General features: G+C 38.6%; 1 protein-coding gene across 4 annotated transcripts; it reads right to left on the bottom strand.

Annotated features, from left to right (window-relative positions):
- Nucleotides 1–1,186: 1,186 nt before the first annotated feature.
- Nucleotides 1,187–48,572, bottom strand: TWSG1 (twisted gastrulation BMP signaling modulator 1). Of its 4 annotated transcripts, none has more exons than XM_044773440.2 (5): nt 48,175–48,443; nt 46,210–46,366; nt 26,842–26,941; nt 7,094–7,360; nt 1,187–4,269 (listed from the first exon to the last, which is right to left on the bottom strand). In XM_044773440.2, exons 2-5 carry the CDS (start codon nt 46,330–46,332, stop codon nt 4,088–4,090), a joined length of 672 nt encoding a protein of 223 aa, XP_044629375.1. In that variant the 5' UTR covers nt 46,333–46,366; nt 48,175–48,443; the 3' UTR covers nt 1,187–4,087. The 4 variants fall into 4 exon arrangements, 3 of the variants coding, with proteins under 3 accessions (XP_044629375.1, XP_014692821.1, XP_070369653.1); XM_014837335.3 differs by lacking the exon at nt 48,175–48,443 and adding an exon at nt 47,708–47,971; XM_070513552.1 differs by lacking the exon at nt 48,175–48,443 and adding an exon at nt 47,544–47,826.
- Nucleotides 48,573–56,452: the final 7,880 nt, after the last annotated feature.

Here is a 56,452-nt window from a genome sequence, read left to right on the forward strand (position 1 = left end):
GGTCAGGGATGAATCATCTGCACTTGTGTTTTAGAACCATCACTGGCTGCAGCGTGAAGTATGTAAGTTAGGAAGGCAGGAAATAGTCATTTTTGCCATAAAGATATTTCAGTGGTGACTGTGTCTAACTTCAGTGGCTATCTTCAATCAAATAGGGAATTTCTGTCACCCTGATTGGGGAGGGTTCTGCACTTTTCCAGGCTTCATTCAGTGAGCCGCAGCACCATCGCAAGGACAACAGAAATCTTTCTCTGCTTCTGCACTGAAAATGTTCATCTCAAAAGCTGGATCTTGGAGTTTTTGCCGACTCCATCCTTTAAGCACAGACTTCAAAACAAAAGGATATAAAATGAATTTTTTAATTGGTTAGGAAAAGTCTAAAAGGTCTAAGAGTCATGCTAACACCTACAAGCCAGTGGCGTGTCTGTCGACTTGAACTCAAAACCTGCCAGGTGTGGAGCAGCCTGATGGGGCCAGCTGCCCCACCACCCGCCGTCTGCTCCCTCGACTCGGAGATCTTCCCTCCGACTCTGCAGCTCCACACTGACCCCTCTGCCTCTCAGCTCCACAGAACTGCCTGCCACTGGACACCTTCAGCAAAGGAACAACTTTCCTCATCAAATGTAGTATCGTTCTTGAAACTAATTCTACTCCCGGAATTCCTCAGATCTGTCACTCCCTTTAAGCCACTCAAGCTGGCAACCTGTCCTCTTGAACTTTTCCCTCTCTGGATCCCCCATCCACTAGAGGCTGTCAAAACGGAGACTCTGTGAAATAACATTGAGTTTATCATGAGTGTACAGCCTGTGGCCCTCAATTCTAATAACGTCGTCCTGTGAGAATCACTGCGGGAGGGCTGAAAATGTTATTTTCCTCCCTTCCTCCTTAACTCTGTCACTCCTTCCAACCATCAGATAGTTCTTGTGAGACTGGCCGGCATCACAAGGCTCGCAGAGCAAGGAGCTTGGTTAAGTACTTCATTTCAAAGGTTCCTTCATATTGGAATAAAGACGATCTTGAAAAGCAGAGAGAAAACTGTTACAGACTCTCTGTTTCAAGAGAATCTGTAGGGACATGCAGAGAGAAGAGAACATGCTCTGGCTGATCCCTTAAACAATAACATCAGTGGAAAGAAATGTCAAACTTATTTGGTGTTCTATGCTGAAGTTAACAAAAACATGACACACTCATTTCAATTTTTTATTAAAATACTTTATAGGGATGACTGAAGAAAAAATACGTAATTTTCTATGTTGCAGATCATGTAAAATACAATAAACACAGACTCTTGGGAATGCAGAATAGACTCCAAAAATCCTCAAAGAAGCTTTCACAAAAACCAACTTTAAATGTTTGGCTTATTTATATATTTTACTAATTTTTCAGAAGTTTTAGTTTCCTTTCTCCATTTTGATGCTACTCTGATTTATAAATAATCATTCAAATAGTCTAACACCTCAACAATTTTGTTTTCTGAAACTTTAGAAATCATATTTCTAAATGAAGGTCTCTCCTTTATAGCATTCTCTGTAAAAGAAAAAAGACTTGTTTTATTTGAATTACCATTTGACTGATGCTGCTACAGTTTCAGTAATAATTACACATCGTGGGGAAGGGTGGGAGACAAAAAACCTGCTGACAAGGACATAATCTGACTATAGGAAAGAACTTTTTATACATGGCTTTTATAATACCTACTGATTTAAAATTTAGTGGTTTTCTGACCTACTTATAAAAAAGGTAACAATCTAATCATTGATTAAAAAAAAGAATTTTTCCCAGAGCTTCAATATAGAAGTCAACTGTGCCTAGAATGGTAATAGAAGGTCTAAATTTTAGTTGGGCTACTGGCTTCCCAAATGTTATACTTTAAATTGGAATAAATATTATTCAAAACCTGATTATATTATAGAACTGGAAATGGAATCTTTTAAGTGAACTTTTTCTCTCAACCCTTCATAAACCAGACAAATTAAGCACAATCTGAATACAGAAGTCCATTACGTTTAGGGATAATTTCTATTGGGAGAGAAAGAGGTAAGAAAAATCAGTTAAAACATAACATGGTTCAAGAAATTACCCTCCCAATGTAGGGGTGGAAGAGATACCACACTTTAAAATTTAATAATGAAGACCTAAAAAAGATGATAAATGCAGTTAAAAAAGTTTGTTGGCATATTTAAGGAAAGATTAAGCCATGCTGTCAATAAACACAAAAGCATTCCTGTACTCAAAGTATGAAATTACTTGGAAAAACAGCAAATTTGAAACGAAGCAGCCGGCTGCAGATTCTTTAAAACTTTCTTATGTTCAAGAAAACCTTCAGCTTTCTAGGTATTAACGAAGAGGGGAGCTAAAATGTTTTCAAGGCACTTTGAAACAGAGGCATTCTAGGTAAATGTAAGAAAAGGATATCCCAATGATTTCCTATTAAAAAATATATATACCTATGAACTAAATTTCAACTTTCTAAAAAGCTGAGGTACCTTGGGTATTCATTAGAGTTATCAGAAAGGGTAGAAAAGGTATCAAGGCTTTAAATTTTATGATAGTTAATCATAATATTACATATGATCTTGTAACTAATTACTGTTCAGATAATGAATACAAAGTGTCTAAGAGCATTACCTATTTTTATATACTAAAATATTTAGACATATAAAGACGTATTCCTAAAATGTTACTTGTAATTCAAACACATACTATTTGAGAAAAATCATTTTATAAAGTTAAGAGTCTCTGTAATCTAAATATGCATGTTGTAGATTAGAGGATGAAGACTGGGATTTCCTTACTACGCAGGGCATATGGTATTTAAGTTTGTCTTTACTGAAACATTATATAAAAAGCTGACCAAATACTCTATAGTGTATCTGGAGTTCACGTCATCTTGAACAGAGACTTTTTTTTGGTTTCATAATCTTAACCTCCTACTGACTGATTATACTTGTTTACTAAGAATATTTGATCCAGATATAAAGGAACGATTACAAAATAAAATCATTAAATAGTTTTCATTGGTTTCCTGTTAGAATCCCCAGCATGTCCAACCTTCCGTGGCCATACCTGTCACTTCTCCTCTTGAAGCCCTCCTATCGCTCGTCCACTGGAGAACGCGGCCCTGTCAGCGCGAAGGCTCAGCGGGCTCATTCTCTCTGTCCCGCGAGCACAGCCTCATCTTCCAGCCTTGACACTTCTGTACAAGGGGACACGCTGTACCCCTGGTGCTCCACAAGGCCTCTGATTTGGCAGTTGTTTCCCATTCTTAGTGCTCTTCAGGCTCTTTAGTGCTCTTTAGGTACCTTAAGTCAGAGGAATGCTTTAACTGCCAGATTATTTACCCTAGCAGAATATTTTGCAGTCTCACAGGTGCGCCCTGGAGTTCCTGGGGGAGACTCTTCAGCACTCTCTGTGTCAGCACTCTGGGTAGAGGGAGGGAAGAGGAGGAACTCTCCCTACAGCTTTGCCATATGTGTATTATAGGATGGGTCTACCATATGAGAGTTTTAAACTGTAAAATATAGTAGGCACTTTCTAAAACCAACAAAGGTCTGAAATTAAGCCTTTCATGGTCATTTTTATGTGAATTCTCAGGGTGATATATCTGAATATCTACCCTATTTATAGACCAGATAAACAATACAAGGCACAGTGAAAAATGGCATACAACTATAAAAACTCAGTGTCCTAGGTGTGGCACATGAAGAAATCATAACTTACATTAATGTTCTAATGCTTTCAAAATAAAAGGCTTCTGGAATGCTAGAAGAAAATGACATCAGGCTTTATATTAGAAATCTCAGATCTTTCAAGGAATTCTCTGTGCACTTGCTTCTCATATGACCACAGTTGTACAGGTACTTAGAGGAAACAGCTTATTGTTAGCGGCAGTAAAATAAAAAGAGCAGTTATGGCCATAATTTAACACATTATTGGGTTTGTAATACTTTAAAAGTAATTCAGTCCAAATGCTTTACGTCTTCTTAACCTGCTAGCATTCTGGTGCGACCAGGAGACCTCAATGAATAGCTCTTCATGCTTTTTTTTTTTCAATTAAATTGCTTTGATTGGCATTTCTTTCCTTCTTTTAGAACATGCAGTTCATACATTTGACAGTCTTACTCCCATAGTCGATACACTCCGGACCAATGCACTCGCAGCAGGCGTTATGGAACCAGCGGTATTTGGATGCCCCCATGGACTCACAGGATATTTTACACTGATGTATGGACATGCAGTCATCAAAGTAAACCACAGTACACATGTGTTCTGAAAAAGAAAAGATTAAGATTTCAGAGCAAGAAAGAGGAAGAACGGAAATGCTTTAATGCCTAGCTGAATATTATTAACAGTTGTTTATCTTAGTTCTCAAATTGCTAGTCTGCACAGGACAACAGATAAGGTACAGGAAAATAGATCACATTTGTTAACTATATTGAGAAGGAAGCCACAGTCTCCCAATCCAGCTGAAGAAGGCAGAGGGTTTCCTTAGTCACTATCAGATTTTAGACTTTGATCTGAAAGTTAGATTACTAGGCTTAACAACATTTGCTATACTTCAGAACTATGTTTTTTAAATTAGGAATTTCTGATAAGATTTCCTACAAGGAGAGAATTCTCCAGCTAAAAGAAGTTTGAAAAATACTGTTCTAAAGGTATACTGAGAATTTATAATAAAACAAAACAAACAAGTAATTCAAATGATGCAAAGTGGTTAGTGGTGCTCGGCACAATTCAGCATTAGTTATTAGAAAACTATCATTAACAGCAATTTCTAGTCCTACTTTCTAAGGTAACCATATTTGATTGCTTCAATTTTTAGTTCTCCTGGTGATTAACCCCTTATGACTATCCTAGCTAGAAGGAGAGGATACATGAAATAAATAAAGGACAATAAAAACCATTAAGAGAGAGTATATGGTTACAGGTGAAGTTATTTTAGAGAGCCATTTCTAGAACTGGTAAATCACCAGGGGTGTGACAGTAAGAGAAGGCTGAATGGAAAAACTGCACGGGTACTAGAAGATTTAAAAGCACAGCTACCAGGAAACAAAGTCAGGAAAGTCACACGGAGATGGGTGTGGCATGCATGGGGAAGGAGTGAAGGCAAGTCGACTGCAGTGGGTGTCTGGCCTCAGGAGACAGCAGAGCCAGCACTGCATGTAGAAGACGGACCGGTCAGAGGAAGATCAGGGAGGCCAGCACAGCACTGGGCCAAGCAGATCAGAGCGCTTAGCAGTGAGCAGGAGGGGGAGCACTTGGATCTCCAAGTGACTGGTGCTTCATTTACTTATTCAACAAGTGTTGACTGAACATCTGCTAGGGAAAGCCATGAGGGACTCAGAGAGTAATCAGAGAATCCAAAGAACTAAGTGGAAAATGGTAGACCTGTAAGTTAAAAAAGACAACAAATCGAACCACAAATGTGAGAGAAGGAGTAGGAAAGGGTTAACTCTACCTGGGCAAGGGGCACCTAGGGAAGGGGTCACAGAGGAGAAACATTAGCTCTGTCTTGAAGGATAGCCGGTGTTCCCAGGAATTAGCTTTGCTTATTATTTCCTGAATTTAAATAATCTTTGAGAAAAATGTATGAGTTACTCTTTAATATCTACTATGTTGATTATTTACTTTTTTTTTTTTTTTTAGCGAGATTAGCCCTGAGCTAACATCCATGCCCATCTTCCTCTACTTTATATGTGGGACGCCTGCCACAGCATGGCTTGGTAAGTGGTGCCATGTCCACACTTGGGATCTGAATCGGTGAACCCCCGGCCGCTGAAGCAGAATGTGTGAAAGGGAACCGCTGTGCCACCAGGCTGGCCCCTTATTTACATTTTAACAACAGGAAAAATAGCAGCAAGACACATTCCATACATTTCTGATGTTTTCCGGGTTCTAGAATTTGTCTTATAAAGTACTTTAACCTAAAAGGAAATCAGAAGTTTTACTCATCATTACTCAGTATCATTAACAAAAGTTGTATTGCTTTTACTACTGATGGCCAAAGTTCATACTAGTTTAGATAGGTAGGATTGTTAATGGGAGGGCACAACAAAAAGCCAAATAAAAAAGAGTATAAATTATACTGTTTATGCATAATTCATGTCATATTTTAAGAAATAACTACAATTTTCATAATTGCCTTATTCTTCTACAGTAAAATTGTATAGAGCTTTTTATTTGAATATATCACAGACTTCATAAAAGTTACACACCTTTTACAATCCAAAATTAAGGTATGACCTATCCTCACTAATAAATGTTATTTAATAAGTTGTACAAGTCATTCTCTCACTTAGTTCTTCTTCTGACCAACAGCACTTATCTGCAGAGAACCAGGTGGGGTTAGCTTACACCTGGAAATCAGATGTCTATAGCACCAACTTGCTCATAAAGAAATTCAGCTGATGATCTTGCCGTCATTTGTGGTACCAATGCTATTATAAAAACCCGACTTCCCAGGCCACTGTGAATGTTACCTGATGGCAAGAAATACTGTATTAGGAAAGCAGCACTGCTGCTATTTTATGAAAAGAACAATTAAAACCTACCGCAAACAAATATCAAAATTAGGACCAGGTTATCTATTTTCCAGCATAGCCTCTATCACCAATAGTCTGAAGGAATTCAGACAATATGCTTGACATGCCTCCTTATTTACTCAATGATTGGGTTTATTAAGGTCCAGAATTTACTTTACAGTTACAGACTATACAAACTCAAAACCAAAAAGCTGGGGGCTGGTCCATGGCCAAGTGGTTAAGTTCGCACACTCTGCTTTGGCAGCCCAGGGTTTCACTGGTTCGGATCCTGGCCACAGACATGGCACCACTCGTCAGGCCAGGCTGAGGTGGCATCCCACACAGCACAACCAGAGGGACCACAACTAACAATATACAACTAAGTACTGGGGAGAAGAAGAAGAAGAAGAAAAAAAGAAGATTGGCAACAGATGTTGGCTCAGGTGCCAATCTTAAAAAAAAAACAAAAACAACCCAAAAAGCTGCTCTTAAAGGTAATCTTAATACAGGCTTCATAGACCACATAGAAAATGAGGGGGGCAGGACAGAAAAAGTCAACTATTGGCAGTTACCTTTGTCACTGGAATAAGGTGCGTGAACATTATTGCTGGGAACAGACACATTTTGGTGGTGTGGCTGGTTCACAGTTTCTAAAAATGAAACCAGATTCTCATGATGTGAAAGTTCTTCTGCAACAGGGAAGGAAACGATGTTCCAGTTCAACTGAGTGTCTCCTTCTGTGAGTGCCCGGAAGAGAGAAGGGATGGGCTCATGAAGCTCCTCCACCGTGCTCTTTGAAGTTGGAGGCGTGTCACTATAATTTCGAGGATTACACATACCTGGGGGAGAGGGACAAAGCAAAGAAAGCTTATTTTTCTCACTGGTTGTAATGTCATGAGATATTGTTAGTTATTGCCTTGCAAACAAAGCTCGAACACATTAAAATCATGTGACGTCTAACATTATACATAGGTATTTTCCTAGCTTTTCTGGCTGAAAGGGCCTGGAAGCGATGACACCCCCACAGCCCCAAGCACACTGACTGCCCAGTTCTTGTTTCCTAATACCTATCCTCCACTAAGAAGAACCACAGCTCCTTAAAGAAAAGACTGACTCCAGGGCTAGGCAGGAAAAGTACAGAATGACCCTGGAATACCTTTTTGTGCCAGAAAGTAAGGAAGTGCTCAATAAATGATGGGACACATTGAAAAAACACAGAAGGCAACCTGAAGGGGCTCCCACTGGCCAAACTGACATATTTAACATTGAAATAAATAATGAGGGGCCGGCCTGGTGGCGCAGCGGTTAAATGCGCACGTTCTGCGTCACTGGCCCGGGGTTCACTGGTTTGGATCCCGGGTGCGGACATGGCATGGCTTGGCAAGCCATGCTGTGGTAGGCATCCCACATATAAAGCAGAGGAAGATGGGCACGGATGTTAGCTCAGGGCCAGTCTTCCTCAACAAAAAGAGGAGGATTGGCAGCAGTTAGCTCAGGGCTAATCTTCCTCCAAAAAAAAAAAATGACAGTAATAGATTATCACCCTGTGAACAAAACAGAAATTGGTAAGTCCTTATATTATAAATAAATGAATAAATAAATGGAGAGGGGAAAGCTCTTCCTTTTAGTAGACTGCTAACTGATAAATGTAGAAGGAATGAAGGAAACAGAAAATCACCATCTGGCAACCATCATAGAGGTGTCTGATTCAGATGGGATACGTTAATGGATGCTAAGGCTAGTGGGGGAAGGTTTGATGAGCAACATATTGATGTACTCTTGGCAAACTCTCTACAAAATACTAATCAATTACCAAGGGGTTAATGATGACTTTAATGTGGAAAAGTCTGGCAGACACCAATGTGACTATGAGATCAAGGTTAACATCGCCAGTGATGGGACAGGGTGATGTTCTTTGTCACCTGACATAGTACACAGCTTCATTTCAGTGATGTTGTTGCCAAGAAAAAAGTGACTTAAGTATGGTCATCAGTCAAAATCAAGTGGATCGAAACTGAGGGTCATCCTACATAAATGTAAGGTCTGTACTCATTAAAACTGTCAAGGGAAGACTAAGGGACTGTTTCAGAGTGAATGAGTTTGAAGAGACAGGACAACTAAATGCATCACACATTCCTGGACAGGATCCTGAACTAGAAAAGAACAAGAGATGCTATTGAGACAGCCGGTGAAATATGAAAGGGGTTTGTGGATTGGGTGGCAGTATTGTGCCAATGTTGACTTTCTGTTTTGAAAGGTTGTATGTTAGTTATGTAGGACAATGTCCTTCTTGGAAAATACAGACTGGAGTATTTAGTAGTGATGGGACACCGTGTATAAAGCTTGCTTTCTAAAGTTGCAAAGAAAGAGAATGATCATGAGGGTGTGTGCCTATGCATGTTAGAGTGTGTGTGTGTAGGGAGAGGGAGGGAGCAAAGGGTACTAAGCAATGGAGCAAATTCAATGAAACGTTAGTAACTGGGGAATCTGGGTGAGGGGATACCAGAGTCTTTTCACCCTTCTGACAAACTTTCTCCACATTTGAAACTATTTCAAAACAAATTATTTTTAAAAATAATTTTAAGAGAAAAAGGCAGTGGAGAATTAGAGATAGTGACTATAAAAAACTTTTTCAAGAAGTTTTACTATAAAAAGGAGAGCTGAGAAAATGTTTAATCAGCCCCAGCCTTCGAGCTATCCCAGCTGACACTGTGCGGAGCAGAAGAGGGGTGCTACACCAAGGAATTCTGCCCAAATGCAGGTTCTCAGCTAATTAAACAATCACTATTGTTTTAAACCACTATGTGTTGGCGCAGGTTGTTTAGTAGCAGTAAAAACTAGAACACAGCCCTCTGGATCTCCCTTTGAGAACGTTATACTTTTAAAAGCTAAATAATAGTTTCACTTTTGTTTGGCATCTATTAGATCTAATGTGGAGTTTTTCTTTTCCCCCAGATTAAAAGTTTGAAAAGGTTTGACCCAATTTATAAATTCCTATATTTTACAGATTTAGGGAGAAGGAAAAACCACCTCATGTGTTTTCCACATTTTGTTAGTTTAACGAACATGGCAAGAGCTGAAGATTAACAAGGTTGTGCGTGCTCTTTGTAAAATCTTTCAATATAGCTGAACTTCTATGATTTAGATTGTGTGACAGAATCATGGATTAAATGATCAAATCTGACTCCTTTATTCCTAAAAGAAGAAATAGGCCCAGATAAATTAAATGATTTGTCCAATGATACTTAATCCAGGTTCAGAGCTAAGATTATGATTCCGCCTGATTTCATGCCCACTGTTCTAATAATAACATTCTATAATCTTTAAGTGCCATTGAAAAGCAAATGATACTTAGAATATTTGTATTAACAAATATCCATAATATATTCCTCTGTGAGATTCTACACTGAATGAAAATTAGTAATCAGAGATTAAAAGGTTAACAACTGAGTTCAATGGTTGGAAGGGCTAAACTCAACATCTAGTGCCACTTTAAAGAACCTTCAGTGCTCATTATTAGAGATTTCATTACATTAAATAAAGTCTTTTTTGGAGTTTTGTGCATTTAACAAAGTTAGGCCAGAAACATTTTTAATTGAATCTCAACAGACTGCATTAAAACCAATATGCATGAAGTAAATGCTTGCTGGCCAATATTTTTCCATGGCATTCTTATAAAGTTTTTAACTATCTTCTCTTTTTTAATCAGGATCCAAAGAGATCATCATAAGAGACTCTCCTTAGGCAATGCTGATTTTGACCCTCCATTTCCTGCCACGGGTACTCTTCAAATTCTGTTCTTCCACACGTGGTGCACTGAGAAATCTGATCTTCCAATAACGTGTGGGAGTTATCCTGATCAGGAAAAGTAACCTTTTGAAATTTCTGGAAATTCTTTAGTTGTCCATTTTCATGTACAATGGATGAATTTCCGGTTGGAGAGTTACTAACTACCCACAGTTTCAATCTGGGTTTTTTTTTTCTCCCCAAATCCCCCCGGTACATAGTTGCATATTTTAGTTGTGGGTCCTTCTAGTCATGGCATGTGGGACGCCGCCTCAACATGGCCTGATGAGTGGTGCCATGTCCGCGCCCAGTATCCAAACGAATGAAATCCTGAGCTGCCGAAGTGGAGTGCACGAACTTAACCACTCAGCCACGGGGCCAGCCCCTCAATCTGTTATTAAACCTTTCTGGGAAGCATCTCACCATCATCTTGAAGTGTATCATTGTTAGAGAGCTTTTCTTTATTTGACTATAGAGTTTATTTTTGGCTTTCATTTCTTTTCATGATCCTTTCTAGAGGTAGTTTGTTATAGTGGCATTCTTTCACTACATTGAGATTTAAACGCTTATTATACTAAAAATTTTAGGGACCAGCCCAGTGGCGCAGTGGTTAAGTTCACACATTCCGCTTCAGCGGCCCGGAGTTCACTGGTTCAGACCCTGGGTGAGGACATGGCACCGCTTGGCACACCATGCTGTGGTAGGCGTCCCACATATAAAGTAGAGGAACATGGACATGGATGTTAGCTCAGGGCCAGTCTTCCTCAGCAAAAAAAGGAGGATTGGCAGCAGATGTTAGCTCAGGGCTAATCTTCTTCAAAAAAAAAAAAAAGAAAGAAAGAAAGAAAAAGAAATTTACTTTAGAAATTTGGGGCCAGTTACCATTTCTAAGAGTCAAGAAAGTTAAATAAATCTAATGGCTCAATGGGTATCACAAAAGAGAATCCTTTTTTGTGAGGTTAATTTGGAGTAAAGGTACTGCTATTCAATTTGCAGAGAAACATCTCAGAGTTAAGCGATTACTACTCCATTTTGGCTACTTAAAAAAAAAATCACCTTAATTAAAAAACAAACACTTACCTAACATATATTATTTTGGGGAAAAAAGGTTACTGAAATTGTTCCTGAATATTATGCTATGACTCATATTTTATATAACAGATTTTGGTGGGCTCAAAGCAAAAAAAGGATTTTTAATGATTGGCCTCTAAGAAAGTTCACTTTAAGGAAGAAGCTACTGTTACCAGGAGAAAACAGTGGTGACTGGGGTCAATTTAGGATTCGGTTTAGGCTATTTGTCACAACTGATAAAAATTAAACTCAGTTTTCTTTCTTATCAGTTTTGTAAATCAAGGCATCAGGTTTAAAGGTGAACTCTGAATAGGCACATAGAGACTATAGTCTTTGGTGTCCCCTTAAGGACCTGGTGAGTAACAATTATAAACATCTGGACCAATCAAATATCCTTAGCAAAATAAAACCCAACAAAAAAAGCATATATCCTTTCCCATATCAATCCTGGCATATGTATTCAATCAAATGCAACATTTACAATGGTTGAATTTGGGGGAGACCATGATGTAGCTAAACAATTTGCATAGTTTCATAAAGGAAGAAATATCAGTATTTTAAATGGAAAACTGTATTAGTTATTAAGGATTTAAAAATAAACATTTACCACACTACTAGTCTGGTTGAACTCCTAACATGTATTTGTTCTTTAATATTAGAATGTGACATGTGTTGGTGTGAAGACAGAAATCCATTCTGCAAGTCAATGAACACACCTAGATCTGATCTGAGACACAGGGGCAGAGTCATAAGACAAAGCCTGCATGTCCCAAAAGGAAGATGCCAAGACCCAATCCAGAAGTGTAGCTATGAACTGAAAGTCCGAGTTCAAGGCATTCGCAAGGCAAATGAAGGACCAGGATTACAGAAGAAACATTGGAACAAGAGGGTGGCAAAGCCTATCTAAGGCTCAGGGTCGTGTGCCACATATCAAGGGCATAGCTGTCTGATCTTGTTTTCCCGGGTTTTGCAGGTACCGCCCATACCTGACACCTCCCATCTTCTGTGCCCCTTTTCATAGGCCCCTTTTCTCCACTCACCAGGGTAAAGGCTGGGATCTGTGAGATTATGGGGCAAAATGGGTCAACAAGTTGTTGGTCCCAAGCAGGTTTTCAGCAGGAGCCTAGTCTTGGAGCCTATGATACTTAATGATACTTTCATTAACTACTGGAAGTGACCCCAGTACCAGAAAGAATCTAGTATTTCCTAATCAACATTATTTAAACAGTGCACCACTGAAGTCCAGTGTTCCATGAAATACTAAACAAGTGTCCAAATATGAAAAAGTTATGGTTGCTACGTTTTTTCTTCATTGGTTTGTTATTCATTTTTTCTTATAATTTAATACTTGTCATGAATTCAATTTTTAAATGCACATTAAACATGGATCGAAGTTATAATTTCTTAAAGAGTCTATTATTAAATCATGCATCGTTTCATGCTTTTCTAAAGTGCATTTTAAGCCACTATGTGGCACTCCATTTATATGAAATTATAGATATAACAGACAAAACTAACCTAAGGGGTTAAAGTTAGAACAATAGCCATAAAACAGGCATTAAGAATCAGAAACTAGGGGGAAGATCCAAGATGGCGCCGTGAGTAGTCCTCTTTGTCTCTCCCCCTTCGAGTCTACAATTATTTGGACACTCATCGCTTAACAAAGGATATCCAGATAGCATCTCAGGACGTTTGAGAGACCCACGCGACTATACATCGGAAGGCGGACGGACTTCCCTCCGGGAGGAGGTGGAGATAGGTGAAAACTCTCTGACCCCAACCAAACAGCCTAGTACCTGCAAGCGGCTTTCTTCCAACGGACGCCCCCAGAAGATCAACACACACCTAGGGCAGGAGCGAGCACACACCAGAGGAGCGACGGTGGAAACAGGTGACCAGAACCCTACCTAAACCCCCCGCAATTACTCCTAAACGCAGAGGGACACTCTAGAGTTACACACCTGAGCCTGTGGGGAGAGTCTCGCCCCGCCATTGGTGGGGAGATCCCACCTGGTGTCCACGGCGCCCGGAGGGTCCCAGAGAGAATCACAGAGGGCATGGCGGCCCCCTGGCTGCCACTGCCTGCACGGCCGGGCAAGGGATTGCCGGAGATCTCGGAGAGGACTGGGGCTGGGTGAAGCTCCAGAGGCCGGCTCCGCGGCCCGGAGGGGAAGCTCCAGAGTTCTGCCCGGGCAGCAGACAAAACTCTCTGTCTGCCATTAGCGGAGGGGCCACGCCCAACATCCACAACACCGGGAGGGTCCCAGAGAGGAGAATATCAGGCAGGGCAGCAGCTGACCAGCTACCACTGAAATCAGGATCTCCGGCTATCCCCCAGTCAAGGCAAAGGGCTCCCCGAGTTCCTGGGGAACAGGACTGGGGCTGGGTGGAGTTCCAGCGACCTGGCTCCGTAGCCTAGGGGGAAACCCTACAGGCTCACAGCAGCCTCAGTGAAAGCCTCTGCACAGCACTAGTAGAGAGCACCCATCTGGCAGCCACAAGGCTGGAAGATCCTGGGACAAAAGTAGCATAGCTAGGTGAGCTAACCACAGACTGTAGAAGATGCCAATAGCTCTGCTGCAACCCATAGTGGACAAGTGAGATTTTGTGGGTGCCGACAGTGACGGAGCAGCAAATATAAGTGATCCTACCCCTGGCCGCTGGAAAAGCCCATAACATGTTGCAGACCCCAAGGAGGGAGCATGTCTAGGTGGGCTGCAACAGTAGGCACCAGCAGCCTGAAACCCCCCCGTGACAGCCCCCACGGCAGAAGAGGGAATCCAAAGGACCACTGTGACTACAAGGAGGGGCCCAGGCCCAGTTAGCAACTGCGGATAGGGTTCCTGGTTGGTGCAGTATAAACAGCTGCTCCCCCACCACACCAGCAAAAACAAATGGAAGGAGCAACTAATCTCTATCTCTATGCGGAGGCACAAATCTACAATATCAAGCAATATGAAAAAATACATTAAATCTCCAGAACAGAAGGAAAATAACAAATACACAGACAACAATCCCAAAGAAAATGAAATATATAACCTAAATGACGATGACTTCAAAACAGCCATCATTAAAATACTCAATGAGTTAACAGAGAATTCAGATAGACAACTCAACGAGTTCAGGAGCTATGTCACAAAAGAGTTTGATACGATAAAGAAGAACCAAACAGAAATACTGGAAATGAAGAACACAATAGAGGAGATTAAGAAAAATCTAGATGCACTGAACAGTAGGGCCGATAATATGGAGGAAAGAATTAGCAATTTGGAAGATGGGAATATAGAAATGCTGCAGGCAGAGGAGGAGAGAGAAGTAAGACTAAAAAGAAATGAAGAAACTCTCCGAGAATTATCAGACACATTAGGAGATGCAACGTAAGGATTATAGGTATACAGAGGGAGAAGAGAAGGAGAAAGGGGCAGAAAGCCTATTCAAAGAAATAATGGCTGAGAACTTCCCAAATCTGGTGAGGGAGATGGATCTTCAGGTGACAGAAGCCAATAGATCTCCAAACTTTATCAATGCAAGAAGACCAACCCCACGGCATACAGTAGTGAAGCTAGCAAAAGTCAATGACAAGGAGAAAATACTAAGGACAGCCAGGCAAAAGAAATTAACCTACAAAGGAACCCCCATCAGGCTATCAGCAGATTTCTCAGCAGAAATTTTACAGGCTAGAAGAGAGTGGAATGATATATTCAAAAATCTGAAGGACAAAAACCTACAGCCGAGAATTCTCTACCCAGCGAAAATATCCTTCAAATACGATGGAGAAATAAAAACTTTCCCAGATAAACAAAAATTAAGGGAGTTCATTGCCACAAAACCTCCTCTTCAGGAAATCCTCAGGAAAACCCTCATTCCTGAAAAATCAAAAAAAGGAAAGGGGCTACAAAACCAAGAGCAGAGGAGATAAGTAGAAGGACAACAACAGAGAGTAGCAGCTCTTCATCAGAACAGATTAAACCACGGGACGAGAAACAAAGGAAATTGAAGAAAACCAGAAAACAAGACATAAAATGGGAGTGGTAGGCCCCCACATCTCAATAATCACTCTAAATGTAAATGGATTGAACTCCCCAATCAAAAGACACAGAGTGGCAGGATGGATCAAAGAACAAGACCCAACAATATGCTGCCTCCAGGAAACACACCTCAGCCCCAAAGACAAACACAGACTCAGAGTGAAGGGATGGAGAACAATACTCCAAGCTAATAATGAACAAAAGAAAGCAGGTGTCGCTATACTAATATCAGACAAGGTAGACTTCAAAGCAAAACAGATAAAGAAAGACAAAGAGGGACAGTATATAATGATAAAAGGGACTCTCCACCAAGAAGACATAACACTTATAAATATATACGCACCCAACACAGGAGCACCAAAATTTGTAAAGCAACTCCTAACAGAACTAAAAGAAGACATCAACAACAATACAATAATAGTAGGGGACCTCAACACACCATTAACACCAATGGACAGAACATCCAGACAGAAAATCAACAAGGAAATAATAGAATTAAATGAAAAATTAGACCAGATGGACTTAATAGATATATATAGAACACTTCGTCCAAAAACAGCAGGTTACACATTCTTCTCAAGTGCACATGGAATATTCTCAAGGATTGACCATATTTTGGGAAACAAAGCAAACATCAATAAATACAAGAGAGTTGAAATAATATCAAGCATCTTTTCTGATCATAATGCTATGAAACTAGAAATCAACTACAAGAAAAAAGCAGAGAAAGGTGCAAAAATGTGGAGACTAAACAACACACTTCTGAACAAACAATGGATTATTGAAGAAATTAAAGAAGAAATCAAATATTATCTGGAGACAAATGAAAATGAGAACACGACATACCAAATCATTTGGGATGCAGCAAAAGCAGTCCTAAGAGGGAAATTCATCGCAATACAGGCTCACCTTACTAAACAAGAAAAAGCTCACATAAGCAACCTCAAACGACACCTAACAGAACTAGAAAAAGAAGAACAAACAAAGCCCAGCGTCAGTAGAAGGAGGGAAATAATAAAAATAAGAGCAGAAATAAACGATATTGAAACAAAAAAGACAATAGAAAGGATCAATGAAACAAAGAGTTGGTTCTTCGAAAAAATTAACAAAATCGACAAACCTTTAGCCAGACTCACCAAGAAAAGAAGAGAGAAATCGCAAATAAATAAATTAGGAATGAGAGAGGAGAAATCACAACAGATACCAATGAAATACAAGGGATCATAAGAGAATACTATGAAAAACTATATGCCAAAAAATTGAACAACCTGGAAGAAATGGACAAATTCCTAGACTCCTACAACCTCCCCAAACTGAATCAGGAAGAAATGGAGAATCTGAACAGGCCAATCACAAGTAAGGAAATAGAAACGGTAATCAAAAACCTCCCCAAAAATAAGTCCAGGCCCAGACAGCTTCTCTGGAGAATTCTACCAAACATTCAAAGAAGACTTAATACCTATTCTTCTCAAACTATTCCAGAAAATTGAGGAAGATGGAGTACTCCCTAACATATTCTATGAAGCCAATATCACTCTGATCCCCAAACCTGACAAGGACAACACAAAGAAGGAGAACTACAGGCCGATATCACTGATGAACATAGATGCAAAAATCCTCAACAAAATTTTGGCAAACCGATTACAGCAATACATCAAAAAGATTATACACCATGATCAAGTGGGATTTATACCAGAGACACAGGGATGGTTCAACATCCGCAAGTCAATCAACGTGATACACTACATCAACAAAATGAAAAACAAAAACCACATGATCATCTCAATAGATGCAAAGAAAGCATTTGACAAGATCCAACATCCATTTATGATAAAAACCCTCAATAAAATGGGTATAGAAGGAAAGTACCTCAACATAATAAAGGCCATATATGACAGACCCACAGCCAACATCATACTCAACGGACAAAAACTGAAAGCCATCCCTCTGAGGACAGGAACAAGACAAGGGTGCCCACTTTCACCACTCTTATTCAACATAGTACTGGAGGTGTTGGCCAGAGCAATTCGGCAGGAAAAAGAAATAAAAGGAATCCAAATAGGCAATGAAAAAGTAAAACTCTCGCTGTTTGCAGACGACATGATCTTATATATAGAAAACCCCAAAGAATCCACAGAAAAACTATTAGAAATAATCAACAACTACAGCAAAGTAGCAGGGTATAAAATCAACATACATAAATCAGTAGCATTTCTATACACTAACAATGAACTAACAGAAAAAGAACTCAAGAACTCAATCCCATTCACAATCGCAACAAAAAGAATAAAATACCTTGGGATAAACTTAACCAAAGAAGTGAAGGATCTATACAATGAAAACTACAAGACTTTCTTGAAAGAAATTGACAACGACATAAAGAGATGGAAAGACATTCCATGCACATGGATTGGAAGAATAAACATAGTTAAAATGTACATACTACCTAAAGCAATCTACAGATTCAATGCTATCCCAATCAGAATCCCAAGAACATTCTTCACAGAAATTGAACAAAGAATCCTAAAATTCATATGGGGCAACAAAAGACCGCGAATTGCTAAAGCAATCCTGAGCAAGAAAAACAAAGCCGGAGGAATCACAATCCCCGATTTCAAAACATACTACAAAGCTACAGTGATCAAAACAGCATGGTACTGGTACAAAAACAGGTCCACAGATCAATGGAACAGAATTGAAAGCCCAGAGATAAAACCACACATCTATGGACAGCTAATCTTCGACAACGGAGCAGAGGGCCTACAATGGAGAAAAGAAAGTCTCTTCAACAAATGGTGCTGGGAAAACTGGACAGCCACATGCAAAAGATTGAAAATTGACCATTCTTTTTCACCACACACCAAAATAAACTCAAAATGGATCAAAGACCTAAAGATTAGGCCTGAGACAATAAGTCTTTTGGAAGAGAATATAGGCAGTACACTCTTTGACATCAGTTTCAAAAGAATAACTCCTCAGTTGAGGGACACTATAACTCCTCAGTTGAGGGAAATAATAGAAAGAATAAACAAATGGGACTTCATCAGGCTAAAGAGCTTCTTCAAGGCAAGGGAAAACAGGATTGAAACAAAAAAACAGCTCACTAATTGGGAAAAAATATTTACAAGCCACTTATCTGACAAAGGGTTAATCTCCATAATATACAAAGAACTCACACGGCTTAACAACAAAAAAACAAACAACCCAATCAAAAAATGGGCAGAGGACATGAACAGACATTTCTCAAAAGAAGATATAAATATGGCCAATAGACACATGAAAAGACGTTCATCATCGCTAATCATCAGGGAAATGCAAATCAAAACTACACTAAGATATCACCTTACACCCGTTAGATTGGCAAAAACATCCAAAACCAAGAGTGACAAATGTTGGAGAGGTTGTGGAGAAAAAGGAACCCTCATACACTGTTGGTGGGAATGCAAACTGGTACAGCCACTATGGAAAACAGTATGGAGATTTCTCAAAAAGTTAAAAATAGAAATACCCTATGACCCAGCCATCCCATTACTGGGTATCTATCCTAAGAACCTGAAATCAGAAATCCCAAGAGTCCGTTGTACCCCTATGTTCATCGCAGCATTATTTACAATAGCCAAGACGTGGAACCAACCTACATGCCCAGAAACTGATGATTGGATAAAGAAGATAGGGTATATATATATACAATGGAATACTACTCAGCCATAAAAAAAAGACAAAATTGGCCCATTCGCAGCAACGTGGATGGACCTCGAGGGTATTATGTTAAGCGAAATAAGCCAGTCAGAGAAAGACGAACTCTATATGACTCCACTCATAGGTGGAAGTTAACATATTGACAAGGAGATCTGATCGGTGGTTACCAGGGAAAAGGGGGGGTGGGGGGAGGGCACAAAGGGGGAACAGGTGTACCCACAACATGACTAACAATAATGTACAACTGAAATCTCACAAGGTTGTAATCTATCATAACATTAATTAAAAAAAAAAAAAAAAAAGAATCAGAAACTAGGGGCCGGCCCTGTGGCCGAGTGGTTAAGCTCACGTGCTCTGCTTCGGCGGCCCAGGGTTTTGCCGGTTCTGATCCTGGGCGCGGACATGGCACCACTGGGCAGGCCACATTGAGGCGGCATCCCACACGCCACAACTAGAAGGACCCACAACTAAAATATACAACTATGTACTGAGGGGATTTGGGGAGAAAAAGCAGAAGAAAAAAGAAAAGAATCAGAAACTATAAAGCAGGCAAGTAAACAAGAATGGAAGTCAAAACAGGAAGCCATTTAGTTTAGGTTAGATTTAGGTTAGGCAGACAGAGTTGCTGTTCTGGCTAGTGGATCCTGTTAAAAGGTCAGACCCACCCAATTGTTTTTGTTGCACATTATCCTAAAAGTGCAGTCTAATACCAGGCCCAGAATACAAAAAAGAGCATTTTAATTACACAAAAACTGGACATTGTCAGTCTGTTTTTGTCCTCTAGGGCAGAAAATCTCAGGAAAAAACAGCCTGCTTAAGAAAAATGAAGTCAGTGCTTTTTTGTTTAATATATTAATAACTTTTTGGAGAATTAGTTTTCAAGAGCTAAGTTTAATTGAGAAGTCCTTTACAAAGAACACATGCAAACCCAACGGGAAGAAAAGCATCCTCTTATTGACCCCAGTATGCGTGTATGTATGCTTAAAATTAATACACTCTGGGCAGAAAAGCAATGGCAGGGGGCTAACCCTACCAGGTATTAAAACATTCATAAGGCTTCTATAAATAAAAGTGTGGTACTGATGTATGAATAAACACAGAGACCAATGGAATAGAAGAGAAAACCCAGAAATAAAGTGCATAGGAGAAAGGACAACTCAAATTAGTAGGGGGAAGAAATTCTTCTAAATAAATAGTTTTAGGACTTTATAAATAATATTTAAATAAACAGTGGTAGTTGTTTGAAAAAGAAAAAATTGCATCCATAGTTCACACACAAACCAGGATAAATTCCAAATGTATTAGAGACCTATATGCAAACAAACAAACAAAACCATATAAATACTATCCCGGAGTGCAAGAAAAACCTGACTATGACACAAAATCTAGAAGTAATAAAAGAAAACATCAATAAAGTTGACAACCTAAAATAAAAACTCTTCAGGCTAAAAAACAACAAAGCAAGGTTAAAATACATATGACCAACTGGGAAAAAATTTATAATTTATAACACAGAGGTTGTGGTTATATCCCTAATAGATATATACATTTTAAAACTTCTAAAAAATGAATAAAAACACAATAACCCAGTAGAAAAATGGGTAAAAGATATGAACAAACAATTCACATAAAAGTAAATGTAAATAGTCCTTAAACATATGAAGAGATGCTCAATCTCACAGGAAATAAGAAAAATGAAAATTAAAACTATACCATTTCTTACCTATCAGACTAACAAAAATTCAAAAATTTGGTAAGAACAGCAACAAAAGTTAAGCAACACAATTTCTCGGTCATGTTGTTGGGGAACAGGTACTCTGCTACACTGCATTGCTGGGAATGCAAATAATAAAAATCCTTTTGGAGGAGAATTTGACAATATCTAGCAATACTACATAGAATTGACTATGTACACAAGGTTATTCATTATAGTGTTACTTGCAATGGTAAAAGATTGGAAATAACCCAAATGTCCATCTATGGACAAATAAGTACACAAAGCATTGCAGTCAACAACAGGACTTCCAGCACATTCAATTAAGTAGAAAAAAGAAAGAAAAAGCAATAGGCATAATGTTTTATGTAACAAATGAACATTTTGTATAACAGATATAAATGCTTATTGAAGTTTTTAAAAATGGCTATAGGTAGAAGGAAACCATTCATCGCAGTTTCCTTGAGTCACTTCAGGTCAGTTCAGGTTCAGGTTTATCCCACTGTCCTGGTTTCACTCTCAAACGTGTTCTAGTCTGGACAATAATTTATGTGGTCACCTTATCTATAATTGAGGGAGGGAACAGAATGGAGGTGACAGAGATGGAAATTAACTGTCTTTTATCATTATTATATATATTTGTCTAATTATGTAAATATTTTACATAAAACACAAAAATAAATCAAAAAGGAAATAATCCCTAAAAAAATGAAAACAAACTAACACACGTGAACCTAACTTTATATCAAGTTGATCACATAACCACTCACAGAAAATTACTCCAACTGAACTTGAAAGACAGTATTTGGGCTGACATCTTCAGTATATATTCAAAGACAAAGCAATCTTAACTGTCATTGAATAGTCTTATTGATGTATTATCAATAAAGTATATAAGTAATTACATTAATGTTGTCAGAAACCAAAAATTCCAGCATAAAAGAAACGAGTTACAGATATAAAATAAAAAGGAGTAAAGCCCCTGTAATCTTAAATCTGAATTGCAATATTAGCACAAACTCTAAGTTTTTTCTCTTTAGCTATTTATTAGCTCTGCCCCCTAAAAAGGGTTAGAAGAAAAGATAACCCAGTAAAAGCAACAAGTACCCCTAATGCCAAGACTGTGGTCTCTACCTACCATTTTCTTCTAAAGGGAACCAAGTTCCCTGGAGAAACGGCTAATTCCAATGTGAGGCAGAAATAAGATGAGCCCAAGACAGCCTGTCTGAAGCTAACAAAGATGACAGAAGTCACGTCAAAAGGACTCAAAAACCAAGTTGAAGAGGCTCCTACTAACCAAAGATGGGACAATTTGAGTAAAAAGAATGACAGTAACTGATTAAAACACTAAATATACGTATTAAAAAGTCATGAGTTTATAATGATACTTAAACTCTACCAAAAAGCAAAGTAAAAATGTATTGAATCCTACTAGAATTTGCTAGGGCATGAAGTCAATACTCTGAAAATGGATAAAGAGAAAGAATTAACTATTTATCTTACCTTTTGTTTATTTATCTTTTATTTCAGGGTAACCAAAGGGCTCTAGTGGATGTGGGAAAGATCTTCTATACAGAATAATTCCAGCTAATAAACACAGAAGGAATGATAAAAATAGCCGCTCATTATTTAATGAAATTGGCAATGGCAATGGTCATCAATGAAGGGTGAAACCACGAGGTCAAAGAATGATGGGGAACCTACTACAAAGGGATCAGACTTTCACCATCTGAACTCACTGACCAATTTTAGCATCACTAAAAGAGGGACAACTAGGTGTTATTAATGTCTACAGTGTACCACTGTACCCCATCTCTCCATAACTGAACCTGGATCTGCTCAGCCTTTAGATCTAACTTTCATCTACAGAAAACAGACATGACAGAGTAACAAGCTAAATAACCAGAGGAAGCAATCAGCCAAATCCAGAATGTGGTATATTTTCCATCATAACTCACCAGTTTCTTCAACAAGTCAATGGAATTTTAAAAAGTGGTGAGGGGAGGAGGAATGTTTTAGAATAAAAGAAACTTAACCTAACAACCAAATACAGTAAGTGGACTTTGTGGGATCTCGATTTGACTAAAATAACATAAACAACATTCAGTCAATTAGGGCAATCTGAATATGAACTGAGTACTAGATGTTAAGGAAGTATTGTTAATTATTTTAAGTGTGGCAATGATATTCTATTATGTAAGAAAATTTACTCTTTTATTGAGATGCATAACTAAGGTACTTTGCAGGTGTAGTGAAATTATTTATTTTATAATACTCCAACTAAAAAAAGTAGGGAGGACAGATGAATGGACAAAACAAGTATGGCTGTTGAATCGAGGAGTAGGTACACAGCAGTTCATTGTACTCTCTATTTTTGTGTATATTCAGAAGAGTAAAAACAAAACAAACACTAAAACACAAAACAAAACAAAAACCCGTGGGTAGAGGTGGGATCCAAAAACCAGAGGATTTGAAGAACAGTTGAACAGCAAGTACGAAAATGAGCTATGGCAGTTACTCTTACCTTAAGAGAAACTCAGAGAAGACAAACAAAGGGAAGGGAAGGCTGTACTCTAATCTGGAAGCTCTCAGAAGTCTGTGCCCCACCCATGAAAAGTATGGGGAGTGTTTCCACTCAGAAGGGGGAAGCAGTCACAGGTCTGCAAAGGACATCAAGAGAGCCTAACGTGGAAGAGAACTGCCTACCAGAAGAAGACTACTGTACAAAAAGAACTGGGACATCTAAATTTTATCCTAGAAAATAGAAAGATTAACTGAATTGAAAATTAAACATGAAGTTACATTATGAACTCACTCAAAGTTTAAAACTGGTCATTGCCCTTAAAGGTAAATAATACATTTAAAAAAAAAATGGGTACTAGCCCAGCAGCACACCAGTTGCTTCTAAAATTGTAGAGAGGGGCTGGCCCCATGGCTGAGTGGTTAAGTTCATGCACTCCGCTTTGGTGGCTCAGAGTTTTGCCGGTTCAGATCCTTGGCATGGATATGGCACTGCTCATCAGGCCATGCTGAGGCGGTGTCCCACATAGCACAATCAGTAGGACCTACAACTAGAATATACAACTATGTACTGGGGTGCTTTGAGGAGAAGGAGGAGGAAAAAAAAAAGATTGGCAACAGATGTTAGCTCAGGCGTCAATCTTTACAACTGTAGAGATATGAACATGTATAATCAATCATTCCTTCTCAGTAGAAGAATTACAGAACTTGTCTAGAAGAAGCTGAATGGCACTGTTACCATTGTGTGATGGTTAAAACACACACACACATAGGGGCCAGCCCATGGCATAGCGGTTAAGTTCAGCACATTCTACTTTGGTGGCCCAGTTTCACAGGTTTGGATCCCGTGCTTGGACCTACACCACTTATCAGCCATGCTGTGGTGGTGACCCACATATAAAGTAGGGGAGGACTGGCACGAATGTTAGCTTAGGGCTCATCTTCCTCAAGCGAAAAATAAGGGAGACTGACAACAGATGTTAGCTCAGGGCTAATCTTCCTCAGCAGCAACAACAACAACAAACCCTAAAAAAAACACCCCTCCCCTCACACATATATAACACACACACACACACACACACATATTTTAGGCAATGCTAAAAGTGCATTTGTGTATTTGGTATCCATGTTTAAATTAAATGCTTGTATATTTGTATTACGAGTTAATATGCTTATTTTCTCTTTTTGACTTACTTTCATTGTACTACTAAATTAACTTACATTTAATGCTCTAAAATAATTCAAAGCTTCTTTTATTTCAGCTGACATAATAAAAAAATTATAGCCACAAGGACATAGAATAAACTGTCCATCTTGAGAGAATAATGCAATAAGAATTCATTTATTTGACAGTCATAAAACACTGGAGTATCTTCTATGTGCCAGGTACTACACTAGCTGTTAGAAATATCAAGATGAATGTAAGAGGACAGAGGAAAAGACACTTCTGTCCTGGTTCTCTCACTACTCACTACAAAACAATAAGGAAAAACAAGAAACTGAAACACTACCTCCACTGTGGAAGAACCTAAGAATTAAATGTGACCAACTCAGTGGTCTGCTCACAGGCAGATGTACACCACAGAACTCTGGCAAGACGCAGGGGCTGGAGACACCAGGTGCTGCAGAGGCAAGCTTATTTTGAGGATAGTTATGCCTCCAAGCCCCTGTCTCTCTTTCACAACTGTAGGAGATGAGCGGGTTATTCTCTAGAGAAACTAAACCAAAGAGGCCCTGGACTGGGAACACCAACAACTCTACAGGGTGGACATGATGATGGAAAAAAACAAGGAAAGTAAAAGACAGTATGCTTACGGGATACTGACTTTGCCCCTCAGGATCCCAGAACTGCAGCCAGATTTACTATCCCAGCCCCAACCCAGGCAAAAAACTCAAAGATCCTTCTCTGAAAAAGCTGTACAACCCAAAGGAAAAGATCTATAGATACTGAGATAGAGGGCTCCTCAATGAAAAAACCAGCTCATCTCCAATCATCCGATAGTGAGGCAACAAACTAGATTTCATGCCCTGTCTACAAGCACAGGGCTCCTGATCAGCTGTAGAGTGTCTAACTTTTACAGACGAACAGATGGCCGAGAGCACCAGACAGTTGAGGAAATGGAACTAGAAGAAGCAGTAGAAGGAAAATCTTCAACAAGCAAACTTTATAATTAACAGTCCCAGAAAGATAAGAAAAACATCTTATCTATAAAATAAGAACAGTATGCTCTCCAAAGAGGACAATCAGGGAGGGGCTCCTGGAAATTAAAAATGAAAGCCAAAATTTTATACACTAACACAAAGGCAAGATTAGGAAACCTCTCAGGAAGTATACTCCAATACAAAAAGACAGATAATAAGATTAGTCATTAATAAATTAGTGTTTACACTATTATACATCAAACTAGTGGGAATATTCATTTATTCAAGAGATTATTAAAATAAGTACTGATTTAACTAGAAATAGTGATAAAACCATATTGGAAAGATAAGAGAGCTAAATCCTCACATACCATAATACGAAGTCAACAGATAGTTTCTAAAATCAAAGAATCAAGAGACCAGTAGAAGAACATTTTTAGAATTATGGAAGTAATACAATACTGAAGAGTTGGAAGTGGTTGTCTTTGCCACAGGATCAAAACATTGGGAAGAAATGGGACAGAAGATTGTTATAGCACTATGTGCTTATATCTAAAGAACGTGCATATATCCTACTTTGATAAAAATAGAGATTAATTTTGAAAAGATCAACATGACACCATCCCTGTTCCTGAGGAGTTCATACTCTATTGGGAGACATGCAAAACAACAATTATACAAGCACGCAATAAGTGATACAATGGAAGCAGACAATCTGAATAGAATAGAGGATCCTATCTCATCAAATGAGGAAAGTTTCTGAGAAAGTGTGGTTTTAAGGGATGAAAAAGAGTTAAATGGTCAGAGAGGGGATGATGTATGTTTCTCCCAGCAACTGTCTATGCATGTAAGTTTTCTTTCTAAAACAAAAATGATAGCATTCTATAACTACACCTTTGCACCTTGCTTTTTTTACTTAATACATCTTAAAGACTGTTCTTCAGAAAGTCCTTGAAAACAGCTTTTAGTTTCTCAAGGATCTTTTAGTGAAGTCTTATATATAAAGGAAGATAATTTATTTTTTAATATAAGTACCTATTTTTTATTTGCAACCATAATACATGTGTCCTATAAAAAATTCAACGGTATAAAAAATTAAAAAGCAAAAAAATCCCCGCTTGTTCCTCCACTCCTACTTCGCAAGAATAAGCACTTTTAATTCCCTCCTAGATCTTTTTCTATAAAAATTAGAATACATACATAAGTAAATACTATTCATACAACTGAATGCAATATAATCTTCTATTAACCTACTACATCTTATACACACAGTAGTCTATACACATAAAATACATTTACATTCTTTAAAATCAAGGATTCTGTGATAAGAATTAACAAACTTTATTGCATGTCAACGTACCAACGCAGTCACAGCACTCATCCCAAAGGGTTCCAAGACACAGCATACACTCCTTACAGCAGGAACAATTCCCTTCTCCAGGTCGGCACTGGCAGAGCTCCTAGAAATAACACAGATGTTCAAACTTAAAATTCTGAATAACTGTACCTAAAATTGTTAAATTTTTACAGCAAAAAAAACCCCACAATATTTGAATTTATAATAATTTACTGGACACAATTTTTTATTCAATATCATTAACTATTTGCAGGAACATAAATATCTACAATGTCAAGGAGATTTATATTTTCTTTTGGACACACTCAGTGAACACATTTTGGATCCTTTTATCTTATTTTGAAACAAAGAAAATATTTTACTTTATAACCCATAACTTTACCCTCTACACTACTTCAACAAATAATTCAGTACAAGAACAAAATCTACTTTCCAGCTATTAGATTCATTGTCCGAATTAATCTAAATGACTAGCTGACTTGTAGCGGAAGCTGTGGTTTCTCAATATACAAAGTGTGAATAAAAGTATCTTTTGAAAACTGCTATTTTTATTGATACCTGACATATTAAAACAGTGTGCTTGGTGTGGCAGACTTTTTACAAAGAAGGTAGCAATTATTCCTCTCCCTATGTCCACCCACTTTGCAATGTGACTTTGCATGTCCTCTGATCAAGGGACAGGGTCTATTTCCTAACTCCTTGAATGTAGGTGTTCTTGAGACTTGCTCTGATCAACAGAATTTGGTGGAAGTGACTTCGTGTCAGTTTGGAGTCTGGGCCTCAAGAAATCTAGAGTGCTTCCCCTCTTTCTCTAGGAACTTTGCCCAGCTGCCATGTGACGCCTGGGAGAAGGTGATGTGGACAAACTGGTCCACCTGAAGCCATCCTAGTTCAGCCACCCTCCAAACAACCAGGAAGGAGCTGAGGCCAGATACAGGTGTGAGCCCAGAAAAACCACCCAACTGATACAGGCCCAAACTGCTAATCCCCAGGAATAAGAGCTAAATAAACGTTTTGTTTTGTTTTTTAAATAAGGGATATTTTGAAATAACAGAAAATATACACAACCTGGATTCAGGGCTGAAGAGCATGTTTTATTTATTTTGCTGGGAAAGATTCACCCTGACCTAACATGTTGTCAATCTTCCCTTTTTTTTTCCTCCCCAAAGCCCAGTACACAGTTGTATATTCTAGTTGTAGGTCCTTCTAGTTTCTCTATGTGAGCCACCACCACAGCATGGTTACTGACAAGGAGTAGTGTGGTTCCACACCTAGGAATGGAACCTGGGCCACGAAAGTGGAGCGCGCTAAACTTTAACCACTAGGCAATCTGGGTTGGCTCAATGGTTATTGCTTTAAGCTACTAAACTTTGGGGTGGTTTGTTACTCCAGGAAAGCTAATTAACACAGCTTGCATTGTAATGAAGCTTCAAGGTTTCCTTTAGCCCTTGCCACCAGACAGCCACTCCTAAATAAATGCAACTTAAAGGGAAATTCTATAGCCATTACTGCCTATTTGGCTTTCCCTGCTTTATGAGATACCATATATATTTTTTAAAACTTAAACATAGCACATAACATTTATCCCTATTAAATTTATCTTATTATATTTCTAGACCATTGGAGTCAGTCTATCATCCTTATATGACAATTTTTTGCAACACTGATTTTCTTTTCCAGTTTTATTGAGAAATAATTGACGTACAGCACTGTCTAAGTTAAGGTGTATGGCATGATAGTTTGATTTACATATATTGTGAAATGATTACCACAATAAATTTAGTTAACATCATGAGCTCATATAGACAATAAAAATAAAAGAAAAAAAATTTTCTCCTTGTGATGAGTATTCTTAGCATCTCCTCTTTTGACAACTTTCTTATATACCATACACCAGTTAACTATAGTCATCATGCTGTACATTACATCCCTGGTATTCATTACCTTATAAACTGGAAGTTTGTACCTTTTGACCCCCTTCCTCCAATTCCCCCTCCCCACACTTCCCACTTTGGTAAACACAAATCTGATCTCTTTTTTTATGAGTTTGGTGGGGTTTTTTTGTTGTTGTTATTGCTTTTAGATTCCACGTTTAAGTGAGATCACACAGTGTCTGGCTCTGTCTGACATTTAACATAGCATGATGCCTTCAAGGTCTATCCCCGTTGTCACAAATGGTAGGATTTCGTTTTTTTATGGCTGAGTAATATTCCACTGTATATATACACTACAACTTCGTCATCCATTCATCCACTGATGGACACTTAGGTTATTTCCATGTCTTGACTATTGTGAATAATGCTATGAAGATGGGGGTGCAAATATCTTTTTGAGCTAGTGTCTTCATTTCCTTTGGCTATATTCTCAGAAGTGGAATTGCTGGATCATATGGAGTTCTATTTTTAATTTTCTGAGGAATCTCCATACTGTTTTCCATAGTGGCTGCATCAATGTACATTCCCACCAACAGTGTACAGAGTTCCCTTTGCTTCACATCCATGCCAGCATTTGTCATCTCTTGTCTTTTTGATTATGGCCATTCTAACAGGTGTGAGGTGATATCTCATTGTGGTTTGAATTTGCATTTCCCTAATGACTAGTGATGAGCATCTTTTCATGTACCTGTTGGCCATTTATATATCTTCTTTGGAAAAATTTCTATTCAGGTCCTTTGTCCATTTTTTTAATCAGACTATTCATGTTTTTGCTATTGAGTTGTATGAGTTCTTTATATATTTTGGATATGAACCCCTTATCAGATAAAGCAAGACTGATATTTATAATTCCTTGTTTTCTTCTTCTCCAAAAGTCTCCTAGCTCATTCAAGCACATTCAAGATCAACACTTATGCTATTTTCTAACTAATTCATTAGTTTGATGTCAGTGTGTATCTGTGATTCAATATATGCAAACTATAATATTGTAGCACTGTGGAATTCTGTATACTCAGGCTGCATCCATGTAACGCAGACCTCAAGTAACTTTGCTAAGTCTGTTAGGAAGAGAGAGGCTAAAAGGGCAGGGACTTCCTGAGAAGTATAGATGCTTCATCATAAAACTGGTGATGCTTGATTCAGACAAGCTCAAAATTAATTGGAAATCTAGAGAAAGAAGAGTTGCCAAAGCTATATTTTGTGACTTATTTCTCCATAAAAAACTGTCTGTCCTATCTTTGGAGTAAGAGAATATTTTCTGAGTACACATTTTTAAAAAAGAGCATCAGAGTTAAGGATATTGGTACTTTTTGTTTTTAGTTTTATAAAAGTTGCCACTTAATCACAAGAAATAAAGCTTTAAAAAATTTTTAATTTACATTATACATAGAAAATACCCCTTTCTATCATAGTTGCTTATATTTACATTATTTATTTAGCACAGGAGAAATAAATTAGAAAAGTAACAAATTTATTCAAAGAATCTCTCTCCTTTTTCCTATCATAGCTTCCAAATCGTAGCTTGTTAAATGAATTACTATAAATTATGCTAAATAATTTTAAAATGAATGCCAATTTAATGGTTTCCATTAGAGAAATCTGAGTCTTTAAAAGTATTCATTATGCCCCTTACTGTCAGATATCTGTTACGTGTTTTAAGCTGGAATGAAAGGTAAATGAAAACATCAGATTACTGCTAACTAATGGAAGGTTTAAACTAAAACTATTTAAAAGTTGCTTGAACATGTCCAGATTATCTAGCCTTCAAGATTAAATGCATTTCACCCCCTCTCAAGAGATGCCTGTGCTGTACTTTTACATGTCAGCATGACAGAATAATGCACCTAACTTCTCACTTTCCAGGAGAAATATACTATACAGGCAAATTTAAGAGATGGCGTTTAGGATCTCAAAAACCTCACTGCAAATCTAGAAAGCAAAAATACATGGAAATGATTTGCTTTAGACTGTTGTCATAGTCAAGAAGAAAATGGAAACAATGAATTTCCATGTGTAAATAATTATGAATAACAGCCATGTGCAGCTCATCAAGTAATTCACTCTTTTCTATTCACTTTGCATGTCTTTCAAAACCACATCATTGAATAACGTTTTGTCATAAACATATTTGGAAATGTATACTTTAATTTTTTTGACAGTAAGCAAGCTGTGGTTAGGATGAACGTTTTTAAATATAAGGAACATTTCTAAAGTGTTTTGGAGTCAAGTATTGGAAATACAAAAGAAAAAAAAACTCAAAACGTAACTGTGATGAATCAAGGATCACAGAAAAACATAAAAAATTACTTCATTTAAATTAAGCAGAATCTTTTCTTCAGGATACTTAAAAAGAAACCTTTACCTTTAGTTGTTTTAGTTATGAGTCTTCTGTAACTACAAAGGCTTTGCTGAAGAGGCTAGAACCAAGATAAAAGGAATGCTTTAAAAATATTTTTTTAATTGTAAAAAATTTTGAAAAATATCTGCTAGAGTAGAAGGAGAAATTACCCAAATTCCTCCCACTTTGGTAAATTCCTATGCATTTCTAATAAAATAATGATTGTGCACTCTCTTGATCTAAAGAAATAAGCATTTCCCTATTGTAAAAATCTGTCAACACAACTTAGCCACATTTTATGTACCAAAATTCAGAAATAGGCCTTACATTCTTGATCCCTTCCACACCTTGTCCATGTTCTCATTCTTTACCACCACGTTCATTAGTATCTTCCATTTTACTATTATTTCAAAATCTCTACTTCTTAGATAGAACATACGGTTGAGTTGAGATGTCGAATATTCTGTTGGGACTGGCTGTTTATACGTTTTATTAATCTTACTATGACTAAATTTGAGTACTGCTCAGTTGAGTGGAACATGTGATTATAACCAAACACAGAGTTCACAGAGGTCCAAAAAACAGACAGATGCAACACCTCCACTACTTCCTGCTGCCCCCTCCCCCGAAGCTCCCAAGTGGATTTATTTGACATTAACAGGCGCTGTGCTAAGTGTTTCACATGCATTATCCTGATTCTCATAAAGCTTCTATCAAAGTAGTTATTATTTATCTTCATTTTTCAAATAAGGTTATGAAATTTGTACATCATTCAATTAGTAAGTGGCTGAGATGCGACCCCAGTTTTGGTCAGATATTCCTGCTTTTTAAACATTGACACGGGAACTATATAGCTTATTTCTTATTAATTTAGCATTTCAATAATTATAGTTATTACTTTCTCAGAAAGAACGAGCCCATAATTAAATTGAGATAATCCTTCATGTTGTTTAAGCAAAGACATTATTATATCTTTCACTCTCAGTACCTGAATACAATTAGAAGTGCTATTGCCCAAGTTTAATCATTGTTTGTAAAAGCAAAATAAATATCATTGGCTAAGAGTTGCAAAACCAGTGAGCTGGAATTTAATACTTAATTCTTTTGTTGCTTCAGCCAGTTAATGACCCTATCATCTGCTTCACTAGTCTGCACGTCTCAGAGAAAGTGTGGGTGTTGCTCACCATACAGATGAGAAGGCTGAGAAGGAGTGGTTAGTGATTTGTCTGAGTTCACACAACTGGGACTCTGACATCAGGGCTTCTGACTCAAGGCTGCTCCTACCACCACTGCTTCTGCATGTTAGAGTCAGAGTAATATGGAAGAAGACATCTGTTTTCTGTGTGTTGTACTATGCCAGGCGTTATTAAAGTTTGGTAATCACATTGTTCAATAAATTTATGATGGAAAAAACTGAAACTTTATACTAAATGGCAAACAGAAATTTATACATTTGGGCTGCCCTATATGGACCAGAATGAGTATTTAGAGAGAATCTGGAAAGCTGCTTAAAAAGCTTATAAGAAATGTGTGCCAGCACTATGAAAGTTTTAGGGAAGTCTAATCATTTAAAATGTACTTCATTACATTTGTATTATGGAAAATTGTGAAATTTTTGAATGCCAGAAGACAGAGATTTTATATAATTATTCAGTCAATTTTAAAGGAAAAATCTTATTCTCTATACAACTAAGGTTCTGGTGAGATCTTAATTCTCTATGCAAAATAAATGGGGGACGGTATTACTTATCTGAGACTAAGACTAGACTTTAAGAGTTAAAATTTATTTCATAAACTTCCAAACTTCCAGGCCAGAGATGGAAACTAATAACTTGAGAAAGAATCTTATTTATATTCTACTGTTCAGTTACTAATAAATATTTCCATTCTCTAACTGTTGCCACGATCTGAGATATCTGTCAGCACTGTTGTTAAACCAGGGGAACAGCATCATTGAAAAGAACATTATAGTCTGATAGAGGGCAAATGACTTGGACTTAAGAGAATCTGAATTTAAGTTCTAGCCCATAAGCTGCAGTCTCAGTTTCTCAGTCATAAAAAGGAGATGGTATTGCTAGACTTTCCCTTACAGACTTTGGCATCCAAATGAAATAATGACTATAAAAAGGTTTGGCGACCCAGCAATTCCACTCCTAAGTATTTACTCAAGAGAAATGAAAACATATGTCCACACAAAGACCTCTATCTGAAAGTAATTGCCCACTTTACTCATAATCACCAAAAACTGGAAACAACCCAATGTCTATGGGCTGGTGAATGGATAAACAAATGCGGTACATCCATACAATGGAATACTACTCAGCAATCAAAAGGAAAACTACCTGATACATACAACAATTTAAATGAGTCTCAAAAGCATTATACTAAATGAAAGAGGCCAGCCAGACACAAAAGGCTACATACTCTACAATTCTGTTCATATGACATTCTGAAAAAGCAAAACTATTGGGACAAAAATCAAATCAGTGGTTGCCAGGTGCTTAGGCTTGGGAAGGGGCTAGTTCTGACTACAAAGGGGCACAATGGAAGTTTTTCGGGTGATGAAAATATTTCCTCTGATTGTGGGAGGGGCTACATGAGCATATGTTTGTCGAAAATCAAAACTATGCCTAAAAAGAGTGAACTGCATTGTATGTGAATTATACAGCAATAAATCTGACTAAAAAAATGCTTTGGGAGATCAGGCAATACCTTATTTCATCTTTGAAAGACCATTATGGTACATCGTGGTTTCTCCATAAATTTATTATTTTAACAAACCTGAATTGAAAAACATAAAGCATTATATAAATGCAAGCTACTGTTTTACTTTTCTACTTTTAAGCTAAAACTAAACTTCTCTAAACTAACCTAAATACTTTTCCCTTTTTTTTTTTTTACAAAGAAACACAAAGCAATGCTAGTGAAAAACACAGAACACAAAAGTAGTATATACAATATATTTGTTAAAAGTCACCTAACCATAAATAAAAACCTAGAAAGAACTATATCAAACTATAAAAGTAGTCTGTGTTTGGATAATAGGACTATGAATGACTTACTTTCCTTTTTCTACCACTACGTATTCTGTGAATTTTCTTTGAGTACAAAATCATTTTATAATGGCATATAAAATTTAATTTACTTGCGTAGTATGACTTCTTAAGATTGTTTAATGGTTGTACAATAAAAAAAATAAAATACTCAAAAACACAAACTGAGGTTCTTAAATATTACATTAAGCAAACTAAGTATTTATAACAGCTTGATCTTAAAAAAAAAAAAACAACCCAGGAACGTCAGAACAAAGCTAGTTAAGTAAACACATATCATGTGAGCATTGGTAATCAATAAAGCAGTAGAGTGTCCCTACACTGATACTACTTTGACAACTGTCACTTAGGTCAAATGGGTATTTTAGAACAAATAAATAAAACAAAATATCCTCAAACAATTAGCCTTTATTCAAACATAATTATAATTAGGTTGGATTACAACAAATCTGTCTTGACATATTATACTCTTTAAGGAGGAAATCAGACAAACTTTCAAACTTGGAAGAGAAATATCAACTGAACCTCATTATCATGTCGTTCTTTACAAATTCTAACTGGGTGGTAAACTTTCGTCCTGAAAATAATATAAACTTAAGTGACACAAGACTGAAAACAGAATTTACCCTTTTGGCTAAATAAATCATCATAAAGGTTCATGTATGTACGTGAACTACCAAAATATAACAAATGGCACCCATTTCTTATATAAACTTAGTAACAAAATTTTAATCCTACTTACTTTAAAAGTGGCCCAATGAATTTCTTTAAAATAGTCGAGGTGGTGTGAAGTAGGGAGGTACAGATGAGAGAGGACTGGCCATATGTTGATAGCTGAGTGATGAGTATGAGAGGCTATTTTACTATCCTCCCTATTTTAAGTATATTTGAATTTTTCCAAGTGTCCCAATGAAAGCTTTATTTTTGTTTTAAAAAGGAAACAGCCAGTGAAAATAAATTTTAGTTTCCACTAATAAATTTTAGCAGCTATTCTAATTGCATTAAGCATCTGAAAGGGAAACAATGACTTATTCTTCCCTTAAATTACGTCAGGCTGAACTCACTACTTTTGGACATTAATTTTAAAGATTTACATGAGGTGTTAACTGAAGCAAAACAGGACAAAAATGAGAGTAACAATTTTTTTTTGGTGAGAAAGATTGGCCAATCTTCCTCTTTTTGCTTGATGAAGACTGTCACCGAGCTAACATCTGTGCCAAACTTGCTCTGTTTTATATGTGGGACGCCACCACAGCACGACTTGATAAGCGGTGTGTAGGTCCGTGCCCGGGATCTGGAGCCATGAACCCCAGGCCGCTAACGTGGAGTGTGCAAACTTAACCACTACACCACCAGGCAGGCCTGGAGAGTCACAACTTTGAAGAACGAGGAAGTAGAATGAAAAGGAAAAAACACTATAGGAAAATAAGACAGTGTTCATAAGAGGAAAGAACAAACACTGCATATTGTAAATCAAAATATTACTAGTATAGTAACAAATCAGGGTAACTGTAGCAAGAGACTAACATGGAACTTAATTAGGCACTGATTCAGGAAAAGGAAGAGAAAATTAATTTTTTAGTTTACTGTGATTAAAGACAAAATACACTTTAAAAAACTAGAATTCTTAGTAGGAAACTATTTTGAAATCCCAACCTATTTCAGGAAATCTAAGATTCGTTTAATAGCTGAGTCAATTTTTAGAATAAAAAAGCAGAGTGTCAATTTGGCACATAAAAGTGCTAAATAAATATTCAGGTAACAAGTGCTAAAATGATGCATCAATGATCTCTGAACCTAAGTCTGAATATTTTCATGAATTATTATGTTTATATCATCCTGAAGATGACCATAAATATTGGTTGAAAGTACCTACAGGTCAATAAACCTGTTTTTCACTTCTTAATACAAAATAGGTCTTGGAATTTCTAGGCTAGAAGTGTAATATTGATCCACAACTTAAAAGTTCTTTTCACAAAAGCAGAAGAAAAAACAAGTAAAGATCTTGTCAAAAGCAAAATCTTTTCTTATCAAGTTTTTTCCTGAAATAGGACAGCTAAACCACTCATTATATGAGCAAGAGTACACCAAGACAACAATTTTACTTTCTTGATGTTTAAAGTTAGATTCCTTTCCTGTCAGAAGCACAAAATAAATATTTATATAGGGACCACCCTTACGCATAACAACTTAAAGGAGTGGCAGGAATGACTGTGCTGCCTTGTGATCATGCTGGTAAAAAATATTTACATAACTATGAGCTTCCAGGGAAAATTTTTTATACTTAGTTATTTCATCAGGGCAGAGGGCTCAACATAGACAAATGTTCTAACTTATCCTCATAGTACCTCATTTCAACACTACCGATGTTCAAACTAAACCAAAACAACAAAAAGAAAATCTAAATTCCCTCTAAGAAGTAATTAGTATCTTTCTTTAAACTTCTATAGCATTGCCTTTCTTAAAAGTACTTATCTCCTGCCTTCATTTCTGTACATGTTCTTCTTCTGTAAATTTAAGGAGAAAAGCTATTACTGTCATCTAAAAAGTCAATGTGCCTTGTTCTTTCTTAAATATGAAAGCAGAATTTTAATAACTTAGCGTGTGCAACGGAAAGCAAAGTGCCAGCAATTCCCAATCTTTTCAGCGCCATCAACCACTTTAAGAACCTCTTGAAAGCTATGGACTTTTTTCCTAGAAAACTGTACATACATAATTGTGAATAGAACTAAAAAGAGGGCATTAAAGTTCAAGTTTCTATCACAGCAGTTAAGCTACACTCCCCCGAATACAGCAAAAAGAACTAGAGATCTACCACCCACCCACCCACCCCAATCACAGCAAGAAAACCAGCCAATCCAAACCAACTAACCACAAACTTCCTTTCAGGAAAATGACCAGCTTCACAGCAGAGAACACATTCCAGGCTCAAGGGCTCCCTGTCCTTCCAGTGAAACCCTCCAGTCTGTGTATGTCAGTTCTACCCATGTACACAGTCTCTCAACCAACTTTTTACTGCCTCTTTCTTAAGTATAAATGGACGACTAAAGCATACTATAGATTCGGGGAAAGCCTGTCACATGGAAGAGACATAAGTTACAAGAAAAAAAATCTTGGAAGAAAGAAATAATCCAGGTAACAGAACTAGGGGGAAAACACACACACCTCCACCTCCACCAGTGAAACTTACAATAGGTGTCATCCTTGGAGATATCTGAGAAAATGATGCATTCAAAAACAAGTGAAAGTGTTAATCCAAAAAAATTAACAAGCAGAATATAAGAGCTCTCGAAATTTAAAAGTCATTGCTAATACTAAAAAATTCAATGGAAAGCGTTCAAAGCTAAAGTCAAGGAAATCTCCCCAAAGGCAGAATAAGAAGGTAAAAACAAATTTAAGATCCATGACACTAGATACAAGCAATGAACAATCCGAAAATGAAATTAAGGACACAATTCCATTTACAACAACATCAAAAAGAATAAAATACCTATGAATAAACTTAACCAAAGAAGTGTAAGACTTCTTTACATTTCTACAAAATACTGAAAACTGCAAAATATTGTTGAAAGAAATTAAGGAAAATCTAAATAGAAGAAAGATATTCCATGTTCAGGAATCAGAAGACCTAAATACTGTTAAGAGGTCAGTACTTCTCAAACTGATCTATATATTCAATGCAATCCTTATGAAAACCCTAGCTGGCAATACCAAAGGTACAACCCGTGAAAGAAAAAATGAATGTTGGACTTCACCAAAATAAAAAACGTATGCTTTGCAAAAGGCACTGTCAACAGAATGAGAAGACCTGTCACAGACTGGGAGAAAATATTTGCAAAAGACATATTTGATGAAGGACTGTTATCCAAAACATACAAAGACTCCTAAAACACAACAGTAAGAAAATGAACAGGGGCTGGCCCTGCAGCCGAGCAGTTGGGTTCACGTGCTCTGCTTTGGCAGCCCAGGGTTTCGCCAGTTCTAGTCCTGGGCGCCGACATGGCACTGTTCATCAAGCCGTGCTAAGGCGGCATCCCAGGTACCACAAGTAGAGGGACCCACAACTAAAAATACACAAATACGTATGGGGGGGCTTTGGGGAGAAAAAGGAAAAATAAAATCTTAAAAAAAAAAGAAAATGAACAACTTAAAAATGGGCAAAGGATATAAACAGACACTTCACCAAAGATGATACAGAGGTGGCAAATAAAGCAGATGAAAAAATGCTCAACATCATGTCATTAGGGAATTGCAAATTAAAACAATGAGATACCAAGATACACCTGTTAGAGTGGCTAAAATTCAAAACACTGACAAACCAAACATTGACAAGGATGCAGAGCAACAGGAACTCTCATTCACTGCTGGTGGGAATGCAAAATGTTAAGGCCACTTTGGAAGATAGTTTGACAATTTCTTACAAAAGTAAACATACTCTTAGCATATGATCCAGCAATTGTGCTCCTTGGCATCTACTCAAATGAGTTGAGAATGTATGTCCACATGAAAATCTGCACATGGATATTTATACCAGCATTATTCTTAGTTACCAAAATTTGGAAGCAATCAAGATGTCCCTCAATAGGTGAATGGATAAACAAACTGTGGTACATCCATACAATGGAATATAAACCAGCAATAAAAAGAAACAAGCTATCAAGCCGTGAAAAGACGTGAAGGAACCTTAAATGCATATTGCTAAGTTAAAGAAGCCAGCCTGGAAAGGCTACATACTGTATAATTCCAACCGTAAGACATAATGGAAAAGGCAAAACCATACAGACAATAAAAACGATCAGTAGCAGCCAGGGACGTGTGGGTGGGGATGGAGCACAGATTTTTAGGGTAGTGAAACTATTCTGTGTCACATTGTAACGGCAGCTATATGACATTATACATTTTTCAAAACGCACAGAACTGTACAATACACAGAGAGAACCCTAATGTAAACTGTAGACTTTAGTTAATAATAGAGCGACAATACTGGTTCATCAATTCTAACAAAGGTACCACACTAATGCAAGATGTTCACAATAGGGGAAACGGTGGGCGTGTGCAGGGGGAAGGGGTACACTGGCTCCTTCTACACTTTCTGCTCAATTTTCCTGTAAACCTAAAACTACTCCAAAAAATAAAATCTATTATAAAATAACATCTTACCTGGGTTTATTGCAGAAATTGACAAGCTGATCTTAAAATTCAGATGGAAATGCAAGGGACCCAAAATAGTCAAAACAATCTTTAAAAAGAAGAAAGTTGGAGAACTCATACTTCCTGATTTCAAAACATAACACAAAGCTACAGTAATCAAGACAATGTGATACTGGCATAAAGACAGACATATGGATCAATGGAATAGAATTTAAAGTCAGGAAATAAACTATTACATTTATGGTCAAATTATTCTCAACACGGGAGCCAAGATAATTCAATGGGAGAAAAACAGTCTTTTCAACAAACTGTGCTAGGACAACTGAATATCCATACACAAAATAGTAAAGTTGGATCCCTACCTTACACCATACACAAAAGCAACCCCAAATGGATCATAGATCTAAACATAAGACCTAAAACTATAAAATGCTTAAAAGGAAATATACACGTGAATCTTTGTGACCTTGGGTTAGGCAATGGTTTCTTAGATACAACACCAAACGCATAAAAGACAAAAGAAAAAATAGATTACATAAAAACTTAAAACTTTCGTGTTGCAAATGATATCATCAAGAAAGTAAAAAGACAATCCACAGAATGAGAGAAATTACTGGCATGTCATATATCTGATAAGGGACCTATACACAGAATATATAAAAAATTCTTGTAACTCAGCAATAAAAAAGACAAGCCAATTGAAAATTTGGCATAGGTTCTGAATAGACATTTCTTCAAAGAAGATATACAAATGGCAAACTGGCACATGAAAAGACGTTCAGCATCATTCCTATTAGAGAAATGCAAATAAAAATCACTTTATATCCACTAAGATGACTACAATAAAAAAGAGAGTAACAAGCACTGGTGAAGATGGAGAGAAACTGGAACCCTCATGCACTGCTGGTAGGAACATATGCAGCCACTTTGGAAAATATTTTAGCACTTCCTCAAAATGTTAAATACACAGTTACCATATGACCCAGCAATTCCACTCTTCAGTATGTACCCAAGAGAAATGAAAACATACATATACACAAAAACTTGTACATGAATATTCAAAGCAACATTATTCACCATAGCCCAAAAGTGAAAACAATCCAAATATCCATCAACTGATGAATGGATAAATGAAGTGTGGTATATCCATACAATGGATTATTATTTGACCATAAATCAATGAAGTACTGATACATACTAAAACATGGACGAATTGTGAAAACATTATGCTCGATAAAAGGAGCCAGACACAAGACAACATACTGTATGATTTCATTCATATGAAATGTCCAAAACAGGCATATAGAGAGAAAGAAAGTAGGTTAGTGGTTGCCTAGGGGTGTGGATGAAGGAATGGAGAATAACTGCTAAGGGATATGAGGTTTCTTTTTAGTCTGATGGACATGTTCTAAAATAAGATTGTGGTGCTGGTTGCACAACTCTGTGAATACACTAAAAACCAGAGAACTGCACATTTAAATGGCTGGAATTTATAGTATTTGAATTATATCTCAATAAAGCTGTTAAAAAAAAACATCTAAAACACAGAGATCCATCTTAGATTTATACTAATCAAAGTTCCAGAAAGGAAGAAGAATATTATATATAAAAATAATAGTAAAATGGAATATTCTGGTCTTTAGCTCAAAACAGATTCCCTCCCAGGTTGGGGGAGGGGATAAGGGGTAAAGGGGCACATATATATAGTGACTGAGAAATAATAATGTACAACTGAAATTTCAATGTTATAAACCATTACGACCTCACCTAAAAAAGAAAGAGAATCCCTCCTCCCAAGAAAGACTCACAGGGTGCCCAACGCAATGCAGGAAAAGACTCACACCAAGGATACGGAGATGAAACTAAAAATTTCCAGAGAGAAGACATAAACAAAGTCATCTACAGAGAATAAAAAACACACTGGTATCAGACTTCTTACCAGCGATACGGAATACTAGGAGATAACAGAAACGTCTTCAAAGTTCCAAAGGAAAGGAATTTAACACAGAATTCTGTATTAAGGCAAACCACTAGTCAGATGTAAGGTGAGAATAAATACATTTCCAAGATATGCAGGACCCAGAAGTTCGCTTCCAACACAGCCTTTCTTAGAGGATACTTCAGGGCGTATTACAACAAAATGAGAGTAAATTAAGAAAGAACAAGATACGGAATCCAAGAAATGGTAGAACCAAACTAGGAAAGTAATAATGGGAATGTACTATATCACAGCATGCATCAGACACAGAGGGCAATCAGTTAAATCCGAAAACAAGACTGAAGGCTCCATTTGGAGAAAAACAGATTAAGAATTTAAAACAACACAAGATGTTAATGACTGATGATGCAAAATCAAGAAAGACAATTAGAAACTCAAGAAAAACAAAATCATTCAAGAAAGGAAACATAATCATAGTACCCTATGTGACTACAGTCAACAATATTTATATAATCACTATAAAATAAACATGGTTTATGGATTGTCAATTTTAGAATATACCTATAAATAAAGCATGCAAGATTCAAATATAGTTACAAAGCAGAGGAATAAGGTTCATAAAAATCACTGATAGAGCAATTAAGTGCTGAGCGCTGATCTAAGTACTTTGCACCTAATCTCCACAATGACCATACATCGTAGGTACGGCTATTATCCCTATTTTGTAGATGAGGAAACTGAGGCACTGCAAGATTAAGTAACTTGCCCAAGGTCATACGGCTAGTACACGGCGGAACTGGATTCAAATTCAGACAGTCTCGTTCTAGAGTTCATGCACTTAACCATTACACTATGCTGCTCCTCAAAATGTAGATGTCATCAAGCTTGACAACCTAAAAGAACAGATAACATCCCATTCCGCAGAGACTTTGATACAGTCCATCAGAAGTCATTCCAAAAGGTGAAAATTCTAAAGGCAGCATTCACAGATGCTTTCCCTGTTTGCTATGATGTTAAGTGTGGCAATCAATGGTAGATTCACATAACCCCCAAGGGAATCCCATAAGCCTTCCCTTTTCTAGATCCCTAAAGAAATTATACTTGGTCTCTCTGCCAAAAAATAAATAAAATTTAAAAAGGAAAGGGTAGGGCTACTAATATTCTCCTCTTATATCAGGAATCAAGAGAGAGTGTTTCTAGTTGACAGAACAGAACAGAAAGGTTTATCTGTACTGTAGAAATTGAAAAGGTAACCAAGAGAGAAACTAAAAACAGCGACACAATTATGGCAGGGCAGGGGTTGGGAAGGAGAGGATGGTACATGAGCTATGTCCTAAACTAGTATAGCAGAAAGGCAGTTTTAGATATATAATATCTAGAACTGATAAATTAAGAAACAGTATAAACATATTATTTAGCCATATGGTTAAAAATCACTAAAAGTAAAATGGAAGCAGTTACTAGATTAAAAGTGGTTCTCCTTGGGTAAGAGAATGAGGAGTAGGGAGAATTAGGTCAAGGAACTTACTTTTCATTATGCATCCTTCTGAAAATTTGACTTTTTAAAAAGAGACTTGCATTACTGTGACACATAATAGTTGGTTTCTTTCTTTAGAACTGTGTAGAACTAGAAGGAAACTGTGAGATCACTCACTCAGCCAATTCATTTTACAGTTAAAATGCGGCAGATTAGATTATACCTCATCCATATGCTCTCCTTACAGTGTGCCACCCATGCGCCTCCATCAAGAGGTGGGGCCTATGTTCCCTCCACTTAAATCCAGGCGGTCTATGACTGCAGTGGAAGTGACACCGTAACTTCTAAGGTGAGGCGATAAAACGCAATACAGCTTCCCCCAGCTCTCTTTCATGAGACGCACACCTTGGAAGCCCTGAGTCAACATGTAAGAATGTGGCATTTCTGAAGCCAACGTGCTGGAGAGATCATACAGAGAGGTGAGAGAGGTAAGAGAGAGAGAAGAGGGAGAGAGAGGAGGGAGAGGGGGAGGGGTGGGGCAGGGGGACAGAGAGAGAGAGAGAGCACGTGAGTGAGTGCACTCACACTGAAGACTTCCTAGCCAAGGTGTTAGACTTACTGGTGAGCCTTCAGATTTGTGACATCCAGTACAGTAGCCAACAGTCACAATTAAATTTAAATTTAATTAAATAAAATTTAAAAATCTGTTTTTCAATCACACTAGTCACATTTCAAGGGCTCAATTAGACACATGTGGCTAGTTTCTACTGCACTGGATAGGGCAGGTGTAGACCATTTCCATCATAGCACAAAGTTCTAGTGCACAGCACTGCTCCAGATAATTCCAGCCCCCAGCCCTCAAGCCACCCCAGCTAACGCTGTGTGGAACAGAGACGAGCTATTCCATTGAGCCCTGCTCAGAATGCAAACTCATGAGCAAAATATATGTTGTTTTCAGCCAGTGATTTTTGGGGTGGTTTGTTATATAGCCATAGTAAGCGGAAGACAAAGACAGCATAGTTCAGAATATGAAGTAATCTGCTGGAGTTCTGGAGTCCACAAAAGCAGTCAAATGGTGAAATTAACCACATTTCACTTCAATGTCCAATTAGTGTCTGTGAATAAAACGAACCAGAAAATCCTCAATCCTCGAACCCTCAGTATTTTTAACCTCAAATACTCTGCCACTATGCAGCAGAAGAGTTATCTCTACAACTCCAGAAAAAGATCTGATGACTCTTGGCTCTGAAGGAACAACAGGAATCTGAGAGATGTCAGCATCAGTTAATTGTGGCAAAAAAAAAGTCCTAGCTTCTTTCCAATGAATTTATTAGAATCTCCATTTACCAGTTTTTACACTTACATAGTACTCTTTACTTTTTGAAGTATTTTGTAAGTCTTAAATATTTTTAAATTAAAAAGTAAAACAAACAAAAGTCTTTGAGAGTGTTTATCAATATTAACCAAAAGCTTTCTCTTCTAAATATTCCCTTAGAAGGCAAGGTATTTTAAATAAAGTCTAACTTTTAATTATTTGAACGAACAGAAATGAGACTTGGAGAATCAAAAAATAATCTGGGATTTAAGTGAATTTCCAACATGAATATAGCAAATGTTAGGAGACTTTATCTCTAATAACAAATCATGAAGCCATATTGAAACACCCTGGGAAATAGCTCAGATTCCCCATCTGATGACCCCAGCACAAAGCTGGACTTTACGTGCAAACTATGAAATTTTCAGCCAGCACAAGACTCAGAAGATGTGCCATATCAAAACTTCCTTGTATAAAATTAGATGATATTAAAGATTTACTGTTAATTTTTAAATTGCTAATAGCTATGTTTTAAAGAATTCTTATCTTTAAGAGAATTATGACAAAATACTATCAGGGATTTTCATGAAATTAAAACAGAGCTGGCACAGACAGAGGAGTATAGAGGAAACCAGGGCAGCCATGAGTTAATGACTTTGTAACTGCTGATGAGTAGTTCATTACACTCTTTTCTCTTCTATTTATGCTTGAAAATGTCCATAGGAAAGAAATTAAAAACCAACCAACATGGGGCTGGCCCCATGGCCGAGTGGGTAAGTTTGAGCGCTCCGCTGCAGGCAGCCCAGTGTTTCATCAGTTCGAATCCTGGGCACGGACATGGCACTGTTCATCAAGCCACGCTGAGGCGGCGTCCCACATGCCACAACTAGAAGGACTCACAACTAAGAACATACAACTATGTACCGGGGGGCTTTGGGGAGAAAAAGGAAACAAAAAAAAACAACCAACCAACCAACAAAATTCTCTAGTTACATGTTCTCGTTTGAAAGCAAAGTAAGAGTAAACAGTATGAGATGGTGGCAAAACATGCTCACGGTCAGGCTTTCTAGAATTTCAACTATAAATGAGAAGAACCAAAATGTCAGAAATAAGCACAAAATGCCTCTAATCTATAAAAATAATTATCACTTCTAGGACATACACACAATTGCTCTCATGTCAGGATTATAGCCTAGAGGTGGGTGACTCACACTTTACACAGAATTCTAGTGCGAGGTTACTGAATTTCTTAGCCAACAGCCAATAACCAGAAGGGAGACTAATAAAGGCAGACACACAATGGGCACAAGACTGCCGATGGTCTAATATGTTGGGAAAAGAGAGAACAGCTGTATAGGACATGAAGTTTACTACTAATTAACACACTTTATGGAGTAATAACCAGTATGTTTAGTGGAAAGGCCAGAGGCTTTGTGTTAAACACAGACTACGTTCCACAGCCACTTAACTAGCTATATAAACCTAGCCAAATTACTTAACCTCACTTTTCTCCTCAGAAAGAAATGACAGCGGTAGCTACATCACGAGGCATGCCTTAATGACTGAGAGAGAGATCACTGTCAAGTATCTCAGAAGTAGATTCTCCAATCCCAGCCAACAACTTGCCTGCAACCTTATGAGAGACCCTGAGCTAGAACCACCCAGACAATCTGCTCCCAGATTTCCATCCGTCAGAAACTCCATGAAATAATAAACGTTTACTGCATTAAGTACTTACGTTTGGGGGTAACTTATTACAGAGAAGAGATAACTAATACATTATACTTAGGGTACAATTTGTCCATTATTCGACTAGCTAAATTTTTTCCTAAATATAGTAAGTAAGCCTCTTTGCCATGTAAACTAGACTATACAAGGGAATCCTTTAATTCATCCGAATAGAGTGTTCATCACTTTGTAATGGCATGTTTAAAAGCACGATACTATTCTCAGTACTGAACTTCTTGACTCTGACCTTGCTTGGATGCAAGAGAACCACACGGACAAAAATCCAAACCACTGTGTCATGGTTCAGTATGCCAGGCCCTGATGTAATACTCAGGCCCTATACCATATTAGATACATACTCCACATTTGTATATCTGCGCTCGATGTCTGCTCCACAATATATTTTAATACTAACAAGAAGTACTCTTAATCCTACCTGAATTAAGCATTTGCTCACGTCACTAGCACAGAGTGCTTTATTGCAACTCAGGGACACAGGGACCCATGTCAGCAACACCAGGACAGCTAGCGTAAGCATAACAACACAGTGTGACTTCATGTTTCTTCAAAGAGAATCAGTCACTTCCAGGAAGCTAGACAAACAAAAAGAAAACAAAATAAAGCTTTAATTCAAAGGTATGTGATAAGGTAAAAACAAATACAAAAATGAACAAAACAAGCCAAGACTCATTGTTTGTGTTAAGACTCTTAAGTGATCATTTAAAGATCATTTTCAATGAGAGAGGACTTAAACCTCAAAAAAAAAAAACACCTACAATTTTATCTTGTAATGTCTTGTTAGCCATCCTCAAGGATCTAGGACACCGAAATTCCTCAGACTACTCAGAAACGGCGACTGTGAAAGTTAAGGTGAATATACTTGTATCTTTATTTGTCTCTCTCCATAGATACACATACAGATTTATATCTATATAAACATATCTACCTATGTATCTAACATGTACCTATGTCAGTAACCTGAGAGTGTATCAGGCAAATAACTAGTTTCAATACTGCGCTGCTACTATTCCACTTTAGTTTTAGGCCCATTATTCAACTTTAAGCCAATATAAAAACTATTAATACTGTATTGTAATTTAAAACATTTAAGATTTTAATTCTTAGAATTAAAACAAATTTTTAAAATGCAAATTATTCTAGCGATTATTTATGACTATCTCATTTGTCTTTTAACATATATTAGCCAGAACGAAGCAGCTCAAAGAAAGGAGTCGACAGTCATTCCCTAAATGATTTAGCAAATAACAAAGGGGATAATATATTATTAATTGCATTAAGAACTCTGGGTAATCTATTAAAATGCGAAGATACTCTTTTAATTCTATTGGTATCATATTCTTCAAAGTTATTAAGATATTACAGATTTAACATCCTAAGATATTAAAAATCAAGATATTACAAAAAGAAAAAGGAAAGAAAGGCCAACACAAATTCTGACAGTGATTAAACAACCAACATGGTTATTACACTTTTAAAGAAGGAAGATAAAACTTCTTGGGGTTAAAACACATTCCCAAAATATGATCAATTAAAGTGAGTGACTGACTAGTGATGTAAGAGGAATAACAGGGGGGTTTGTGGGGCCTTTATGATTACTGTAAACTTTTATTCTAAACATTACAGAGTACAACACAGCAAAAGCAGACAGCAGGCGGAGAGACAGGGCTCCGGCCCGGTTCCGGACGCGCGCCCCGGACCGCCCCCGGGCCCGCCAGGAACCAACTGTCACGCGCATCCCACAACGCGCACCGAGCCGGATGATTTCCGGAGCCACCGGGACGAGCTTGTCGAAGCAAAAGGCGGCGTCCAAAAGCTGATTTTTCATCCTACAACACTAAAAATGGGGTTTTTCCCCATCCCTTAAGGCTGTCTTCTGAAGTGTTTAACAAAACCTCCTGCTCCCAGAATCTCACCAGAGAAAGGATTCAACTAAGCGCGGCCGTGCGCCAAGCAGCTAACGGAGCCATCCCAAAGGCTTCCCGCGGGCTCTGGGGAGCCGGGCCGCGTCAGAGCCGGCCCAGCCTCGCGGCCCGCCCCGCGGAGCTCGGCCCCGGCGCACACCGCAGTCTCAGTGGCGGGGACGGAGTCGCGCCGGCGACGCCGCAGCGGCCCCGCGGTACCACCCCGCCGCCGACGCCGCCGCGGCCGCGGCCCAGGCCCGGAGGGGCGGCGGGCCCGGGCAGGCCTGCGCGCTCGCGCCCAGCCCCCGCCCGCGGCCGCTGTCCGGCCTCGTCGCCGCGTGGGCGGGGCCGGGCCTCGCAGGGTCTGGTCGCTCCGCTCCTCCCCGCCCCGCGAAGCCCTCCGCCGCCTCGGCCTCCACAGGCCCGAGCTCGGCCCAGCTCCCGTCTGCCACAGGGCCGCCCCGCCCGCTCCCGCTCACCGTGCGCCGCGGCGCCGCGAGGCCGCCTGGCCCTGCTTCCCCGGCGGGTCGGCCGAGCTGGGGGCGAGCCGCGGGGCTGTGCGAGGGAGGCCGCCGCGCCCCACGCCTCCGCGCCGCCCCTCCGCGCCGCGCCAGCGAGCCTCCGGCAGCTTAAAGACACAGGCCCGCGCGCCGTCGCCGTCGCCGCCGCCGCCGCCGCCGCCGCCGCCGCCGCGCACCCCGCGCCCCGCTCCCCGCGCGCCTTCCCTTCGCCTGCGCGCCCGGCCGCCGCCAACAGCTCCCGCCAGGAGGCGTCTCTCGCTCGCCTGCGCTGCTGTCAGCACACGCCCCCGCCGGGCCACGCCCCCGCCGGGCCACGCCCACCCGCGCTTCTCCTCGGCCATCTTCCCTGCCCCAGGTTGGCTTCTTTTGTCAGCGTGCTCAGGCCAGTTGACCCTCCAGTGAGGCCGGTTGTCTGGGTCCCTTCTGCATGGCTACCCATGCTTCAGCCCTTAGCGCGTCCTGGTCATGGCGCGGAGCACGGGAGGTGCGTGAGTTCCCTGAGAGGGAGACAGTGTCTCACCCCCCCCCCCCCCCCCCCCCCCCCCCCCCCCCCGGTCATGAGGATGCAAGGCTGAGGCACCCGTTGGTTGAGTAGCTGACGCTTGAGTGCTTGTTTGACGTCATAGGGACGTTTCTGCGTCTTTAGACTTACTGAATAAGGATCGTCAAGGGTGGAGCTGCAGAATTTCTGTGAGCAAGTCACTCATCTTAGTAGGGGCAGCAGGGTGCTCAGCACTGGAACCAAGGAAGAGGCCAGGGGTACTGGCCAGGAGGAGCTCACTGCCCTGTGGAGAGGAGGAACAGCTAGACAAATGCCCCCCACTCCAACCTCGTAGGAGGGGGCTCCCCAGGTATGTAGGACTTCAGCTCTCATTTCAGCCTGTATTTTAGAAAAATGAGTTCCTTCCACTAACCCTTAGCCTGTAGATGAAAGCAACTGAGAACTGGACTCAGTTCTCTCCTAGGACCCTGGGAATTTGCTTTTTAAAAAGATTCTGGGAGGGGCTGGCCCGGTGGCCGAGTGGTTAAGTTTGCGCACTCTGCTGCCGGCAGCCCAGTGTTTCGTTGGTTCCAATCCTGGGCGCGGACATGGCCCTGCTCGTCAAACCACGCTGAGGCAGCGTCCCACATGCCACAACTAGAAAGACCCACAACGAAGAATATACAACTATGTACCCGGGGGCTTTGGGGAGAAAAAGGAATAAAATAAAAAATCTTTGAAAAAAATAAAATAAAAAGAGTCTGGGAAATTGAATGACAAAGAAAGAATACTCAGGGCAGCAAGGAAGAAGAAAATAACCTACAAAGGAACCCCCATCAGGCTTTCAGCAGATTTCTCTGCAGAAACCTTACAAGGTAGGAGAGCCTGGAATGACATATTCAAATCATTGAAGGACAAAAACTTTCAGCCAAGAATACTCTATCCAGCAAAAATATCCTTCAGGTATGATGGAGAAATAAAAACTTTCCCAGACAGGAGTGAAGTCAGCATCATGGTGGAGTGAGCTTGCCCAGGACTCTCTCCCCTCCAACATACAACAAAAAGGAGCAATAATATTCCAACAAAAAATATTCTAATAGCACAGGAATCCTTGGAGACCCACAGCAGCCAAACAACAGAGGACAGAGAGGATGGAGCCCCCTTTGGAGGAGCTGGAACAGGGTAAGAGAGAACTTCGCTCCCTCTCCTAAAGACTGGGATCTGCGCAGGAGGCTCTGTGAGGGAAGGAGTGGTTGCGTGTCTGCAGGATCACCCAGGACTCCTAGGGCCCTTGCAGCCCAGATGGAAGCCCTCTAATGGGGCAAAAGTTTTCGTGTGGTGTGACCTTATCAAGGCAAGACCCAAGAAGAGCAGATAGCAAGACCTGATTGGGAAACCGGGTCTGCACACAAAAGAAAATGCCCCCCCCCCCCCCCCCCCCCCCCCCCCCCGGCCCACGCTGTGCCGTGCCATCTCTGCTGAAGGTGGATGGCTCAGAATACGGGCCTCTCAACCCCCATCTAGTGGCAATAGGCTGTAACTTCAACTGAATAATATCACAATGGGGAAGACCCGTATTTCAGCATCAGGCAGTTCATAAAAGCTCCTGACCAGAGGGAAAACAATAAATGCCCAGAATTATGTCCTGAAGACTCAGAAATAAGTAACTAAATGACAATGAAGTCAAAATAGCTATCGTCAAAAAACTCAATGAGGTAAAAGAAAACGTAGAGAAACAATTCAATGAGTTCTGGAGCTACTTCACAAAAGAGATTGAAACTATAAAGAAGAATCGATCAGAAATACTAGAGATGAAAAATACAATGGAAAAGATAAAACAAAATACAGATTCCCTGAATGCTCGTGTGGACAGCATAGAGGAGTGAATCAGCATAATAGAAGATAGACATGATGAATGGCTCCAGACAGAGGAGAGAGAACTAAGAGTAAAAAGAAATGAAGAAAATCTCTGAGAAATAGCAGACTCAATGAAGAAATGCAACATAAGAATTGTAGGTATCCGAGAAGGAGAATGGAGCAGAAAGCTTGTTCAAAGAAATAATAGCAGAGAACTTCCCAAATCTAGGGAATGAGAGAGAAATGTGTGTGGAGGAAGCTTGCAGACCTCCTAGATTTGTCAGTGTAAAAAGGCCTACTGCAAGGCGTATAGTAGTAAAAATGGCAAAAATGAATGACAAAGAAAGAATACTCAGGGCAGCAAGGCAGAAGAAAATAACCTACAAAGGAACCCCTATCAGACCTTCGATGGATTTCTCTGCAGAAACCTTACAAGCTAGGAGAGAATGGAATGACATATTCAAAACTTTAAAAGGTAAAAATCTTCAGCCAAGAATACTCTATCCAGTAAAAATATCCTTCAGATATGAGGGAGAAATTAAATCTTTCCCAGACAAACAAAAACTAAGGGACTTTGTAGCCATGAGACATGCCCCCCTACAAGAAATCCTCAAGAAGGCCCTCATACCTGAAAAAAGAACAAAAGGGAGAAAGGGGTCACAAAACACAGAGTAAGGAGACAGATAGAATCAGAATAGGATAGCAAATATTCAACTATTGCATTAGGATAAAAGGAAGGAAAACACCAAAAACAAAGACAATCTTGTCAGTTTAACCATAAACTCACAACACAAGTTAGAATAAGATATGAAACTAATAACTTAGGAGGGGTGGAAAGGGACTGAATTAGTCTAGACTGAGGAAATGAGAGGCCATCAGAAAATGGACTATGTTATGCACGAGATTCTGAATACAAACTTCAGGGTTACCACTAAACTAAAAAGCAGAACAGACACAAAAAATAAATAAGGAAAAATCTAAGAAACAGGATAAGAAACTGCAGAAGTCAGTGGGTAGACCAAAACACACAGGATGAGAAACAAAGAAAATGGAGGAAAACCAGAAAACAAGTGACAGAATGACAGCATTAAGCCCTCATACATCAATAATCACCCTCAATGTAAACAGATTGAACTCTCCAATAAAAAGACAGAGAGTGGCAAGGTGGATTAAAGAACAAGATCCAACAATTTGTTGCCTCCAGGAAACACACCTCAGCTCCAATGACAAATACAGGCTCAGAGTGAAAGGGTGGAAGACAATGCTCCAAACTAATGGCAAACAAAAGAAAGCAGGTGTCATGATACTTATATCAGACAAAGTAGATTTCAAGATAAGGCAGGTAAAGAGAGACAGAGAGGGTCAGTATATAATGATCAAAGGGACGCTACAAGAAGAAGTAACGCTTATAAATATCTATGCACCCAACACAGGAGCACCAAAGTTCATAAAGCAACTATTAACAAACCTAAAAGAAGATATCAAAAATAACGCAATAATAGTAGGGGGCCTCAACACCCCACTCACATCATTGGACAGATCATCCAGACAGAAAATCAACAAGGAACAATGGAATTAAATGAAAAGCTAAAATAGTTTGACTTAATAGAATATATAGAATACTCCATCCAAAAATAGCAGAATACACATTCTTCTCAAGTGTGCATGGAACATTCTCAAGGATAGACGGTATGTTTGGAAACAAGGCAAGCCTCTACAAATTTAAAAAAATTGAAATAATAACAAGCATCTTCTCCGATTGTAATGCTATAAAGCTAGAAAGTAATTACAAGAAGAAAACCTGAGAAAGGGACAAAGATGTGGAAACTAAACAATATGCTTTGAACAAGCAATGGATCATTGAAGAAATTAAAGGAGAAATCAAAAAATATCTGGAAACAAATGAAAACAATAATATGCCATACCAACTCCATGGGATACGGCAAAAGCTGTATTAAGAGGGAAACTCATTGCAATACAGGCACACCTTAACAAACAAGAAAAATCCCAAATCAGCAATCTCGAATTACACCTAACTGAATTAGAGAAAGAAGAACAAACAAAGCCTGAAGTCAGCAGAAGGAGAGAAATAATAAAAATCAGGGCAGAAATAAACGCTATTGAAACAAAAAAGGCAGTAGAAAGGATCAATGAAACAAAGAGCTGGTTCTTTGAGAAGATAAATAAAATTGACAACCCCCTAGCCAGACTTACAAGAAAAAAAAGAGAGAGAAGCCTCAAATAAACAAAATCGGAAATGAAAGAGGAGAAATAACAACAGACTCCACAGAAATACAATGGATTATAAGACAATACCATGGAAAACTATATGCAAACAAAATGGATGACCTAGAGGAAATGGATACATTCTTAGACTCTTACAATTTCCCAAAGCTAAGTCAAGATGAAGCAGACAATCTGAACTGACTGATCACAAGGAAAGAGATTGAAACAGCAATCAAAAGCATCCCAAAGAATAAAACCCCAGGACCAGAGGTCTTTCCTGGGGACTTCTACCAAACTTTCAGAGAGGATTTACCTATGCTTTTCAAGGTATTCCAAAAAATTAGGGAAAATGGAACACTTCCTAACACATTGTTGAAGGCCAACATCACTCTGATACCAAAGCCTGACAAGGACAGCATGAAAAAGGAGAACTACAGGCCAATATCACTGATGAACATAGATGCAAAAATTCTCAACAAAATTTTGGCAACCCGAATTCAGCAATACATCAAAAGGATCATACATCATGATCAAGTGGGATTCATACCAGCGACACAGGGATGGTTCAACATCTGCAAATCAATCAACATGATATACCAGATCAACAAATTGAGGAATAAAAACCACATGATCATCTCAATAGATGCAGAGAAGGCATTTGACAACATCCAACAGCCATTTATGATAAAAAAAAAAAAACTCTGAACAGAATGAGGTTAGAAGGAAATTACCTCAACATAATAAAGGCCATATATGACAAACCCACAGCCAACATCATACTCAATGGGCAAAAACTGAGCGCCATCCCCCTGAGAACAAGAACAAGACAAGGATGCCCACTATCACCACTCTTATTCAACATAGTACTGGAGGTTTTGGCCGGAGCAATTAGGAAAGAGAAAGGAATAAATGGAATCCAAATAGGGAGTGAAGAATTGAACCTCTCGCTGTTTGCAGATGACATTATCTTATATATAGAAAACCCTAAGAATCCGTTGGAAAACTATTAGAAATAACTAACAACTACAATATGGTTGTGGGGTATAAAATCAACTTAGAAAAATCAGTTGCATTTCTGTACTCTAATAATGAACTTACAGAAAGAGAACTTAAGAATACAATTCCATTTATAACCACACACAAAAAAAGAATAATGTACCTAGGAATAAATTTAACTAAGGAGGCAAAAGTCATACAATGAAAACTATAAGACATTATTGAAAGAAACAAATACTGACATTGGAAAGAGATTCCACACACATGGGTTGGAAGAATAAACATAGTTAAAATATCCATACTACCCAAAGCTATCTACAGATTCAGTGCAATCCCAATCCGAATCCCAATGACATTCTTCCCGGAAATAGAACAAAGAATCCTAAAATTCATATGGGGCAACCAAAGACACCAAATTGCTAAAGCAATCCTGAGAAAAAAGAACAAAGCTGGAGGCATCACAATCTCTGACTTCAAAATGTACTACAAAGCCATAGTTATCAAAACAGCATGGTACTAGCACAAAAACAGACACCCAGGTCAATGGAACAGAAGTGAAAGCCCAGAAATAAAACCGCACATATACAGACAGCTAATCTTTGACAAAGGTGCCAAGAACATACAATAGAGAAAAGATAGTCTCTTCAATAAATGGTGTTGGGTAAACTGGACAGCCACATGCAAAAGAATGAAAGTAGACCGTTATCTCATGCCATACGCAAAAATAAACTGAAAATGGATCAAAGACTTGAAGACCAGAAACCATAAAACTCCTGGAAGATAATATAGGTAGTACACTCTTTGACATTGAACTTAAAAGGATCTTTTTGAATACTGTGTCTTCTCAGACAAAGGAAACAAAAAGAAAAAATAAACAAGTGGATTTCATTGGACTAAAGAGCTTCTGCAAGGCAAAAGAAACTAGGATCAAAACAAAAAGACAACCCATCAATTGGGAGAAAATTTTTGCAAATCATATATCCGATAAGGGGTTAATCTCCGTAATATATAAGGAACTCACACAACTGAACAACAAAAACACAAACAGCCTGATCAAAAAATGGGCAGAGGATATGAACAGAAGTTTTTCCAAAGGAGATATACAGATGGCCAATAAACACATGAAAAGATGTTCAGCATCACTAATCGTCAGGGAAATGCAAATCAAAACTATGCTGAGGTACCACCTAACACCTCTTAAAATGGCTATAATCACTAAGACTAAAAATAACAAACGCTGGAAAGAGTGTGGAGAGAAGGGAACCCTCATCCACTGCTGGTGGGGATGCAAACTGGTGCAGCCACTATGGAAAACAGTATGGAGATTCCTCAAAAAACTAAAAATATACCTGCTATACGACCCAGCTATCCCACGACTGGGTGTCTACCCAAACAAATTGAAATCAACAATCCAAAGTAACATGCATACCCCTATGTTCATTGCATCACTATTCACAATAGCCCAGACATGGAAGCAATCCAAGTGCCCATCGACCGACGATTGGATAAAGATGTGGTGTATATATATACAATGGAATACTACTCAGCCAGAAAAAAACAAGACAAATTAATCCCATTTGCAACAAAATGGAAAGACCTGGAGGGAATTTTGCTTAGTGAAATAAGCCAGAGTGAGAAAGACAAACATCAGATGATTTCATTCATATGTGGAATATAAACAAGCACATGGGCAAAGGAACAGTTCTATGGTTACCAGGGGAAGGGGGGTCAGGGTGGGCCCAGGGCATGAAGGGGAGCACCTGTGTGGGGACAGATAAGAAATAACGTTCAACTGAGATTTCGTAATGATGGAAACTATTATGAACTAAAAAAAAAGTGGCCTATAAAAAAAAAAGGATTCTAGGGGCCGGCCAGTGGCACAGTGGTTAAGTTCATGCATTCTGCTTTGGCAGCCCAGCATTTGCCAGTTCAGATCCTGGGTGCAGACCTATGTACTGCTTGTCAAGCCATGTTGTGGCAGGCATCCCACATGTAAAGTAGAGGAAGATGAGCATGAATCTTAACTCAGGGCCAGTCTTCCTCAGCAAAAAGAGGAGGATTGGTGGCAGATGCTAGCTCAGGGCTAATCTTCCTCAAAAATAAATAAATAAATAAAAAGATTCTAGGGGCTAGCCCTGTGACCTAGTGGTTAAGTTCAGCATGCTTGACTTAGGTGGCCCTGGTTCTGTTCCAAGGGGGACCTACGCCGTGCTGTGGCAGCGACCCCCATACAAAATAGAGGAAGACTGACACAGACGTTAGCTCAGGGCGAATCTTCCTCAGCATACAACAAAAAAAGATTCCAGAGTGATTAATTTGGAGCCCATTGGGCTAGATGACCCACAAGGTAGTTTCCCCTTGGAAATGTGACCTAGTACTAAATCCTAAGCTAGTGGGAGTCTTAAGTGCCTTACAGTCCCCTTTGTTGATTGGAAGAAAACAGAAAGAATGCAAAGAGTTGATTGGTTGAGGAAGTGGATTGCATTGTTGACGTTAGTCCATTTTTATATAATAAGCAAGTAAGTATACATTTTAAAAACCGTCCCTGAAAACTATCCTAAAGAAATAATTGAGTGTACCCAAATTTAACCTTAAGGATCTTATTCTTGGCATTACTTAGTGGTTACATGAATTATGATACTCCAGGGCAATGGACTAAATCAGCTATTAAAAAGT

The sequence above is a fragment of the Equus asinus genome, chromosome 7, assembly GCF_041296235.1.
Source record: "Equus asinus isolate D_3611 breed Donkey chromosome 7, EquAss-T2T_v2, whole genome shotgun sequence".
NCBI classification, from domain to species: Eukaryota; Metazoa; Chordata; class Mammalia; order Perissodactyla; family Equidae; genus Equus; species Equus asinus.

Bases quoted from the DNA above. Each gene is read 5' to 3' on its own strand.
- TWSG1 (XM_044773440.2), bottom strand. From the start codon at position 46,332: ATGAAGTCACACTGTGTTGTTATGCTTACGCTAGCTGTCCTGGTGTTG. The intron at 26,942-46,209 runs GTAGGATTAAGA...TGTTATTTCTAG, and splicing joins TGAGCAAATGCTTAATTCAG to GAGCTCTGCCAGTGCCGACC. The intron at 7,361-26,841 runs GTACGTTGACAT...CCTCTCCCCCAG, and splicing joins TGAGTGCTGTGACTGCGTTG to GTATGTGTAATCCTCGAAAT.